This window comes from Pyrgilauda ruficollis, unplaced genomic scaffold (assembly GCF_017590135.1).
Source record: "Pyrgilauda ruficollis isolate IOZ18807 unplaced genomic scaffold, ASM1759013v1 scaffold25, whole genome shotgun sequence".
NCBI lineage: Eukaryota > Metazoa > Chordata > Aves > Passeriformes > Passeridae > Pyrgilauda > Pyrgilauda ruficollis.
Genome location: NW_024523822.1, coordinates 7,797,719 through 7,850,283, shown reverse-complemented (window position 1 = coordinate 7,850,283; position 52,565 = coordinate 7,797,719). Strand labels below are relative to the sequence as shown.

Sequence of the window (52,565 nt, the reverse complement as noted above, 5' to 3'; positions counted from 1 at the left end):
ATTCCCCTTTGGAACCCCTTGGATCTGTGTAAATGTTTAAAGACAAATGTGAGAAATTAGAATTTTTGTAAGTGATTTCAAAGTATTCTGCTATATATATAATCCCTTTTAAACCCTTTCCTTCCTGTTCAGGAGTCAAAACTGTAAGTATATATGAAGTAGACACGAATAGAATTGTGTCTGCTAAAATACAAAAATAATTTTGTATTGGGCGTAGCAATCCTGATTATCTCCTACCATCAGATTAATTCTCTTATCTTCCAAGGAAATCTGTACTTGTGTGAGCAGTGGGAAGATAGTGTTTGCCATAAACACAGGCACATGGGCACACACACATTTGAGGTGCCCAACCAAGGCAGGATTAGGGTACTGTACACTGTACTTGACATTTTACATCCTTCCAGAGGAGTCCTGTGCACTGGGCTGGGCTCTATGGTCTGTTAGCATAGTCTGGTCTGAATTTTAGCTTCTGTTTTCAGCAAAAGAAGGTCTTAGTGAAGAAAATGCATGGTTCTTCAGAGGAAGTGGGGTGGCCAGGGTCCCTCTCTTGGTATGTCTTGTAAAATACCTCTAAAAAAGTAGGGCAGCTCCTGTTACCACTGGTAATTCTGCATGAGGAAAGGATGTAAAAAACAGGACCACGAAGAGTCACAGTAATTGTACAGTTTGCCCTTAATTTTATGGTTGTGTCTCCACACTGATCTGAAGAGCCTGCAGTGATGGGAACAATGACAGTACAGGCTTTGTGTTCAGATGTGGGATGTCTTGGTGTCTCTCCATCCCAGTGTCCCACCAGAAAAGCTTCTTCTAAGCATTCAGTATGGATGCACTCATCCCTGCGTGGTACCATTGATCCACCTCAGGGGTGTTGGTCACATCCTCTGCACAGACAAATGAAAGTGCTCTTGAAAAACATTCATGTCTTGTTTTAGGGTTGAATTAATCTGCAGTTGTGGCTAGAGGCACTAATGGGTAGGGGTCATAGACTGTGTGTACTTTGTTTCAGGTCTATTTTTTTTCTCAAATAATTGTTTATTTAGTTTTAAGATAGGTACAGCTGAAGATCCTTAAGACAGTTTCATCCCAAATGCTGCAAAGCACACACAGAGTGCTTTGTGTGCAGCAATGTCCCAGAACGATGGCATTTGGGGACTTGTGAAGCTGGTTTGCAATATGAGGCTTTTCCAGCTGACACAGGACAAAACTCTGTCTGCACCTTACTTGTACCACCTGCTTGGCTTGGCCTTCCTTTCCCACCTAGCATCTTGAGTTCAAGTATCTAAAGATTAAAAAAAAAAAAAAAAAAAAAAAAAAAAAAAAAAAGCACATGACTTTTACAGGCTTTCTCCAGGGAGTAAGGACATGCCTGTCTTTCTTTTGCAAGTCAAATTGAAGCTGCTTACTAAGTCTCAAGTGGGAGTACGTGCTAAATATGGAAATAAGAGACCTACAGGTTTTCATTCTGTGACCTCGGAAATGAATGGGTGAAAGGATTTGGTGTTGTTGCTCTTTTAAAGGATTGGCCTTGGGCATCTTTCTGACATCTGTTTTCATCGCTCAGGAGGGCTGCAAGAGGTAATAAAGGTTACTAGGTCTAGGATTTTCTCTTTAAAGCAATTAATCAAATGTAAAAATCTGTGGCAAAAGTTATTTATTTCAAATTACTGGATTTCTTCTTGAACATTTTTTTTTCTTCCTATGGTTTTATTAAAAAATTATAAGGGTTAAAGTGTTTTATTTTATCTCTAGTGTATTTCAAAAAAATTGTTAACCAAAACACTGCTAGAAATTATGTGCAATTAAAAGTTATGATTTGACATGATCTTTGAGATGTTAATATAGTCCAACTAATTAATGCATTACAGAATTGGAAAAACTCAGTTGTGAGAATTCATTACTGCTCTGCCAAGAGACAGACATGACTTGTTTCAAGAATCAGTTCCTAACCAATGTTATTTTCAGATTCTGCTTGCCATACTTAGGTTACAAACACCACAGACAAATGCCTGCTAAAAGAAAAGCCTCTGCACTGGAATAAAAAACATCTCTGGAGCCCTTCTCCTTAATAAAGAGTTATTTTCTTGCAGTGCTTTTCTTGACATCAAAAATATGGGCCAGATAAGCTGCATAACTTGTGCCTGCAGACTGAATTTTCCTGAACAGATCCTCCATGGGATCTGCAGAAATCAAACCAGGAGAAGGTGTGGTAGGCAGGCAGTGTCTCACGTGGTCCCTCAGGCTCCAGCTTGGGATTTTTGACAGACCAGGACCAGCAGGACTCATTTAGTGCTTGTTCCACTGCTGGTCATGCTGCAGCAAGAGATGAAGTATTAACTGGCCAGGGGCCTGGAAATGGGAGCTCTGGAGCAGAGCAAGACTGTTTAATTTTTGCTGTAAAATATCAGGATGCATTTACCAACAGTTTCAGCTGGCAAACAATAAACTAAGTTTGGACTGGATTAGTCTGTTTGCCCCTGGGAGGGACCTGGTGTTCACCTGGCAGTCTGATTGCCTGCTACTCACTCCAGCCCAGCTTTTGGCAGACTCACATTTTGCATGGAAGGGCACTGGCCATCTAAAACCAATGGAAAGAGGCCGAACTTTATAAGGGTTTGAGTTTCTGTGCTTGGAACCTGTGGTTTCATGCACCTGGCAAGCTGCTTGAATGGGTCAGCACTGCCAAAAGGCTCATCCTCTTTTTCCCAGCTGTGAGGTCCTGTGGCTTCCTGGGGCCAGTTCAGCTCGCCCATCCTGTAGAAAGCATCTGCATCCTTCTCCTTGCTGGGGTGGCTCTCTGAGCTGACCCAGCCAGACTGACTGGAACATGTGATGGGACAGATGTGAAAAGGGGGAGAGGGAGTGAGACCTCTCTTGCTTCGGGTGAACCATAATATTATTTCTCTCTTTCTGAGATTCTCTATATAGCAAGCATTCTGCTAAGATCACTCTTCTTGTATCACCATGCCCCAAAAGCAGCTGAGAGCTTCCTGAAACTCTTTTAAGTGCCAGACTCACTGCCTTGTGTATACAGTGATGAATGGCCCCAAGAGGGGCTAGGATAGCCAGCTTGTGGCAACTAGCAGTGTCCCAAGGTCAGCTAAAAGCCTGGACACGTCTGACTATAAATGATCCTAAGGGCTAACTTTTTTTTTTTCAGTGACTGTTTGCAATAAGGTGTATAAACAGTGCCAGAAGAATGGACTGAAAAGTCTTCTACACACAAACTGTTCTCACCCATGCACTATCTCCTTCCAGCCCTCTTTATGCAGGATTGATGGTTGTTGCAGAGAAAAACACTCTCTTTTATAACACTGGGTGCAGATGATTATACTGAGCTGTCTGTCAGTGTGCCCTTTTTTTACTGTCCTCTGAGGCTTGACATTTTTCTTGTTCAAGATTGTTTGTTCATTCCTTCTGCAGAAATCAACTGGACTGTGTTAGCAACTAGCTGAAAGGAGATAGAGGCTAAGTACCATAATTATTGGAGAGCCAAGCTGGAAGATTTACAAACCAAGGCCATTTCAGGAGCAAAATATAGAGAAATGTTTAGTGGTCTCCATTCTCAGGAGTTTGAGAAATCCTGAGTTTGCAATGTTTTTGGGTTCTGGGATACAGTCAGGGACATCAGTGAATAAATAGTGTTTTCATCTAATTTTGTTGTGGTTTTAGTTTGGGTTTTGCTTTTTTATTTATTTCCCACCAGTTTGGGAGTGAAGGATGACTATTCTCCGCCTAGAGGAGCAGGAAGGAAATACAACATTCCCTTGGCAGATGGGAGATGTTTCAAAATTTGTAGAGGCACCTCCCAAGCACCTGGCTGATGTAGCCTTTTAGTTATAACATAAAAGGAGGCAGCACTGGCAAATACATCACTACATATTAACCACTCCTGACCATGTAGGAAGGATCCTTGTCCTCTTGCCATGTGCTAAATCTGTTCAGAGCACATGTATCCAATCTGGCCCCCGAGGCTGCACATAAACATATTTTTGAGACATGCTAAATGGGATGCTTTGAGCATCGTATCAGTGCCATATCAGTACAGGGCATGTACTGTCTTTCAAGCAGAGCTCTTGCTGGGTCTTCCCTTTAGGGAAATTAGACTGTGTGATATCTGTACAACACAGGATTGCTCTGATAAGAAGATACTGTACTGACAGAATATTCCCATGAAGTGTTTATAGAGTGCTCAACAAGGAAGTTGTATAAACCTTAAACATGCAGTCTTGGATTACATTCCATTTACTTTCTGATTACCACTAGAGTAAGCCTGGACAGTTTTGGTATCCACAGAATCTCAAGAATCTCCAGGCCTAAGTAAAGGATTAGGTGGCTGCTGAGTAGGTTTTTTATTTAATCTAAATCCCAGTTTTGCAGTTAGGCCTCTAAAGCTTGTCCAAGACTTTCAAAGTGCATTTCATAGTACAAATCTCCATCAGTATTTTGCTTGCTAATGGACTCAGGCATCAATCCCAGGGGAATCTGTCAGTTCCCAAGGTAGCAATGAGAGGGACACTGCTGGGCAGCAGACTCAGAAATGTATTGTGGTGGCAGGAAAGTTTTGCATGAACACAGGGGAATTACTCCAGGGAACCAGAAATGTGCAGTGGTCTCCTGGGCTCCTTTTTGACAATGTCAACAAGGCACTTGTTGACAGTTTTCAAACTGCAGCTACTGTAAAGGAATGATTAAACAGGTGGTGCTAACACTGACTGCTTTACATGAAGTCAATATATCACTCTAGTCCATGGCACTAATACCTTAAACAAGAAAAGTGGCCAGTGGCCATTGATGAAGGAGCCAATTTCTGTACTTTGCTAAATCACTTTGGGAAAAATAGAAATGATTGATTTAAGCCTCCAGCACAAACATGCACTTGCCAGCTCTCCAGTTGAAGATTTCCACTCTTGGAATAGGCATTGCCTTGCCTAGATGAAATCTTTGGATTCTGCTGCCAGGTCTTTTGCCAGAATCATTAAACTGCTTGAAATAACAGCACTGTCATTTGTCTTCCATTTGATAGCTTGTGGGCATAAATCCAGAGCAACATGAGCACAAGATCGGGAGTTTTCTCCCCATTTGAAAAAAATTTTAAAGTTTTTCTTGAGTTTCAATAGCATGTGTACCAGGTGCAGAGCTTTATGCTGTCTAATGCTCTCCAGTGCCCTCAGCCCAGAGTTAGGAGAGAATGCTTCCACGGCACAGAGGCTGCCAATTAAGCAGCTCTTACCTGTCACTGGAGGTCGTGGCTGGTAACACATTGTACAGTAACAGAATACAACAACACACTACTGGACCTTCTATTGATTTCTCAAGAACTGCTGTTCTGTGCTTTACAATGCAAAAGAGCTGAGGAATATAATTTACTATGACTAAGCAGCGCAGTTACCCTTGTGTTTATTTTTGCTGACAATATTTAACAGTGAACTAACAACACGTCCCAACAATACTGACTGGATTCTGGGTGCGTGGATGTGTTGCAGAACTTGATTCAGCACTGTGAATAATGAAGGTTGTTGATATAAGAAGGCAGCTTTATGTCATCTGACCTGGCCTTCTTTACAGTTCAAGTCAGGCAACCTCCTCCAAGCACTTCTGTGAACCCTTTGACCCATCTACAGAAGAAAACAGCCCATCCTCTCCTACTAGTCAAAGTAGAGGAACCACCAATGCCATTAGTAATTTTTACTAGCAATGAGTCATTGTTTGCTTTTTAACTCTGCCTTATGTCTATTTTAACTTGTTTAGCTTTCAGCTATTTGCCTTTTGCCAGTGGTTTAAAGCACTTGCTAAGTCCCTCCAGCAAAATACGGTATGATGGACTTTTCACTAAGCTAGAGACAAACCTTCTAAGTCTCTCACCATCAGATACTGTCAGCCCTCAAATTGTTTTCTGTTGTTATTTTCTGCTTTCTCTCCATTTTTCCAGTGTCTGCATTTAGCCAAACACAAAGTAAAAATCAGATTGTAGCAGCACTGAAGAAGTTGCACAGAACAGGATGAGACCCAGCGTGCTGTGGTTGGATGCCTGGCTTCCCCTCTTCCCACAGCTGCAGCCCTGCCACCTCTCCGGGGAGGTGTCTATGCTTTCTTTTGACACTGTAATTTATTGTTGGCTGTTTTGCACTCCCAGAGATGCAGCAGCCTCAATGCCTTTCAGTGATTTGATTTCTGACTCATTGCTGAGTTTGGTGGTGGTCCAAAGAGTAGGTGCCCCTGCCCAGAGGTCTCCAGGAAGTCCAGAACAGCAGGAGACTTTGAAAGCCTCTGGCCCAGGGTCTGACACGGGTATGGTGGTACCTGGCACTGGTAACAAGCAACATCACAGAGCTGCCCTTTCTTCAGCACCTGAGAGATTTGAGAGCTCAGCCCAGATTTGGGAGGAGGGTGACAAATTCAGTGACTGTTTGAGGTGTGGTAAGTAAATACCACACTGGGAGGAGTGCCTGGATGTGGGGAGACCCTACCCAGGTCAGTTGGTCTCTTCTCAAGGACGGCAATGGTGCACCAGAGAGAAAAGGTGCTGATATTTGACAGATGATAATATATGACAAAAAGGTTTCTGCTCTCTCTGTCCCTCACTGCTCACAGCCTCACAGTGAACCTGTGTTCTGAAAGCAGCACTTTGAGCATCTTCCCTCCAAGAGGACAGAAGCATCTGGCAATGCTGGCTGGGACATCCAAACCCCAAAGAGTAGGGATGTGCATACCAGCCCTGGCATCTTTGGAGCCATTTATTTGCTCAGGCTGTGGATCTACCCATGCTGAGATTCCCAAGGAAACCCACAGGGTCCAGCTCCTGGGTGGATCCTGTTCTTCAGGTCCTGCCTCTCTCTGAACAAGGAATGAGTGTCCCTCAGCCCTTTTGGGGATATAGGATTTGCAATACCTTTTCAGTGGAGGGAATATTGGTATTTGAAATACCTTTGCAGTGGAGGGAATATTGTGCTTTTACAGCCCAAGGTGCTATGTTAAGCCACAGAACAGATGCAGCTATTTTGCTGGCAGCTTTACATAGTGAATAGCTTGGATCCAGTGCTCTGAGGTGTTTGGGGTGGTTTTTCTTTGTAATTTCAAATGAACAGATCCCTAATATCACCTCAATTAGCCTGAGATAATTTGTGGTAGAGTTTTTCATTAAAAAAAAAAATTCTTTTAATAGTGAAGTCTTTGCAAATAAAAGGCCCTGTCAGAGCACTTTAAAAGTGATTACAGTGACTCACATTTTTAATGGCTTTTTTTTTTTAATCTCAAAAATGGCTTTCTTCCAAATAAAATCCTACAAGGCCTCATATAACAAACAAGGGTTACTGCTCTTTTCCACACATAACATGAAAAATATCCTTGAGTGGAGCAAACTGCAGCCCATCTGCTGTAGCTTGGCCGGCGTGCGGCACAGCTCACTGGCCATTACGCATGGCTCCGGGTAAAGCAAACCACCTGCTTCCTGCACGAGGTCCCGCAGCCTCCCCCGTGCTCCTCCGAGCAGGAAACCCATCCAAAGTGCTGATGGGGGATGACAACCTTGGCATTCCCTTTCACTGCATTTGTTCTTGTGCCATTTGTTGTTCACTCAAGTGCTCCGTGGACTTTCGTCTTCTTTTCCATCGAAACTAGAAAAAGGCAGCCTTTGCCAGGGATAAATGGACTCTTACTTTCCGGTCTATTGTGCTCCCTTAATCTTCAGCTGCAGTCAGCAAAGTCTTCATTTGGGAGCCCAAAAGGGCACCCATGAAAGGGCAGGGAAAGCAGAGAAGTCTTGGGGCAATTTTGCCAAGGAGCAATCTGAACATCAGCCCTTCCTCCCTGATCCAAGGTCTGATTGCACGTGTTTGACTGAGCTGAGCCTTTCATGTTTCCCACTTATGTCAAACAAGTACTCACTTTAACTCCAGAAGCATCCCTGACGTGTACTTCCCAGACACATTTCCTAAACACTTATAGCACAGACAAACTGTGATTTTGCAAAGAATGTGCTGATTAAAAAATGGCATTTCCCCCAAGCTGCTTGCCACCATGCTGCAGAGCTCTGCCAGCACCATCACACTGCACACGCTGAGCATCCTCTCATGGCCATCCCTGTCCATGAAGGGAAACCTCTGCTCACCTTGATCACTGCTCAGAGCAGATGAGGGATGCATCATCCATCCACCAGCTACATGGGGAGGTGCCCTGGGCCCAAGAGGTGGGCATGGCTTCAAAGGATGCAGCACTTTACAAAACAAATGGCTTTCTATGGCCTAAGTGAGGTCAGGGTACGCACTGCTCCAGGTACCTCTTAGTGGTCAAAACATTAATGTGAAGTTTAAAAGTACAAGTTGAAATCCTTTCCCAGTCTGAACTGGAGACTATCAGCAGTGTCTTCAGGAACTGGAAGAGCCAGACTATTGGGAAAAGAGGACTTCTGCTCAGCCTTGACTCTTCTGCAGCAGTCCAGAGGGTGCTGTGGCAGCACTTCATATTGCCCTCAGGACAAGATGCTTCTTTCCTTCTGTGTTAAAAAGAAATTATATCCAGTGCTGTTGTTTTGCTAAGAAATAAACCGTTTTCACTACCTTCACTGAACTTAAACCACACTGTTAAATTCTCTGACCATAAACAACCATTGGTGGCACTCTGAGGTAAAGTCCTCATATGAAAAACTTCCTCTCAGATGGGAAAAATTTGGCACTTATATGATCAGCTCAAAATGTGATCTTTACAGCAGAGAACAAAGCAGTGCTACCAGCTGTGCCCAAGACCAGGACATTTTTCTTCTTGATATATGTGTTTTGGAGAAAAAAATGTTTGTGGGTATGTGTGGTTAACCACATACTTAGGTGGCACTGATCAACATGTAATTTTACCTACCCTATAATGTGGTCGTTAGAGTGCCAGGTTCCATGCCTCTCAGTGCACCTTTTTATTATTTTTTTCTTAGAACTGAGGTTGTGCAGCACGCAGTAAATACCATTAAAACTCAGTAAAATTAGTTATTTATGATGCATAAATAAGTTTTCTAATGCAAAATAATATCACATTTTTAAACATGTCATTAACCATTGGCCAAAACAAAATCATACCTTAAAAATGCACCATGTTTATCTGGCCAAAACTCAAGCCTATGTTAATTCATTTTGTTATGCTAAATGGTGCCTTGAAACACACCGAGCCACTGGCAGAGTGAGGTGGCAGCTGGGCTGCATTGAACAGGGTAAAACGTGCAACATGCACTTCACTAGAGCAATGGTTAAGGTTATCTCAGCATCAAACTACAAGAATAGAGTCCAAAAAAATTACAGGAATGGTCCTAAATCTGTTTCAGCAAATGTTGATGCTCACAGACTGCAGAAGCCACAGCAGATACCAGGGTGTCTGTGCTTTACTTCAGCTGTTTAATAGCTAGTGACCAAACTGCTGAGGTTAGCTGGGGGTTACTGGCAAGCGTTCAGACTCGTGCCTTGAGCCTGCAGTTACAAAATATTGTGTCCTAGTACAGGTAAGAGACTCTCCTGAATTCCTGGCTGCTTGTGGGTAGGGCAATCTTCTGGTTCCCTTTTCCAAAAAAATGAAATCAGATTAAGTAAGTATCTAATAAGTACCTATCTATCACTATTTATCTATTTTAAGTTCTAAAACCTGGCCTCCTCCTTTCTGGAGCAACAACTCCTATTGCCTCTTCCCCATGCCCTCCATGTGCCTTTCACAGCAGGGCTCTGGGGTATTGCTGTGTCCCTGGTGAGGAAAGAGGCACCAGAGCTGTCAGCAGTCAGGGCACCAGTCTGTGTCCTCTGCACACATTTGTGTTTGACATCTTCTACTTACAGTGTTGTCCTGAATCCTTCTGGGTCAGCCTCATATGCAGCGGTTTTGAGTGCTCAGAGGCATCTGGGTGTGTCTGCAGTGCAAATAATTCTCTTCGATAAAAGGCAGCTGCGGAAGCCAGAAGACAAGGGGCCAATCTGTATGTCTCAAACACTGATAGCCAGATAGTTATGGAGCAACCAAGGATTGTTGGTAATAACCATGACTGTGAGAAAAAACAGGATGTGTCTGGACAAGGGTGGCATACAGAGGAAGGGCAGCGCTCTTCTGGGACAAATGTTCTTGTTCTGGCTCTTGGAAATAAGCACAGCACAGTGGAGTGCAAGCATGAGAATGAGACTGAGAAGTGGGCATGGACTGTTAACCAAAGGCTGATCCAGTAGAAGTGGATCAACACCACTTCTGCCCCCCAAAGCACTCTGGCTCATTTCCAGAAAGGTCAGAAAGAACAGACTGCTCACAAGAACAAATTTGCATTAAATGCAATAAATTTAGGTTCAGAGTGGGAAAATATTTTCTATAAAAAGGCACCCCCAGGACCCTGGACAACCCTCCCTCCCTCCCTCCCTCCGTCTCTTTCTTCTTTCCTCTCCCTCACTTTAATCTCTTTCTCTCCCTCTACTCTTTCACTGTACCCCTTATTTAAAATCCACCACAGTGTGCTCAGACTAGACTAACTGGGAGCAGCACAGCAATTTCCACAGGCTGATGGAGCTGTTAGATTCAGTCTTGGCTTTCTGCAGCTACAAAGCTGTAATGTGAACTTCTGTCCATAGCAACAACCACCTCTTCTCTTTATAGTGCAGCTGTGAGGAAAGAAGAAGACTTGCATTTGACCAGAGGCTAGGTGGTAGCTGAGATATTCCAGGAGTGCTATTTATATTGGAAAGGCCAACCTGGCTTACTGCAACAGTGGCAGTAAGGGCTTCAGCAACATCTGAGCTGGTGTCCACTAGACAAAAAGAGTGCAATAAATTAATATTACCTTGCTGGTTTTATTAGCAGTACTAATAAATATAGTACTAATAAATAATTAGTTGCTATTAGTATGCTTCATTCATGAGCATTAAGCACCTGGTGGAAGAGGGAAGCCTGATACTGCAATCTGTCATTGACTCTAAAGAGTACAGACAACACATTAGGCAGGTATTTTGTGTCTTCACAAATAAATGAAATAGTGGACAGACTCCTCCAAAGAAGTGTTTCTCCATGCTCCTTAATCCAAATTCCACTAGCTTTTTTGTGGATTAAGCTGCAGACTGTTTGAGCAGTCCTAATGCAACAGCTTTCACGAATAACCAACTGGAGATTAGGCTGCCCTCTGAAAGCAGAGACAGCATGTGTGTGAGAGTTTGGCCAGTTTTGGGATGGGGGAGATAGTGGGGAGCTGCTTTGTTTTAGAATTATCTCAAAAACCATTCTCTGAAGTCTTGCAGAAAGGAGTGGTCCCCAGAGCAGAAGTGGAGAAATGCTCTCCCAGGGCAGGGAGACAAGAACATCTGAGAGGAGAATTGCATTGTTCCCTAAAGCTGCCAGGTTGGTCAACGATTGCTTGGGCAGCAGGGGGCAATTAGACCTCACCATTGTTATTCACAGCTTTAACTTACAGCAGAATAGGAAATAGCACAATAATTGTTGTCCTGGGGAAGGAAATGTTTAAACTCAGTGCAAATACAACCTTGGTCTGCTGTAAGCATTCGTGGAAAGTCAAAGATCAAAGATCTCCTGGGTATTCCCATGGCATAGAATATAAAATCAGAGCTAATACAGTAAATACCTTATAGTTTCTGACTAATGTCAGTGATGACCACAACATGCAGGAACTGAGAGGGAGTGGAGATTTTAAGGGCAGTTGCATCAGCAGTCACAAATGTAAGACCATCCCAAGGAAAAAAGGTGGGGGGGTTCTAGATGATAAGGACAGTAAATGTAGGGATCCCTGAAAAGAGCCAGATTTCCAGTGGGTTTCTTTAATTTTCTGGATAGTCTTTTAAGAGTCTGGCAACATTTTCTTAGTGCAGAAGAAGTGCTTCAGAAATGAGACATATAAGGATGCTCTGACTAAAAGCAGAACTCTCTCCTCCATCAAATTGCCTTTCAAATAGTAATAAAATGTAAATGTTGAAGTCTCCTCTACTTACAACAGTCCTGCTTTTCTGTTCTTTTTGAGGATCACTTGAGAACGACATGCCTTTTTCCTTTGTCTGTAGGAAAGCAATAAAATTACAGTCATCTGAAAAATACTGGCATTAGGTCAAAAAAGGATTATACAGAAATATGTCAGAGAAAAAAAAGAAAATTAAATATTTGTTACAGTTTAAGATAACTGAATTCCTCTAAATGAATAGCACATTTATTGTGAATGTCAAAATTTTCAAAGGTAATCTCTTAAAAAGTCAACAATCAACACTCAAATGGTTCAGTCTGTAAGAAAAAAACAGTCATAAAATGCGGGGGTTGAATAGTCACTGCTCTTCTCTCTTCCCATTGCTTTCTTTCTTTAAATAAGAAAACATGCTCATGTGTGTGTGTGTGTGAGTGTGAGTGTGTAAAACAACACAAATCCATCAAAGAGCAGGACTTATATGTCCCTGCATTTACCATGCTTTGCTGACTCCAAAATTTGCAATTCTGAAAAAAACAGTCTTGTTTCTCCCCTACTGGAAGAACTTTCTTTTCTTGCCTAAATCATCACTTAAAATATTTTAGGATTAAAACATTACTAAACTTAAACTTTTTCGTCTGGAGTAAGAATTGTCCAGTAGGTTTGGGTGGTCAGCTTGGATAATTTGGCTTCTATGAAGCCATTTGCAAAGAAGAAAAAAGTGTTGTTGTAAGTGATTTCAGTTTTTTTCAAAGATTGCTTTCTTGATAATGTCATACAATAAATCCCTAAAAGCTGGTTTATAGGCCAGTTCCACAAGACAAACAGTGAACAAATTGGCCTGGGCAAGAAAAGCTTTCCTAAGATAATAAAAACAACTTGTGCCGGCACTGTGAGAAAGAAGACAGCTTTCAAAATGTTTATCTTCAAGCTAAAATACAAGTCCCAAGTCTGAGTTTGAAAAGCAAGTGAAGATTGTTGTCTTTGGTGAGGAGCTGGTGCGCAGTGGGGGGCAGGGGGGCCAGGCTGTCAGCATCACCAGGTGGGATTGGGGCCAGCACGTCAGTGGGATGGCCTGGGAGCAGCTGGGCAGGGACCTGCTTCCTCTGACACATCCCCCTGGCCTCAGAGGCACATCCTCTGCCAGCTGTGTCACAGTCCCTCCTCACACCCATACCCAGCACCTTTAGCCTCCCAGTTTGTTTCTCCCTTTTGATCCCTCCACCCATTAGCACCAATGGATGATCATGCTGTACAATTCCTTTGCCTCTCCTGCATTTTCTGTGGACCACCTTACCGCTGGGATATCCAAAATACCCTTTTCTTTGCCAACACATCCTTCTCCTATTGCTTCACTTCATGTTGGCTTCATGCAGCTGATTTAGGCAATGATTTACATTAAAACCTAGGGTGAGAACAGAGGCAAGCATGGTGAAAAGGCTTAGGTTGAAACCTCTCTTTCAGATCCTAACCTGGAGAAGCTGCCATTTCCTGATTCCAGATTTCCCAGCGTTTCAGTTGCCTGCCATTCAGTGGTTTTGTGTATTTTGATATTTCATTCACAAGAAGAAAGGAATGGAAGTTCAGCCATTACTGCACAAGCAAGAAATGGAGGGAAAAAACCCTGTTCTCATTAAAAAACTACTCAGACCTTTCCCTGCCTTCCCCTACAGTCCAAGCAGGACTTCCAGCAGAAGGCAGTTTCAGGCAGTACTGGCTATGGAAGTACGTCCATGGAATGCAACACAGGGCCAGGTCCTGGAGGAAAATTTTGTTGTTAATTGGATAGTTACAGGAATTTGGATGTCACCTAGGGATCATATGAGATTGGGTATTACTGTCTCGGTCACTCATTAATCCTGCACCTGGTACATTTCTGTGCAGTCTGAGGAAGCCAAGGGTCTGGAGGGGACAAACTCCTTGCCCAGGGTGAGCTCTTGCTATGACAAATTTGTTAGTAGAGGTTTCCTCTGTAACCCTCAGCCCTGCATGTTTAGTTGTTTAGTGGCTGCAGATGAGAGTCTGGATAAAGCTTGTGGGCAATCCCCTGCTCACTTTGTGGGTTCTTCTGCTGTGCCACCTGCAGAGGCTGTTGGGCTACAAAAAATGCACCTTGCTCCAAAGATGCAAACAAATTGGACATCTAACTAGAGAATATGGTCACAGTGGATTTAGTTCTGAAGATTGGTTTCTTTGAGACCTAGGGAATAATAGAGCCCAAAAAACTGCACAAGGGTACAGTAAATATTGGCAATCTCTTCAGAGTCCTTCACAGAAGAGTGACATATTTGCACAGGGATCGTCTCTTACTTCTGCCTCTCCCTTTTTTTGGTTGAGTGGCATCTCTACTTAGTAAATGCCTGATCTGTCCTCAGTGCATTTTGTACTACTGAATAGCTTTTTTTGTGACAGGAGATGGCACAGAGGCACAGAAGCCAAAATCTCTTTAGGGCCTCAGAGACATCAACATCAGCTGTATCAGAAATAGCATGCAACATCCAAGGGGAAAAGATTAAAACACCATACTTGTGAAAAACATTGTTAAGAAGTTTCAGACCTGCCTTGTTTGTTGCATGGCTAGCAGCTACAACTTACGCAGAGTAGTTACTGCTACAGCAGCTCTGCAGCCCTTCCTTGCAGAGAGAGCAAAACACAAACATTGAAGTATGTTAGAGGTCTGTAGCAATATGGGAAAGGGCCAAAATGGATGGTGGCAAATAGTGGGGAAAAGGTCATGAGAAAAAAAATGAGGGAAGTAAGTTGTATTAAGCAGAAAAACAGGGCATGACCCTACCATTTGGCAAAGTTACAGAAATGTTAACCTTTGGAAATGCTATTAGTTCATTGCTGTTGGAAAGTTGGCTAGAAAGGCAACACTCAGGACTGACTCAGTTCTAGGGTTTCTGCTGTGCTAAGCACAGTAACACATGAACACACCTCCTCCCCTCTTGGAGGCACGCTCATGAGGAACAGCCACTAAATACTGTTATTCCTAATATTTTGCTGCCCTAGGCAACCAACCATCAACTCCACTCGGCATGACATAGCCTGCAAGAACTAGATAGTCTAGAATCAATTTGCTACTCCAGTTGAGTTTGATTTTATGATCTTAACACTTGTCATTTTGGGAAGGAACAAAACATTCACTGTTCCCAGGGTATGTAATGCTACTGGGAAGCCATAAATTTTAATTTGGTGCTTTATTTCCCTCATGAAGAGATGTTGTTCATATGTGCTGTCACAGCTGGGGGTTCCTCTTTTTTCCTTGTCCCTTCATTGAGTTGGAACATACTCAGATACATGACAGCTTTTGTTTCCATCAGTGATGGATGTTAAAGTGAGAGTTTTGGTCTGGTTTCCTTGGACTAGGAATAGTTTCACATGAAATTTTCTGCTGGATGAGCTGGCACTCCTGGCTCCCTCTCCAAGCTCTGCCAATCATTATTTTTTTTCTCTTCAGCATTCAGCTTGAATTTGAAGTGGCAGGACATAGAGATTGATGGCTTTGTTCTTTAGAGGAAAGGAATTAATTCCCAGTGCATGCTGGAGCACAAAAGAGACTTGGGGAAGAGAAATGCTCTGCCAATTTATCCGAGTGTTTTTCAGGAACTGAAAGTGGAAACAGAAAACTTATTAAAATATTTGTATTTTTTATTTTAATGACTATCTTAATTTATTGGAAAACCCATACTCTATGGAGTCTCCTGTAAGATATATTGCTTCATATTTGGGAAAAAATACCTGGATGTCTAAAAGCTTAGAAAAAGTATCTGCTTTTCATTCTTTTCCATAGTGTTTTCCACTTGAAAAAATTTTATCATGACAAAAAATATAGGTAAATACAGCATAAGGCTCAGTTAATAGAAGTATGCCTACAGCAGTTTGTGAAAGAAGACAGGTGTGACACCAAAGGAAATTTTAATGACAGAAGTCAAAGTTCAAAGGACAATCTTTTCAGGTTTTCTTACAATTTGATGTTATGGAATAAAGGTATATCCTGCCTGTAAGGTCAGAAACCCTGTTTAACTCCTGTTTGAGAAGGAGACTCAAGCATCAGTCAGGAGATTGGCTGAAACTTCTAATATTTTTCAGTACTCAGTGGTCTTAGCATTTTGAGGACTGAAAAGGAGGAAACGTATGTTTTCCTCCAAGTCTAGGTCCCTATAGAGTAATTTGTGTCCTTGAAAATATGCAAATTTATTTTACAAATGGATTTGGATAAGAATCAAGTTTTAATGGTCATCAATTTTATGACCTTCCAGATAGAAGAGTTGACCTCTCTTACTGTTTAATAGACTCTGAAATGCAGCTGACATGTGGAGTTCACTGTTTTCAATGGTGAAAGGAAGTTATTATTTTTGGTGGGGTTTTTGTTTCCATCCCCGAAGACCACATGAAACCTGGCTACTGTCCTGGGACTTGGAGTTCAAGTTATTGTCTTTATAGTCCCTGGAGTTAATCTAATAGCCTGGGATCTTGACTGCAGAAAACATTTGAAGAAAAATGAATTTATGTCGTATTTCCTGCATATTTGTGATAGGTGTTTGGCAAAACTAACAGCATCCCGCCTCTTGTACCGTGGGACAGTAATCTTTCAGCTTTTGATGGTCTTTTACAGAAGGAAATCTGAATTTAAAAATAGTGTTTCAAAATAAAGGTCAAGATTTACTCAGAATAGGATCAAAGCAGAATTTAAAAGACAGATAAAGCATAGAAAGTTTTTCACAGAAAGAGTGACAAAGTTCTGGAATGGTCTGCCCTGGGAAGTGGTGGAGTCACCATCCCTAGATGTGTTTAAAAAAAGACTGGATGTGGCACTCGATGCCACGGTCTAGTTGAGGTGTTAGGGCTGGGTTGGACTTGATCTTTAAGGTCTCTTCCAATCTTGTGATTCTGTGAATAGATATAGCCATTCCCTCTGTGGTCTTTACACTTGTACAGGAAAGTTGTCAAACCATGAACCATTCCACACCAATGATGAGGACACAGAGTACGGCGGGAGCCAGGCTGGAGGGAGCTTTGGGCAACGTGGTCTAGCGGGAGGGGTCCTTGCCCATGGCAGGGGGGCTGGAACTAGGAAATCTTTAACGTCCCTTCCAACCCAAACCACTCCACGTTCCTATGATTTTAAAGATGTGTGAAGCCTCTTCTGCTGCTCAGGCAATCAAAAGAATTATTTGCTCCAAGCGCAGCAGAGATTTGGAAGTCTGTTCATTAGGAAGCCTCTTGCCCTGTGTGTTTGTATTTGCCCGTGTGCAAGCCCTGCACAACCACACCTTGTAACATCAGTGAGCTCTGGCCTCACACCAGCGTGCTGCACCACAGAAAGGGGTGGCTGCCTAGGACACCACAAACAGGCCTTCAGACAAAGAAAGAATTGCTCTTTTCTGGATATTTCTGCTTTGTTGGATAATCCAAAAAGGAGTAAACATGTCTACATGTCTACTAACCTAAAAAAGGAAAGTTTAGAGGCTTTTTTTCATTTCCCCCCAAATTAACACAGAATAGCAGGATCAGGATCTCTGAGCTATTATTAGACTTACCCTTCCTTCTCCAACATGGAAGGACTCCAGAGCTTTGCATGGGAAGGATTGGCCTCTACAGCTTTTGACACAGGATGCTGTCACACTGCTCCAAGAGCAGCTTCCACGGAGGTTGTTTTCTCAGGCTCCAGTGTGTGTCCCACTGGGTGCTGCTGGACACCTGCAACACCCCATAAACCTCCCCTGCCCCATCACAAGGCATGGGGAGACTTCAGGGCATACAGAAATCTGTTGTTTGGGGTTGCCATTTTAGAAGTTGGGCTATTGGGTGCTGCCTATTGGCAAAAAAGTAAGTTCTTAAAGACACCAACAGAAATTACATCTATTTTTTTTAATAATTAACTCTAATGAATACAACTAATGAATGCCTCAAAATACAGTAGCTCAGAGAAAGCTCTAAAAAGACTAAGGGAAACTACAATTAATTGTAGTTTTTTAAGACACTCCTCAGACTACTATGTACTAATGCTCATTTTCATCTGCTTCTCTTTGAAAAAAACAAAAACAACTGGTTACAGTTCTCAACCAATTTCATAAATTTTTGTGCCTTCATTTGGAACCCCCTTCATGTATTTGCCAACCAATTTAAAAGAATTATTGCATTGCAAAACTATTCAGAAAACCTGGATGCAATTGATTCCTGTAAGACATGCTGTTTTACAGGAAAATAAATTATCTATTTTTAACCCTTTAATCCCTACTGGTCTGTACCAAAACTACTTCCACATGCATCTAAAAAAAAAAAAATCAAAAATCATTGCATTAAGCAGCTGCTCATCTAAAAAGTGTATTTTTAATTGCAGATTTACTGTTTGTTTTTCTGTACATGCACTCTGGATTTTTTTCAGTGCTGAGGAACAGTAACAGACTTTGATGTGGATGATCCCTCTTTCCCACCCAACCTTACTCATTCTGAGCAATTGGCTTTGCCTCTGGGTCAAAGCTTTCTTGGATGACACCTGATACAACCCAGGAAAGATTTTTAGAAGTATATGTACTGTATTTATAAATAATTACAACTGCAGACACACAGGATTCATCACTGTAATTTCTGAGTAATAAAGCTCTAGATACTCACTTTTTTCCTGTCCAAGTTTGTTTTTATTTCATCCTTTTGTTGGGAAAAAAAAAAAAAAAAAAAAAAAAAAAGCAGCCTTTAATATTACTTAATATGAAAAAGGAGAGCAAACCCAGAAGAGAAGTGATGTGAGACAGCTTTGATGGACACATGGGTTTTCAGGTGCTTGAGCTCTCCCATCCATCACAACCATTTTGATCTTCTTTAAAAAAACACAGTTTCTGGCTAAGAACAGGATGCTGAGAGAAGGACTGAGTTGAAACAGCTTTATCATCCTGGCTATTTATTTGATCTTGAGATGAAATGAAACACTGAATTGCACCATCCTTTCTGGAAAGTTGCAGAAAATCCTCACATATTTGGTTCATGAAATCTGAGCTACTCTCTTCCTTCAGACTGCTTTTTCATTCTCTGCTTTACTCTTTCCATGTCCTGAATGTCTTTTTGATTTTATTTCTTAGGAATTGGACTTAGCTAGTCAGATAGCAGCACTGCTGTAAGCCCATGATGAAAAGACAACTAGAATGTATCAAGCAAGCTGATGCTGGTAGATGTTACACTCATCTTGGAGTGTCTAAAAATGCCTTTAAAAATCATCCTGTGCAGGCATATTGCTACTGCAGAAAAAACTGTATTTCTTTAAGAAGAGAGCCAATGCAATAAATAAAAACTGTGTTTTGTCTTTTGTCACTCCACCTACTCCGCAAACTACCTTGAACTCATTATTTTGACCAGTGTCAAGTTGGCTCTGACTTTCAAAGCTGGCACAAAATGGTTCAGCCCATATCCCCTATCCTTTCCAAGTTCTCATTATTCCATACAATTTTACTTGCTCTTGCAGGAATTTGATGAGACCAGTGTTTGCAAAGAACTGTAGTACAGCTGAGTTGAATTTGCAAGAGGTAAATTGTGGGTGCTGTTTACAATGCTGACCTCTGGGAATATCATTTAGAAGCATGGAATTTTGGGTTGGGGTTTTCTGTATGTTGTATTCTTGAGAAACAGAACAATGCTATTGCTTTTCTGCTTTTCTCAGCCTTAGTGCTTCAGAAATCTGCCTTTGGTGGTTTACTCTTCTGAGGAGCTCTGTTCCTACTACCTACCTCACATGGACACGAGAATGGATCAGGTTTGACATATCTGGCTCTTCCAGATTTAGAGCACTGAAAGAAAACTGTCATGCTGAATTTGACAGCTCGTTGTCTGCATATGCCATGATCCCCTAAGGCTTCTCTCTCCATCGAGCAGTCTGGCACCCTGCCAATTATTTTCCCAGATTTGTTTCAGCAACCCCAGCTGCCTTTCTGCCAGGTAACTTCTTCCATTACCTACAGGCTGCTAAACAGATTGCCCTGAACTTCTTTAACAAACACACAACAATCTGGCCCCAGTCCCACCTCACTTCATCCCACAGAGTAATCACCACCCTCCTCTGCAACCTCATTTTCTGGATTTGAGATGGTAAAGAATGTGTATCTTGGAGCCCCTCAGCTTGGTAGGTCCATTAGTCACTGCACCTGTCAGCAGAACAGGCAACTGCCATGGAAGTCATGGTTCAGCCTGGGAAAAGACCCTTCACCAGGTGAGTCAAATGCAGCATTTACACAGCTGCTCTGAGGGAGCCACAGAAAGAGCTACAGAGTGGTGTGTTACCATTCAACCTCCTCACTGTGCTACAGAGAATGCCAAAATTGCCTTCTGTGCTTCATTTTAGCTTCCAAAAGCTCTTGCCAAACACAGAACGAGAGCTAGGGGTTTGTGCTGGCATCCATTTTGAGAAAGTTATCTGGAGGATAGCATGGGAATCGGAGAGCTTGTGAGAGCTGCTTTCACCAGGCCAGAGATTCCTAGGTTCCCAAAAATGCTCGTGCATTACAGCCCACAGGAGCTGATCCAGATGCTCTGGGGTAGTTAACCAACGTGTAGCAACCGCAGCAAGAGCAGATGTGTGCTGTAAACTACACCTGACTCAACATGATGAGCACAGACATACTATACAGCTGATGCACAGATAACACAGGTTTAATTATCCACAGTTTGATTATCCGGTGTTGACATGGTTTTTATGACTAAATCACCCTTGAGACACATGGAATCTGGAAATTGCAACCACAGATAAAAATTTCCTTGCAGCTACATAAAGTCACAGTACTTTTCTGACAAATTTTGGCTGAGTTTTGAGCATTTTTAACTTATCTGGTTTGCAGTGTATTTTACAAGGAGTGAAGTCTTAAGGCATAAATCACTGACTTACAGGAAAACAACTGTGTAACAATATTACAAGATATACAGAACAGGATGCACTTGGGTTCCAGTTTCTGCTCACTGGCTCACCAGAGACAAGGATCATAAATCAAAAATAGAGAATGGAAATCAAAGAAAAGTAACAGGAAGTGTCAAAATGAAAACCTGGCAGAAATTACCAATAGGAAGAAAAAAAAGGAAAGACTCCAGATGTTTTTTTTTTTTTTTTCTTAAAATAAAAACCTGGGAAAGACTCAGTGAACAAAAAATCTACAAGCAGAAAAGAAAAAATGATAGCTTGGGCAGGAGCTTCTCTTTCTTTCTCACATACAAGGCAGGTCTATTGAGGCAAGAAAATATCTATCTATTAAGAAGATGAGGGAGGTGATGAGGGAAAAAATCATATAAACATCACTTCCCCTCCTTTCTTCCTGAGAAGCACAGCTCTGGAAACTGTGATCCTAGAAATATTTCAATAGGGCTTACAATTCAAAAGGTTCCATTAAATCCAGGATTATTACCATGAGAGAACTTGATCAGAGCAGCCAGGCTGTAAAGTTAAGGGGCTCCTTATTCACACATACCTACAGGCTGCAGCACTCACAGTCACACGCCAGGAGCGTGTGAATCCCAGCCCTGCCAGAATCAAGCTCTTTCCTCTGGGGCCATCTGCTGGCTTTCCTGCAGATGCTTCCCAGGACCTTTCTGGGACCATGATTGCTTTATCAGGTGCATCAAAGGTGAGCAGTGAGGAGCCATTCAGCATGATTTCTCAGGGAGCTGCAATCCAAGCTGTGCTGGAAACTGCTTCTTTCTTTCCCACATGCCACCACAACTCCCATTGCTGGTGCACATTCTACAATCCAGCTTCTGAAGACTTTAAAAACAAAACCTAGCCCCACTTCCAATATTTCCCTTGCAATCAGATGTTCTTCCTCCTTCCCCATGTGTGTGCCATATTTAAATGGTCCTATATTTTAATAATTTTGGGGGTAAGGCACATTAAATCTTACCTTCAACAACTCCAGCCAACATTAATAAATTCACCTAAGACTTTCAAACAAAACTGTGAAAGAGGAAATTAAGTTGAACACTGACATTTAGAAAGAGAAAGACATTAACTGATCCATGTTTAATTTCTCTAAGAATCAAACTTAGCCAATAGACTATTAACTCCAGAATACATTACATTTTTATTTGTACATGATCATTTCAGGATAATTTTACCAACTGATATATATTTCTATCATGCTGCTACTAAACTATAGCATATTACTGTAAATTCCTTTTCAAGTTCCTTAACTCAGGAATAGCTAGATGCTGAAGGCTGTATTAAAAAAAAAAACAACTGAACAACAAAATACCAAACACAAACAACCTACCCACACTACCCCAGGCAAATCAAACACCTTTCTCCCTTTACCCCGCAGCATATTTTACAAGTTTTATTATTGTTTGAACAATATTCATGACTGTACTGTAACATGAAGAAACCTTCAATTCTAGCACATTCCATACAAAACTAAATTCATGTTATGAGGAACAAAAATATCCCCTATTATTAACAGAAAACATGTGCTGACCCACTGTGGCATTCAGTAGCAATTTGCATCTGAAAGGCTTATTACCTTTCAGACCAGGCAGACAGACCGATAGCCTTTCCAGTTTAAAAGCTTCAGTTGCTATAATTCAAAATTTTTATATTTGGTTTATATTTTATTTGTATTTCATTTGATTTTCATTTTATTTTAATTTCCTTTATTTCTCTACATAGCTCTGTTGCACTGCAGCCTCATCTATTCAGATACGAGGAATCAGGAAAGCCACTTGCTATATACACTGGACCAAACTGCACGCAGTTACATGTGAAAGTGCACTGTAAATTTACAGTCCATCTGAGCAAAGACTTCTAAAATTAACATGATGATTTCCTGTATATTGTTACAGCATCCACTGCTTTGAGGAGAAAAAAAATGAAGAATATGCTTCTTTAGAGATAAAGAAGATCATGATAATGATCTGTTAGAAATCCTTAGCAATGCAGACATCAAAAGTAACTGCAGTCTCTTCAGGCATTAGTTATTTTCTTGAATAAGGCTGAAAAGCTTTTTAATTATTTCATAATCTTAGAGCTGTTTGGGCTCAGAATAACCTCAAATTTGAGACAAATCAGGAAGGCCACAGAATACAAAACAGAATTATTTGGTATTTTTGGCATTCTACTGCACTGCAATGATACTTAAACCTCAATATTAAGTCTTGCAAACCTGTACTGTAAAGATGCTGGAGTCCTTAACAAAACAAGCCCTTTCTTATCTGCTGGCTGGTTGTGTAACATATAAATTAACCCAGTCAAGCTAACAAAACCCAGTGCTTCTCCACAGCCTACAGCCAATGAAAAATCCCCTCGAGTGACATACCCCAAGACAGTCCTGGAGCAGTGGGAAGTAACATCTGGGAGAGCATCTGACCAAAGACCAAGAATGAGATCTTCATGGTCCTCAGTTGCTTCATCTGGAATGCCTGCAGGGTCACTCTCTAGAGACTTCACATTATCCTTTTTCTTCTTTTTCTTCTTCTCCTCTTTTTGCTTCTGTACCTTGTCCTTGAATATGTCACGATGCTTGGGTTCTTGTGGACCACAGAAGAGTTTGTCTTTGCTTAGATGCAGCAAGTCATCTTCTGTTGGGATGCAAATCATGGCATGTAATTCAGGGTTCCCCTTTCTCAACAGTGACAAATTGACCCAGACAAGAGCCCTTGGGTAGCTCATCAAAATTGGCAAGAAAACATCTTCAGTCATTTCCTTCTGTCCCAGCCGAGAAATAAGGCGGATTCGCCGATCTTTCCCAGCAGTGGGGTAACACCAGGCTGATAGCTGCATTAGTAGTTTCTCACTCCTATTAAAAATTTCCAAAAACGAACATCACAGATAGTTATTAACAAGCAGTTTAACAGAAATCCAGCACCCCACATATTTGCAAGAGCACAGCTAAAAAAAGCCCTGGGGATTTCTGTAACCTTCCAAGCTGGTAATTGTATCACTCTCAGCCTAAAAAGAACATTGGTGAGTGGAACTCATGAGTCTTCTTCAGAAGGAAGGAGACATTACTTGTTAAAACCCCCAAAGCTTGTTAAAACCACAAACACTCTAAAATCTCCAGTGACGCTAATGCAGTCCAGAACTTCCAGTGTTTTTTTCCCCTGGTAACCACACAAAAATGAAAGGCCTGTGTTCAGGCACTTTCCAATACTGTTGCTGCCCTCATGCGTTGCACTGGAATGCAGGGGATTCTCTATTTTCTAGAGACCTTGCTAAGGAGTGCAAGAACCACCTGTGGTGATGCATTAGGGAAGAGAATGCAAGATTATATTCACAGCAATAGTCCTAAAGTCACAAATACGAGCTTCTAAAAGCTTCATTGACCTGGAAGCAGACAGAATATGCCAACTCTAAAAACACAGTAAACTCCAGAGTGTTAAATTTAAGATCATTTAAGGAGATTTCTTTATGTAGTTATCAAGTTTGCTGTAGAAAAGAAGAAGGATTTCCACTCAACAGCAGATTCTAATTTGTGACAAAACTATTTAATCTCACTGTATTTGGATGAAATAATTCTCTCATCTTAATAATCAAGGCTGAGCTCTTCCTTTCCCCAACTCAATAAATACCAGTAAACAAATAAATGTGTGTATAATTTTGTCATACCTGAGAACGATAAAGTCACTTGTCTTAGATTCATCTCTCTCACCAAAATCTTGGGAGCTTGTAACATCCTCTGTCTTTAGAGCACCGTCAGAACTTGTTATTTCCATGGTCTCCTCTGCCTCACCATTCTCAGGGGAAGCTTCTCTGACCACTTCTGCTTTGGGGTCACAAAGGGTCTGCCCTTCAGTTGTGCAGCAGTCAGGGTGTGGGGAAGAAGGACATAAAAATCCTCCTGAAGCTTTCATTCTTCCTTCCCAGTTCTTGGTCAGCTGCTCCCAAGGACAGATGAAAGGAGACAGAGTGCCCAGCTTGACAAAATTTGCCCTTTTTGCAGGTGGGCGTCTAAATGATAAATCAAATAAGTAGGTAAGAATATTTTCAAAATCAAGTATTTAAAACAGAAAGGGAATGCACAGGTAACTTTCTAGCCTCATTGAACAAGAATTTTAAAATTACAGTCTAAAAAAGGCTGCCGTATTTCTGTCAACTATATCCTTTCAGCCATACTAGAAACATCTACCTGCTGTGACTCACACCATCACCTTTTCCTCTGAACTTCTCCTATTTTCCCCTCCTGTCTGGAAGGGGAACCAACACCAGTTGGTGCAGAGGACACCTCCAGCTACTCCAAACTCATGGTTAAGAGTTCTCTTTGTTGCAGTAAAAATTAATGCAATCTTCAGAATGCCTGATTTAAAATTAGATACCAAAATGTACCTCTTAATTTACCTTATTCTTTAACACTTGTTACGTAGTTGGACATACTCCTTTGCATTCTCTTACCTCCTCCCCCATTTGCTGCTTAGGGAGCTCAAAATAGTTTTGTTTATTTTATTGCTATGCAGCCTTGTTACAGCTCTACCACTGAGCATGTCTCTGGGAATAGAAGGGTTTAATTTATATGCTCTGTTTAGCAGAGTTAAATATATCTAGGATTCCTAAAACACTGGTGAAAGATCTCAAAAAGTCCAATGAGCACACAAATGAACACAACAACAGATAATTAAGCGAATATTTTAAGCAACATTCATTTTTGTCATTCTTACCATCAATTTTTAAATTAATGTTACCGTTTGAATTTTTCAAGAAGACTGGTTTCCTGTTCTTTGGCAAACTGCATTCCTGCCTGGCAGTCTGGGAAATCATTTGGAGTGTGAGGTGTTCTTTGGTATTCAGAATGCTTTAAAGCCTCTTGCAAGCCACCAACTCGTACACCTCGATATATCTGTTATAAAAATCAAACGCCCAAAAAGCAATGTTTGAACTGATTCCGGGCTCCTAGCCAAAACAAAACATTAATTCCCAGAGGGTACTTCCTTAGAAAATTGAAAGTCTAAACACTTAAGCTTTAAAAAATAAACTTAAGCATGGTTTCTACAGTTCTAGACGCTAATTTCAACAAAATAGTGATTCATTCTTGAATTCTGCAAAACTATCAACAAAACTGAAGAGAATTTCACAGGTTCTAATCTTGGACATTGCCAGGAATGTTGTATTACTTTGACAGCCACTGCCCAATGTATCTTAACCATACAGTAGGTATCACTGCAACTAAATCCCCTGAACATTCAAAAGCATCATTTTAACTGCAGAAAGGTATAAAAACTGCCACCTAAACACTCAAAGCAGCATGCTTCAAACAGCACCAAAGGAGTATTCAAGCTTAACTTAAACTTTGTTTTAAGCTCTCTCCCAAATCAGAAGCAACCTTGGTGACAGAGGTGTAGATAGCCAAGCTGGAAATTGATTAGCAACAGGCACCAAATGATTTCTCTTTAGAGGCATATGCTTGTAGAAAACACAGAGAGCTATAGCTTCAGCTTTCTCTCCTGACTCCCCACTGATTTGCTGGTTCTAGGCTGCCATGTGGGCATAGTCGTATGTGGGCATAGCTGTCTTCCAACAGAATACATGGAAAACTACTGTTTAAGTTTCAAGACCAAGCTTCTGTCATGAACCAATTCATATGCCATTTTTAAAAGTGAAATTTTGATGCTGCAATTGGGAATTGGTTATACAATGTGAAGTACACTCTCTAAAATCAATTAATTTAAACTAAATTACATAAATTATCAAGTTTAATTTCAATTGGCCATTAAAGTTACTTACAAAAGGAATCCAGAAAGCCATGCCCCAGCCCTTTGGGAGATAGATATCCCAGCCACTTCCCCATCCTGGTCGATCTTCTCCAGCCATTTTCCCTGGCTGCTGCACCAACAGTATGGGAATCTTAGACTCACAAGGACCCAAATCAAGGTGTGATCCAGGTACCAGTAACTGAGCTCTCATATGGTTTAAATCCTGAGAATGAGGAGACATTTCCCATAAGTTAATAACCACTCTTCTTCCCTCTTCCAATACCCTTCCAAGATACAGAGAAAAGGTGAGTTTATACCTTGGAAAAATATAGTAGTAATACACTATATATTTGAACAGAATTTCATCAAGGCATGAAAAATTATTTTAGAAAAAAGAGTATTAAGCATCCTTTTTCTCCCCTTCTTACTTCCACAGTCCTTCATAAAGAGCGGGTGCAAGGTACAACATAGATGAAGGAGGAAAAACAAGTTTTGCAACTTTATATTTATAGACTTGTGCACCAAATTGAAAGGTGCTTTCAGTCCGTCAATACATGGAGCAAATCTGAACTGTGTCCAAGGAGATGGGATGAAGATTTGGTCAGCAAACAGTTTCACATAAAGCATGCTGGCACTGAGGTTTTGTCAATCACCAGTTGTTATATTCCATTGTACCACATTTATGAAGAAACAGACCATCAGACTCCTTGTGTTTTATCAGGTAAACATTAAATTTCATGACAGCATAAAAAACACTGTCATATATAAAAAGATTGCTCTGGTAACTGTCACGTGCTAGTGTAATATTTTTAAGTACTCTGCTTTTTTACACTATGTTAGACAGTTTGAAAGAGAAAGAAAGAAAATTTCTTTCTTTTCAGAAAGAATATTTAAAAATATGTTTTTGCCATACAAGTGTTTTCTCTTTCTGATTACAATGGTGCCAAAAGTTTATCACCTCTTGGGACTAAATCACCTTTTTATCCATGCACTTTATGAACTGCTCTCCATTGTCAAAGAAAATGTCAAGATAGGAGATTTCAAACCCACAACAGCAAACTTGAAGTTCTCTACAAATCACAAGTTATTGCCCAGCAATAACACCCACAGCACAGTGTTCCGCAGTTCAGAAACACTAGATTTCTTTCCTTTCAGCTTCCACAATTCTTTCATTCAGAAGAATTGTCCTGACTAAAGGCCAGAGCCTTCCTGTGTCACTCTTTTCTGCCGCATGAGACAAAGTGATGTATGAAAATCCAATTCCAAACTTTTCTGTTATATAAACCTACAAGTACAGTCCCACAGGCAATCCAATAAAGCTTTCTTTTAACTGAACCATGGTCAATGGCTGTGCAAGAACATTATGCAAAGGCTACAAAAAAATCACTACATGTCAGCAACTGGATACTATGACATTAAGGAAGCTATTGATTAATCTTAGATTTATACAAATTTCAAGAGTCTCCTTCTATGGACTCTAGGAACCATTTCCTCAATGGCAATGCACCTACTTAGTTACCTGCTCTGAGATTTTATTTTCAGTGACGTTCTTACAGATGTCCTGGTCCCAGATGAAGCTGTGAGCACAGTCTGCAGGTACACCCTTCAGGTACAGCTGCCTAACTTTATCATTATCTACAAAAGAAAAGAACCTTTAAAAAAATTCAAACAATTTTTGTGGTTTAAGTGCCAAATTACCAAAGCCACCTCTATATCATAAGTATAATGAGCAGACAACCAAGAAAAGCCTATTAAAAGCTCAACAAGCATCACTGCTACTGCCACATCTTACTACCACATGTTTTTCCAAACACAAAATATGAAATCAACTGTTAGTGTCAGAAAGACTAACCTGGTATTTTCTCACCAGCGTTTCTTCTTAACAAAAGACATGACTGTTGGCAATGTAAACTAGGTCTTTACATACCACCTTTGATATTCTGGAATATGGCCTTTCTGGCAGAGTGTGAAGCTCAACAGATTCGGCAAAAATCAGAAACAGCAACATTATAAAGCCTGAAATAAGTCTGCCCAAGTAAACTTGTAAGAGAAGCAAGAGTTACCTTTATGAAATGTACATAGAGGAAACACTTGTATGGCTATACTTAGCACGCAACACTTATTTAGTACCAGTTTCCTCCTCAGGATCTTTTCAGGCTGTGTGTTCAACAAAGGGACTATTCCTGCTTATGTCTGCACTAATCAACAGTTGTGTACATTACTGAAGAAACACAACTGCAGATTCAAAATGGATTGCTGAAGTATTAAATAACCTATCTCTTCTTCAGTTTTACAATCTAAGGAAAGCAAAGAAAATGTGTACCTACCTTTAGTGATCTAAGGATTAACAGCCTTCAATGTACAGTACAGTATGCAGTGAATGCTGATCCATTAAGTAAAGCAATTTTTACCAAGAAACAATACAATGAGCCTATTAATAGTTCTGTGATTAAAAACTTAAGAGAGATTGCTCCCCATTTCATCATCCACAAAGTGTTACATATTAAAGGAACTTAACATGTTCCTTTAATATGTAGGATGTCAGGGTTTGTTTTGTTTTTTTTTAATTATTTAAGTCTCTTTAAAAAAGGTTCTGCTAATATTTCCAGGTAATGTAGACAAAGACTCAAAGACAGGAGATTCAGATTATTCAGTGATACTAACAGTACCTAGCAATAGGTACTGCCAAACATAACAGCAATAATTTATTTATTTAAAATCCACAGTCTTTAAGATGCACCCATTACTAAAAGTATTTGTGGCATGGAAAATATTTTGCAAGTGAAGGTAGAAAGATTTTGAAGATGGACATTTCTACCCAGCCGAAGGAAAAAACAGAGATGCTCTCAACTCCCTATATTACACCACTACCTCTTTACCATGGCCATCCTTCCTGAGGGAAAAGCAGCCCCAGCAGTGGGAGGGAAACTACTATGAGACACTTCAAATACCTAAATGCCTTCTGTTGGTCTTGCCTTCTTGAATACATCCTCACAAGCAGAATGAAAGACATCAAATGACTTTCTGCAGCTGCCAACTCTTCTAGCAGCTCAAACCAGTATCTGTAAGCAAGTGCTACATATCTCACCTTACTTCTCAGCAGGAAGGAACCAAAGTAGAGGTCATGTATGCTGCAGCATTTCCAACAGGAACACTAATGATGAGAAAGTTAGCTGAGCAGAACTAATTAACAGAAAGGCTGCTCTAGATACAGAGAGTAGAATAGGAGGATGTAAGAAAATGAAAAGAGCAGAATTTTGCAAAGAGCTAAAAGTAAGTGAAGTAGGTGTTCAACCTGACTTAAGTGATATGTAAGACTGTATTATTCTAGTGTCTTGCAAACAGACCACCAAGGAAATTCATTATTTTGAAGTCTCTGGAACTTTCAATTTGTCCTATTTGCTACTGCTTGCTAGCTGGCTATCATATTTCTCCTATTAGGTGAGGCAGCCTGTGTCCAGCCAACCTAATTGGGAATGTCTACACTGTACACCATCCCCACTATATCCTGTGCACACTTTTGCACATTTTTAGAGGACATTCACATCCATGTGAATTTGAATTTTGCACTGAAACACTGTATAAGTCAGCACTGGAATGAAAATTTCAGAAGTTATGCTTGCATCTTTAATTTTCTATCATAACCAGCATCTTGGCCATCTGAAATACTAATCCTGCAAAGGTAGTAACTTTTTCACAGTGGAATTGCAACTTTCAACGCTGTGGGCCTATAAACCAGAAATAGCAGATATCTTCTTGGAGAGAGAAACAGGAAGACTAAACACCAAACAGAAACTTACTATGGAGCTTTTAGCACCTGGTTGGCCTTGCCAGGATTCGAACCTGGATCATCTGTATGGTCAGACAGAGGCTTCCACTGAGCACAAGACCAGCTTTGGTGCATGTCCCTCCCTCACAACTGCTGCTCTAAAACCTATGCAACTTTCAAGCTATTTCTGTTCTGCCAGAGGCTCTGGAAACAGGACATACTTTGAACCAAAACCTAGAGGAAAACAGCAAGAGACAATCCACAGAAGATGACAGTAAATGAAAACAAAAGCATAGAGAGAAACTAAATCTCTTAATATAATATAGACAAGGGATTTTACCTAGGAATTTTTCAAAGTCTGGCATGGCTTTTGTCTTCTTTTTCGGCAAATTGACTCGAGGATCTCCAACAGTGAGGCCAAGTATTGTACCTGGTGGCATATCTGATGGTGACCCCATCCCTTTAAAAACACACAGATGAACATTGGCATGAAACCACCAATTAAGTTGTGATATTTTTCTGCACTAGTATTTTGTGCATTTTTGCCTGCAGTGGCACCACTGTAAGCCAGTGAAGCAATCCAGAATACTCTTTTTAACACGTTTTGAAAACTCACCAATGCTTGTTAAATGTTCAGTAACAAAAAAGTCAACAAGAGCAGTGCAAGACTTGGTTTGCAATTACATTTACATTTAGCATAGAAGTGAAGTCACTGTCACAGACTCAATTCATCCTTTGCATTTGACAAATTTCAAAGAACAACCCACCTTTGTTTTACACCCGTCTTCAAGAGAAAGGAAATTTAGAAGTGTTTTGTGAAAGTTTTACCTCATCTCCGCTTAGCTGCCTCACACTGGACAGACAGCTTGAGTACAGTGTGAGATCTACCAAAGTGCCTTACCTGCTTCAGTGCTAGAAATTGAGAAGATATTGTTAACTTTGTGATACTTTACAGTTCAGCCAAATACACAACTGTTAATTTAGAAATGAACATATATAAATGAAGTATAATACTTTCACTTTGGACTGGAGGCTACCATTTTATCTGTGGGTGTATCGTACAACTTATTGTCTTAATTTGAAGTGCATGGTGAGAGAGAGAGTATACATCAGCATCCCAAATCTAAGTTCACAAAGATAGCAAACAAGATTCAGTTTCTGTATTAAGAGTTTGACCTACACAGAGGATTTAAATTCCCTTAAATATCCACAATGTAACACTTTTCAATTCTTTGCTAAGCACATTGTCAAAGGCATCACTCTCTTGAGCATGCAAAAAATACGTATGTCCAAAGTGAAGTCAACTTTATTAGCATGCTAGTTTTGACCACTAGATTTTAAGTTTCCCCCCTTCCACCAACAGCACCCACATGCCCAAATACCTTCCAATAGCTCAAAGATAGCACTTTGACACTGATGAAGAGATACTTTTTCAGAGTCCTTGCAGTTTTCTACCCACCAATTATTCAGTTCTGTTTCTGAATCTGCCATCTCCTGAAAAACAATGTATCTAATTAAACTCAAATAGTTATTCATTATGAATTCAATCTCAGTTTGCCTTAGTCATTTCCCTCCTCTTCAAGTTTTAAACCAAAGTAATTTTTTCCTGATGAAGTGTAGTCCTATACTTTACAATACCCTCTAATAAACTGTACAATTTAACCTGTGTTCCAAAAACAAACAAAGCAATCCACAATACTTCCTAATTCTGTCATTAATTATTTCTTACAGAAAGCCAGAGATTTCATGACCTCATCATGTTTGCTTCAAGAGACAAAAAAAAAAATCCCATTAAAACCACAGTGATGCTATACCCCAAGAAATGGATGAAACACCTAAATCTTGGAGAAACTCTATATTTGATTGAAAACACGTAGTTTTCTGTACCTTACATGCCTTGCCCCCTAGTTCTAGGTGCTCTAGCTCATTGCTTGAGAAACAGGATGTGTGGTTTGTCAAAAGGAATATGAATTATTCTGGACCTCTCAGCAGAAACTACACAGCCTGCTCAGCACCACTGTTTTTATTTTCTTCCTACTCCCACTTAAAATCCAGGTGGGAGTTCTTCCTGAGATCAGCATTAGTCAAGAGGCTCAAAACAGAGAAGCCACCAGAGTAATACATAGGTTAGCCTTTATGAAAAGTAAGGCTTGATAATTTATGGGTCTTTCTAGCAAAAAACAAGCTTGCACATTCTAAGAACATTACCAAAATTGCACTAACACCCAAAGACAATTTCCTTACTGTTTGGACAGAGGCTGCCTTCAGGGTGTCTGTAAGGACGGAGTGTGATAATGGGCCGATCAGCCGGTATCTGAGAATCTCCATGCTTCTGTCACTGAAACAGGAAAGTTTCAGGTGAATGTACAATTGTACAACACACATCATTTTCCCTAGTTAAGCCAGAAATGCAGCTACGGGCCACAGCTTCTGACTCTACTGTGAGCAAACCTGATTGCAACGCCAGTAGTCCGTGAGATCCAAGAGTAGGACTGGAATGGATCTCGAGTGCCATCACCAATTATTTTTTTCACTGGCACAGCCCTTTCTCCTTCTTTATCCTCCTTCTTTCTTTTATTGCCAAGGCTCATAACTTCCACTTGTTTTTCCTCTTGATTTGATGTTGTAACAGGCTCAGAAATACAGATTTCTTCAGGCTCTGAACACTGAAAAATTGCTTTTAACTCTCTCAGTATGTCCTTAAGAAAAATGAAGTTTGGATTAGGATGATATGCAGTACACTGCAAACCTTAAGTATACTTTTGAAAATTATACTCCAGTATTTAATTTTCCTATATGGATTTCAAGTAATAAAATTTAATTCTGCTGAAGTCAAGGGCTTGCTAAGAAAAGCTGAAAGTAATATTGAAAGTTGCTAAGAATTTGTTCTCTTGAAAATTAACATAAGAAAAATTGGCTGTGCACAACATTTTACTTTTTTCCTTTTTTTTTTTTTTAAAAAAAAAAGCTGAGAGCTAAGTTTCAGAATATAATTATCCATGATGATACTGAACTTAGCCTGCAGGGGATGCTAGTAGAAAGGATGTAAATCAAGCAACATCATATTGCACATAAATCCTGAAGCAAGTTCTTCCATACTTTTCAGATGACCTCTTCACAATTAATAATGCTGAACAAAATACATAAAGAAATAAGAGTTCAAAAAATATAGGAAATATACCTGCTTCAGAGCTGGATGCACCCAGATCCACAACTGTCTGTTTTCAGACCCATCTCTGGGTTTCCAAATAAATGTAACAGGACCAAGCATATCCTCAGGATAGCGATCTGCTCGGTAAAGATTCAGGGAACCCTCGAATCTTCCAGACAGACAAGAAGCCTCTTGAAATGTCAATCCTAAAAAAGGAGATACTTATTGAAGAACAAAATAATATGTTGTTTAATAAACAAAGTAAAATTGAAATTCAGTCTGGCTGCTGAGTGGCTGAAGTTGTACCATAATTATCTTATTAATAAACTACTGAAATAAAAATGCCTAGTCCTACTATGACATCTTAATTACATTTTTCACTCAAAATCACAGGTCAGTATCAATTCTGTTACTACTACTGAGTAACTACTACATTACTAAAAAAGAAAAAGGATGGGTCATCCTTTGGTCTACTGAAAATCTTTATTTTGAACTACATAAATTTTACCTGCGTCAATGTTACATATTCGAGCAAGTTGCTTCAGAAGCTCATTCTCTTTACCCTTCAACTCCAGGCAACAATAATATGATAAGTCCTGAAACAATATGACAGTGTCAAAATGAGGATAACTCTTTAAAGTGAGCCTGTTAAGAAAGAGTCAGACAAGGCCTCACAGTTTACACTTAAGTAGAAATTTTTAATTCTCTAAAATTTGCCAAAGCAAAATGAGTTTCTTTTTAACTTAACATTAATAGCTGTAGGAAAGTGGTGAGGCATTTCTCATTTGAGGGCCAACCTGCCTCTCAAACCAACATATTCAAAAGGACATAGAATAAATTCTCTCTCCTGAATAGCTGCTCAGGGAGATGATATAAGGATTCGGTTAACCTCTTAGCTCTTGAGAAAACTGAAAATGCAGTATTTCAGTCATAGTTACCATAAGACTCATTTAAAGATTCATCTTCTTCTCTCTGAAACTTGCCACCCAGAATTACACTTATAAAATGATTCATTTCATACTTAGCAGTCTTATTAAAAGCTGATCTAACAGTACTTCACAGAGACAGAAATATTCATTACAACTAAGCAGTTGATTACTTCACCTTGGCAAAACATCAAACAAACCATGTAGATGTGGTACCTGAAGAAGGCATTGCTTTGTCATGGCTCGGTAACAAGCCCTGTAGCACTTCTCTGTAGGGCTGTTTCCTAAACAGTATCCCCATTTCTTCACCATATGAAATCTCTTTGCATGCCAAATATGGGTTTCCAGCCAAATATTCTTTCTTTGCCTGTGATTAAACTCTGCTACCAAATTTATGTGGCGTCTTCTGGCTTTGCGGCATTTAGTCTTTGACTGTTCTTTTTTCTGATGTACAGCTTTCTCTGCCTGTTTTTAGAAGAGAGGATACTGAAGTAAATCTCAAAACAAATCTGAAAAGAAAAAGGCTAACATTTAAGAATACAGGAAGCACTAACATTAAGTTATACTATGTTGGATCACTCTTGAGGGTAACTAACTTTTAAATTTTCTATGCAAATCACATCCACAGAAGTGCATCAAATTCTGACTGAAACCCATATATAAAACAAAATCCCCACACATTCAGAAAGTTAACAGTGAACAGTAAGTGCCGCTACTTCCTGTGTGAAGTTTTTACCACACATCAATATAATCATATGAACAAATCAATGTGACATTTGGAAAATGCCTGGAGGTTTGAGCTTATACAGAAGCAGTACAGACTATCAGACTGACAGAAAGGACCCTATCAGCTCTACAACACATAGAAGCTGGAAAGAAAGGAGTGTGGTAATAGCCTGACAAATTCTTGATAACCAGACCTAATCAAGGTCTGAAATATTACATGCAGATGCATGACTAGAGAAGAAGGCATGACTCAATCAGTGTTTGATTTTTCCTTTTGTGAAGAAAAGTGGTACAACGAAACAGGACTATAAGACATACAAAAAAGATTCTTAGACTACTCTTTGTAAGCTCACCAAGAAACACTTGACAACAGACCACTGGTTATAAGAATAGCAAACGAAAGAAAATATCAGAAGATCGGTGCCAAGAACACTAAAAACAATGAAGCAACCCATGAAATCAAAATAGAACTGAGGAAAAAAAAAAGAAAGTATCTTCCCATCAGACCCATCGTTCATCACAGAGAAGAAAATACAAGCCACTGGATCAATGGTAGGTGAGTGGTTCAGAAAGGCAATTAGAGAAAAAGGAATGTGTCATTGTAGGTGAAAAATATACATCTTTAAGCTTATTGAATAGATAAGACATGGTCCAGGTAAATGTTTTAATGAATATGGTAATGATAAAGGATCGAAGACAAATGAAGAAAATGCAACAGAATTGAAACAGATAACTCTGAAGATGTAGATCAAACACTGAAAAGTAATAGGCAGAAACTTTACAAAACAAGAGCTATGACAAGCTGCAAGAAAATGTGAGCCTGTGCAAACACATAAGCCACACCAAAGACCTGAAGACAGAAAATGTAGCAGAAGAAATACAGCCACACCAGGGCCAATTAAATAATCTCAAAAATCCAATGGAGTGGAAATAGGGATGGGAGAGGAAGTGTGAGCATGTACACAGAACTTAGACAGGCTGTCATATGAAAGGAGTTAAAAAAGCAGGACACAAAAGAACCAAACATAAACATTAGAGAAATCTACATTTAAACAAGGATAACACATAACTAACTATGCAAAACAGTCCATGCCTTCTTCCTTCAGTTCCCAGAAAACAGGCCCAAACTGCATCTCTTGTCATGTCTGACAAAGCAAAAAGAATGTGAACCAAAACAGTAAAATGAGATACAGGTTGTGAAGATCCAATAAAACACCCTAAGAAACAAGTAATTGGCGTGTGGCAGGGAAGTATCTGAGACAATTTCTGAACCATTAACAATCATCTTCAGGAACTCAGGGTGAAGGGGGCAAGGTCTCAACTTAAAGACAGTGCAAAAGAAAAAAAGAATGCAAAGAATAAATTTATCAGTGAACCTTAATACATAGAAAATTTACCAAGCAAACTCAATTGATCACTTTTAAGAATTCTGAGAGATGATAAAGTGATCAATGCCAAGCATTGGGAAGATCATTTCCCAGTAACATCCGCTGAACTAATTTTTAGTTTTCCTTTTTAAACACACAGGAAGGCCACAGTGAGTAAGGAGCAAGTAAACTCCATAGGCATATTCCGACTAAATGCTGAGAAACAGCATTTAGTCGCCACAAAATGAGTTCCATGAGCTGTTAGGACTAGTCAGTTAGTAAGTCTTAAGCTGCATGCGGCCTGCCAATAAACCCAGTGTATCCCCCACATTTGAGCTGTAACACTCAAACCATCACATCAGCTGTGCTAGCTTGAGGCTGGCATGGTAACATCCTAAAGCTGTGGTGGGGTGCAAGGCAGACGCGTCTTACTGAGGACTCTTTTACTACGTGAAATCAGTGCAACATCTGAACAATCTCTACTGCAGTGGACTCTTTCATCACTCCTCTAATAACTTTTCAAGATGTCCAGTAATCACAAAGCCAGGTGGTTAGTGAGAGCTGTTTGACCTACCACCTGAAATTGAGGTGTTCCTGCATTGAATCCAAATGTCAGTCAAAGTTTAGGGTACTCAGGGAAGTCTGGCAGAAGTTCAGGTCTGAACATTAACAACTACAGAGCTGAACACTGTGCTTTGGCTGTGCCCACTACATGAAATGCTGTAAAACACACTTATACCTCTTTCCTGGCCATCTCTTGGAGCCGCCTGGGTAGGCGTTTAACATTGTGACTCATTGCTCGCCTTCGCATGTGCCTAGGGAGGGTCTGGAAAACCAGAGAGTTGGAAGACTTCTGTGAAACTGCTTTCAACATGGCACTGATCTCAGCAGCACGAGCTTGAGCAAAGGTAGACACTGGAATGAAAGAACTGCATCAGAGCATGACAAATAGCAAAAAAAAAAAACAGAGGAGGATACTGTATGTAATTACGGATAAGTCCTGTAAACTGTCACTGAAGAAATTTCAGTTCTTTACATATCCTGAACTTTTTACCAATATGGTCAAGCAAATATTTATACATGAATGAGTCTCAAAGCTGTTTAACCAACAATTCCTATTTGTATTAAATACTTCTTTGTTAAATTAGAATAGCAATCTTTTCAGGTGGTATTCAGGGAGATGAAAAAATCTTTAGCATGGAAAAAAAAATGGAAACAGTAACATATTACAGACTGTTTTGAAACAATCAAATAAAAATCCAGAGCTTGGTCTCATTTCATGTTTATGGAAGTGTATCTACTATCACAGCACTGCCACATTTTGCAAAGCTGATTTGCTCTCTTTTGCAAAGCTGATTTGCTCTCCTAAGTAAACTTTCTGTTAGACAAAAAGCTATGTTTAACTTAGATCATGAGCAAAATCAGTTTCACTGGCTACATTAAAAGCAGATGACAGTCAGTACTCATTTTGCTGGCAAACAGAAGCCAAACTGCACATTCCCTCACTACAAGCAGGTGTAACTTTTCCACTCAGAAGTCTGAAAGGACCCATTGAACAACGGCTAATCATTAATTCTAGTTCACAACTACTTCTGGTTTTTGGAGAAAATCAGGAAAAACAGAAGAACATAGCATCAGTTCTAATTTTTGCTCTTGCACAAAAACAAAGACAGCAAACTTCATCACCAGCAAATTGCCCTGGACAGATAAATTATGACCTTTTCACATATACAGACCTGTTATGTATTTTGGCATCTCTTCAGATACACTCTGGTGTCCTCCTTGCCATCCTCCTCTTCCTCTGCCTCTCTCTCCTCTATTCTGCCCCTTTGAAAAATATTGGTCTTTCCTGTTAGAAGGCCCAGATGACTGATTTGAAAATTTCTGCTGCTGCTGCTCAGAACGAACATCTCCTGGAAGGTTTAGAGATGAAAAGAGGTTAGAGAAACACAAAATAGTCTGAGTAACTGACAACACCATTAGCCCTTCCTCATAAAACTGCATTGCAGACTCCTATTATTTTTACTACATGTAACTGAAAAAGTCACCAGAAATCAGAAGAATTATGTTCTTTCTTACAGGAATAAATAAGAATTTTATGCTGCCCTGAAGCAAACTTGTGGTAGATTAAGTAACTTTTGCATGCTCTGAAAATGGTACACAATCCAGACTTTGCCTCCAAGAGTCAGAGCAAAATCAGTCCATGCAACATCATAGTGATTTTTAATATTGTCTTGTCAGAGTTTTAGTAACAAAACAGCAAAGTTATTTTTTCCACTTGCTCCTTGATTTTTTTTTCTATAAGCAAACGTATTCTTGTCTGACATATATTTCTTTTACAGCAATAATTAAGGTAAGCATGATACATGTATGTTGGTGTACTAAGTTACTTGTCTGGTACAAGCACTTAAACCCATACTGAAATTAACTAACTAAAGCCTACAGTAAAGCTTTCTAAGGTACAGACACACCTTTCAGGAGTGCTAAGCACCTAGCAAGTACCTAAAGTTTCAGAGGGCCTTGAAGTCCTTATTCAAAGGCCAGTGTATATTCAGGTTAACAAAAACTATATATTAGTTTAGATTACTTTATGTTCAGTTAAGCCTTAGTTAGGGTTTCTACTACTACAACTTGAGACGTGGTTCTCAGGCAGTTCATGCTGGACAATCCAACTGAAAGAGCTCCAGACAGCCATTCCTATCACCCCATTCACTGCATCAAGACAAGTGTTTGAGAGAACAAGGGGCCATAGCACTCAGGGAGCTTCTCTAGCGAAAATCAACCTGTGTGTCCACAGAAATGGAGTGAGAGATTAAAAAAAAAGTTTTCAAGTTGATCTTCTTAAACAAGCCTGTCCCTTTGTCCCAGAAATGCTGCCATTGGCATGAAGACCAGCCAGGAGCAGATTCACATTCAGCAGCATTCAATTTATGAGAACTTAAAAAGGCAAAGAACCTCCTTTTTCCATTTCAAATAAGCAAGAAACTGAAATTTTATGTTCAGCAGCAGTACTGTTGTAGCTGCTGCAACCACACATCATGCAGAACTGCAGTAATACTGCAGAAAAAATAATTTTAGAAACAGAAATTAGCTTTTATGTGGAACAATTCCCTGACCTAGTTTTACACTTGCCTGAGAGCAGCATTGTTCGGACACTGAAGTGAAGGTGAGAAGGAAATAACTGGGAAAGAGGGGTGGAAGCTGTCTCAGTCAACAAATCTGTGTAGGCCTACAGCCCAAAATTAACTCATATCACAAACACACCCTCTTAATGAAGGAAGTAAAAATTGTAATCAGAACACAGAAGACTGTTTGGCAAAACAGTCACTGACTTAATAACTAAAAAACCCTTAAATTATTTTAGCTGCTGTATAGATTCATAATTTTGTAACTCCTATTTAGGATTTTGCTTTCCTATTTCTACAAAACAGCTCTGTAAAACTGTGATGCTGACACTACAGAAGAATGCTACATGGATGAAAATCCACACCTTTTAACAGAACAGAAAAACATAACCATGTAATCTTGGAAGTTCCCTGCTACAAATAAAGTTAGAAAAATGTATTTAATCTGGCAGTATTCCTGTAATGACATTCCAAAAACCTCACATATAGCTGAGCATAATTTGCTATGTCATTCTGCCTGCTCAGGAACTCTTCAGTCACCTAAACACACAGTGACGCTTAGGGGTTTTTTCAGTCACAAAGATGCAATTCAGTCACAAAGATGCAATTTGTAAACTTCTGAAGGCCTCAAAGTAACAAGTCCTTTTTTAGGGGGGCTTTACCAGAAATAATACAGGTAACAAAATATCTAAATGTGAAGGTGGTGGTGAAAATTGAGGTTCGATTGAAGCAAACCACAAAGACAAAAAGAGCATCTAGCATACAAGCTGACAGGACCCTTCAGTCTCCAGCTGCAAAGGTTACCTGTGTACAAAATGCTCCAGCAATAACCCAGGACACTGCCATTTTAGGGACACACTTTGCTGCCTCCTGCCGATGCCCTCCACAGACACAGGAGCCACAAGCCCCAGGAGGGAAAACTAGTGCATGAGGGAAAACACAGCACCATGGGACTACACCAGCCCCTCCTGCAGCTCCCAGGTCTGGCGGAAAAGCAAGGGAGAAACTGGATTGGGTATAACATCCAAATCCACTTTACGACTAGGAACCGTAGGGATTCGTTATGTAACCGAGAGGATGACAGAGAGAAGGGCATATTCACAGGGTTCGGGTTGGAATGAGCCTCTGGAGACCACCCAGTCCAAGCCCCCCGCCCAGGCAGGGTCACATAGAGCAGGTCACACAGGAACGGCTCCGGGTGGTTTGGAATGCCTTCAGACAGGGGGCTCCACAGCCGTACCTGGGCTCGGGCAGGCTCTGCTCCCGCCGCCGGCGAAGGGCCCCGGCTCTGCGGGCAGCGTGACGCTGGCCGGCTGGTTCCTCATCTTCTTGGCTCGCTTCTTCTCCCGCGCTCCAGACATCTCCGGCGGGGTTGCGGAGCCTCTCCGTAGCGGGCAGAGGAGGGGAGAGGTCAGCGGGCGATGCAGCCGCAGCCCCCGGCACGGCGCTCACTCACAGCACGGCCTCCGCCACCACACGTGGACACCCACGCCCCGGCACCACGCATGCGCACTGTGGCGGCACAACCCTGAAGGACTACATTTCCCAGAGGCCCCCGCGGGCGGGGCGTGCTCTGGCAGAACTCTAAGGGGAGGGAGTGCAGGAGGGGAGGCCCCAGTAGTTTCTGCAGCTTCAGCAGCGGCTCCTGACATGGCCTCGCTCGTGAAGAAAATAATTAGCACTACTAAGGCCCCTGCACTGGGTCCCTACAGGTAATGCCTTAGCTAAGGAAGATCTGAGACTCTTGGCGCTTAACAAGTTGGTCATGAGCCAGCAGAGCCCTTGCAGCCAGTGCTTTCCTGGGGTGCATCTGGAGCAGTGGCCCGCAGGACAAGGGAGGTGGTCCTGCCCCTCTGCTCGGCCCTAGTGAGGCCACATCTGAGAGCTGTGTCGAGTTCTGGGCTCCTCAGTACAAGAAAGACAAAGAGCTACTGGAGAGGGTCAGCAGAGGGGCACAAAGTTGATGGGGGTCTGGAGCATGTGAGGAGAGACTGGGGGGGCTGGGCCTGTTTAGTCTGGAGAAGACTGAGAGGGGACATCAACACCTATAAATACCTCAAAGGCAGGTGGCAAGAGGATGGTGCCAGAATCTTTTCAGTGGTGCCCATTGACAGGACAAGGAGCAGTGGCCATAAACTAGTACACAAGAAGTGTTAGTTCAACATGAGGAAGAACTTCTTTATATTGAGAGTGGCAGAGCACTGGAACAGGCTGCCCAGAGAGGCTGCAGAGTGTCCCTCTCTGGAGACATTCCAAACCCAGCTGGATGCATTCCTGTGTAACCTGCTCCAGGTGACCCTGCCTTGGCAGGGGGGTGGGACTGAATGATCTCCAGGGAACCCTTCCAACCCTAACAATTCTGTGATTTTGGGAGTGGGAAGTCTCTTGGGAGGCACAGGAGCAGGTTTTGCTGGCAGGGTTTTGGCAGGTCTCTGGGGCTGAGGTGAGAGCAGGGGCCAGTCCTGGTACCCCCTCCCCCAGGGACACCTGGAGTCCCAAAGCACGAGTGGGGCTGTGGTGCCACGGCAAACTGCAGCCGGAGCGGGGAGGGGTATAGTTAAAAAAGCTAGTTTGGGAAAATAATTCTGGAATTAGTGGTAAGGAGTGAATGAAAAAAAAATAAAAAGGAAGAAGAATGATTGTTCTCCAGAGAAAGGTGCTTGGCTACAGACAAGCATGTTGTGCAGGGAAGCTAGAGATGCTGACTATGCAGGTGATACAGAATGAAGGCTGAGCCCAATCCAGGACAAGCTTGGTTAGATGGAGAATTCAGTGCCTGGGAATTGAAAATTCTTTCTTATTTTGAATAACTATAAATGTTTTTTCGGTCTAAAAACTTAACTGCTGTAAAAATAGATAAGATGTTCAATATTTTCACAAGTATGTTGCTGTAGCAGTTTTGCATATAATGAAAATAGAGAAAAATCCCAGTTTTAATTAGAGAAAGGTTTCTCTTTGCAATTTGGATATGAAAAAAAATGTTCAGTCAGTATAGTAGATTCTCATAGCTAAAGTCCTAAAGGATTTTTGCCAGGATGTTTTCTAAGAATTCTTAATTCCATATTCATGCTTTGTGTTCACAGTAGCATCTTTGTGCCTTCCAGGTACATTTTTGTCTCAGTTACTTTGTGTCCTGAGCTTTCTAAGCTTCAAACTGTGTTTCTTACAGGCATTATAAAGATGGAAAAATACAAAGTGTAGAGGCAGAGAGACATGACATGAAGGTTAACTTCAGTGAACAATAAACTGTTGGTGGATTGCAGCCAGGGGCCTGGCATTGCTTGGCATCAGGAGAACATCTAGGACATGGGAAGGCAACAGTTCTTTGTCCGCATGCACACACCACTGTCCCAGCCTTCAACATGGCTTCAACTCCAAAATGTTGGGCTTATTGGCAGGTTTTGATGAAATACTGCTCATTGTGCAGCCTGTTAAATGTATTACGGGTCTAACATCAATAAGTTTATCACTAACTTAGTTTATCAGATTTTAGTCAACTTGTCAAAGTCCAGAGAGGAGTTGCACAAGAAATAACTCCACATCTCTGCTGTGAGGTCTGAGCTTGGTTACGCAGCAATGAGGGTTTAATGCAGTGAGGGATTGGGATGAATGAGCTGCATTCCTGGTTCTGCTGCAGCCCTTCAATATGCTTTTTGGTGACCTATTTTTACTGTATTTTTCTATTTCCTTTACTGCATCCATTTGCCAGTACCTTGAGATAGATAGGTAGGTAGATATATAAAAAGACACATATCTGTGTGTGGGTCTATATATCTCATTAATGTTATTAACCTTTTAAAGGATACTGTTCTTGTATTAATCCACAATCATTTGTGTAAAGAAGATCTAATTAACAAAGAGCATGGTTCCAAATACCATCTCTCTGACAGACAATGTTTTTCTAAGGTCACAGTGTCTGCCCAGTTATGCATTTAAGTACACTGAAACCTGAATGACTTCAGACACCCATTCATGTGCTGATTAATGAGTAGCTACGATTGCCCTAGTTGTGAGGTGCATCTGCAGTTAAAGAATGACTGGGGTTTGAGGAGTTGAAGTTTCCCTCAGCTGCACTCGTGCATTTGAGTGCAGTGCAAGTGTACTCCTTGGCTGGTAAATTGTTCCTGGTCTCAGTGAATGGAGGATTCCACTGGTGAGCACACCAAGAGGAGGAAGCTGAGCAGACCCAATAAAGCTGCTGCAGATGTTGATCTGGCAGTGGTGTCAGAAGGCTTCAGCTTGTTCTTTCCCAAGTTATTAATGATTTAGGACTCTCAGAAGGTCCGTGCTGAGATAAAGAGTTCACTGTTATTTGCTTTGTGATAAGCAGTACAAGACAATCTCTTTTAGTGGAGAGCCCATATTTTCTTGTTGTGCAGTTCTCTGTGCTTCATACACAAACAGAAGTTTGTGCTCTGAGGGCCTCCCTCCACAGCAGGCATGGTAGGAAAGAAAATTAAACAAGTCTTGTCTACATGCACACATTTCTATCAAGACTGTGTCAGCTAGAAAACTGTTCACTGGTTTCTCTTCTTTGTATGGTGTAGTTTTGTCATTTACTCCAGTTTTGTTAGTTGATGACAAAAAAAATAATCCCCATGTAAGATAGTTTACCATATCTGACAAAGTTACTGGCTATTTTTTCCCCTTATGAAATGACAGGTGTAAAAGGAAAGATGGGAATGATGGCATTGTTCAGACTGATCGTTTGACTGAGTCCCTGGATTAGGTTGGTCCCTGTGAGGTGAATGGATTAAGACAATCCAACTGAGGAGTTCTCAGTTGAGAGATGTACTGAAAATATTCTCTGAATATGTTCTTTTTCCATCAACAGCATTAGAGGGAAGCAAACCTCCTATTTCAGATACCTCAGGGAGGTGCCTAACTCTAGTTTGTATAGCTTGAGAGAGTTGTTGAATGGTCAAAACAATGCATTTTCTTGTGGAATGAGAAGAGATATGAAAAATGGTGTTGACACACCATAAGCAGTTCCAAAAGAATCTTTCTATAATTTCTTTGCAAAATATTTTTAATTATTGGTTGAAGATAATTAAATTGTGTCTCTTGTATAATGTTTGCTAGAGTTAAATCTTTGTTTTCAACTTTTAACATCTTTGTAGTAGAGACACTAATAATTGCCAACTCACCTTCAGCAAAAGCACACTTGACATTTTTATATAAATGTTTTGCAAATAGCTTGGATTTTGCATTCCTCTGAATTAACCCAGCAAAGAAGTCACTCAGGTTATTTGGTGAGAGGAGAGTGATTGTTCTGGGGGTGGAGTGATCAAGGCATTTTGCTGACTGGCCAAATTCATTACTCTGGAGGAATACTGCCAGAGAACCAGGGTGCAGGGTGTCACCTCACAGCTGTAACTCATTATCTTAGTGCCTGTTTAAGAAGAAAAATGTTAAATCTCTTTTGACTTTTCTTTTTTTTCTTTTTTCCTTCCTTGCTCTGCAGCTGAAATGTAGTTGAAAGGTATTGTCTGCTTCTCAAACTGGGATGGAATAGTTATCTGGGCAGGTGCAAAAAGTGTTTTTATTTACTCTGCCTTCCCTCTGTGTTATTTGCTGTGTGGAACCTGTAGCTCAGTTCAGTGTTGTGTTGCTGCATTCACACCTTGTGCCTTTGCGAGAAACAGGGTTTATCTCCTCAAGGGCAGAGTTTAGATGGTGTAATCCCAGCTCTTCAAAAGCATAAGCAGATTGATGTATGACTGCATGTACAGACTTGCATGTGCATAACCTCAGTCTTCTTTCTGATGCTGTATAAAGTACTGTAGAAAATTTGAAATGTGCTTTTGGATTTGAATTTTGAAATGTTTTCATGGGGAAACATTAGACCTAAAATGTCACTTGTGCTTTCAGCCAAGGCGTGCTGGTGGACCGGACAATGTACATTGCAGGGCAGATAGGGCTGGAGCCTTCCACTGGGCAGCTTGTCTCTGGAGGGGCAAAGGAGGAAGCCAAGCAGGTAAGAAGTCTTCCAGCAATGAGCATGTAATGGAGTTGGAATGTGTCTTATTAAAGGTGGAATTGTGAGAAATTGAGGAGACTTGGAGAGCATGTCACATCCTCCAGATGGGGGGAAAGTGGGAGGAAGTAATTCCATCTTAACTAATGCTGTCATTTTTCCAACAACTTGGAAAACTTGGAGGTCAGGCTTAGAAATCTGTTTCACATAGGAAGGTATGAAAGAATTAGTGTTTGAAGCAAAGTTTCACACCCCAATAAAAATCCTGGCTTGAGTCAGGGAAAGTTTTACTCCCCCAGCAGCAAAGAGGTGGAGTGAGATAATAGGATGAGATGGAGCTGTATCATGAATTTACATCTAATGAATGGGTGGTTTAATACTTATTAGGTGCTCCCTTTTATTAATTTTTATTTAAGTCAGTCTTTTCTTGACAGTTGAGGTTTTGCTGGTTGAACAGTAAAACATGGATTCAGCCAAGTCACAAGTTATATTTACATACTTACGTAAATATAACCCAGGTGATAGCTAAAATATTTTTCTTTCATTTTTCTTTAGGCTCTAAAAAACATGGGAGAAATCCTGAAAGCTGCAGGCTGTGACTATGGCAATGGTAAGTGCTGCTGTCACTCTGGCAAACAGGTGGTTGTTTTTACCTGAATTAAAATATTAAAAAATCAAGTGATCTTAAAAAAAAAAAAAAAAAAAAAGAAAAAAGCTATTTGCTGAACATTCAATTGTTACCAATAGCTGGAAGAAACAAAAGAAATTGTGAATTTAGGCTAAAAAAATAAAATAAATTAATCTACATGCAAGTTTTTGTAATGGATATCAATGGAACACTGTCTTTCACCAAAAATTTCTGGCAATGGTACTGATATTTTAATTCCAGCTGGGGAAGCTCAGGGACAGACAATGTTGCAGTGACTACAGACATTTTAAGCATCCTAGGCTTTGCTCTAGGTGAAAGCAGGTTTGTATCTGTGCTGTCAGTATTCTAGACACTCTCAATACTTTTTGGGTGGAGGACTCTACTGGTGAAGCCACACCAGGGTTAATGCTGGGTTAGGCAGTCCTGGGAAAAAAGTTCTAGCACAGAGTATATTTTCAGACCTTCCATGAACTTTTTTTCCTGGCAGCAGATATTATATATAAGTTATTGCCAGCAGCTGGCTTACAACAGCTATTTTAATTGATCTGCTTATCAGTTCAGTGCCTCTTGGGAGAATTTGGCTTTTTCAGATCTAGTCAGGAATGGCTCAATTCCTTAAAGTTTTATTGCATACTAGGTGCTGAGATTTTTTTAGGTAGTTCTTTGGGTTGTAGCTCTAATGGTCAATATCTGCAAAACTTACCAAAATGTTTAGACTACTTGAGAGAAATGTATGAAATAAAAGCAAGAAATGCACTTAAGTTTTTCAATTTTTTTATGCAAGTCAGAGGTCTAAAATAACTGCACTTACATAATTTCTAGTTGTGAAGACTACAGTTTTGATGGCAGACATGAAGGACTACAACGATATTAACGATGTTTACAAACAATGTAAGTAGATATTTTACTTGTGTTTTACCATTATGGCTTGTGGAACAAATTATGTTCATGGTAATCAAAAGTGTTTTAATGACTCAGATGATGTAGTTCCATATTCGTTGAAATTCCTGTAGAAATTTTTTTTAAATTTCATTTTCAAGTATCAGATCAAGCAGAGCCTAATTTCATGTGGATTTTTAGTCTACCTTTTCACTAACTCACTGTCCTGTGAAGATCAGCTCCTGCTATCCCTACAGGCTGATCTTCTTTGCCTTTTACCTTGCTTGATGTTTTGCTGTCCTGGCTATAATTCTACTGTAGGCAGCCTTCACATGCTGAATTTCAGATTTTATATCTCCATTTCTTTTAAGTCTATACCTTTGAACAATTTGAGGGTCATTGTTATGGGACAGGGCTCTTTCTTTATACAAGGATGAGCCATGCTGCTTCCCTTGAAGAAAAAAGAGAATGATGCTTGGTCAACAAAAGTGAATGTAGACTGAAATAGGTGATTCCAACAAGACATGTTGTGCAGAATAATTTGGGACAATTTGCATGAGCTCCTTATTGATGTAGCTTTGGCTTTTAATTAGATAGCAACATCTGGTCTTGACTGAAGTCTCATTGATAAGCAAGTAACACAGTCTCCTACTTGTCAAAATGTACTGGGGGATGTGTGTGCTTAAGCAGGGTAAAACCAGACCAGCTGCATGCTTAGTTACTTGTTGCCTCCAGCCTGGAGTTTGAGAAAACAGTTGCTGCTGTTCTCTCATTGTGAGTTATTATCTCAATTCAGGACCCCAACATTTCCATTATTAACAGTTTTGTGATAATTGTCACTAGTAAAACTTTGACTTCATTAGGCAAATTTCTTGGAAGTGTTCAGTCAGGTTGGATGGGACTTTGAGCAATCTGATATAGTGAAAGATGTTCTTGGCCATGGCATGGTGGTGAATTGGACTATGTGATCTTTAAAGGTTCCTTCCAACCTGAAATATTCTAATATTCCATAAATTCAGCTCTTATATCTTTACCACTACCCTTCCCCATGCCTTACCCCTGTTCTAATATCTGTGATTGTCAGGTCTAAATGGGCATGGAGGAATAAATCAAGGGCCTATTTTTCCTCTGTTTTCCTTTGATAGGAGTAAGGTTGGACTCCTGGTGACTTTATGTGAATCTGGGATCTTTGCTCATGACTCTTGGCAGGGGCCTGTTTCTCTCTCCTGCTCTTTCTGTGGAAAAGCCGTCTCCCACTCCCTGGTGTTTGAAACTGGATGATCACCATCCTGATTTAATCATCCTTTTTTCAGCCAAGTTGGTGTTAAGGCTCTGCAGTGTCAGCAGAATACAAGTTATCACTGGCCAGCAGGTCACAGCTGCAGCTGACTGCTTGGGGGTGAGTGCTGGCTTGCTGAGATTGAGAGCAGTCAGTCACCAAAGCAAAAACAAGGGGAAAATGATAGCTGGCATAGAAGTCTTGTAGCCTTGAACCTGAAACTGTTCCAGTGATTTCATTTTATACAAATTAATTTGAACTTTTTATCAAGCCAAGGTTAGTGATTGCTGGATGTTTCTGTTTAAATTACAGTTTTCAAGGCAAACTTCCCAGCCAGAGCAGCCTATCAAGTTGCTGCTTTGCCCCGGGTAAGTGTGACTTTTCTATCTACAAAAAGCCCCAAAATTTTCTGGAATACCTTACTACTGAAGCATTCTGACAGCTTTTCTAATTCTGAAATAGCTTTGATTGCAATTATTTTAATAAAGACTCTTAATTAGTTTCTAAGTATACCATTGTTATTCCCACACATTGTCAGAGATCTGAATATGAGATACATATTTCTTCGTGGTGGAAGATAGCTAAAACATTAGAAATAAGGGGTTATGATACTTGAGTAAGCATAAATTGAATTTACAGTATTACTGAACATTGCTAAATCAGTAATACAACTGTCAGAAATAGACCCTCTCTCAAATGTCACTCTGTTTTTTATGAAGTTATATTGTTCATCCAATTGCTTCATAAAATAGATACATTAAATTTCTAATATGTTTCTTCATTGTTTTGTCACAGGGGGCCAGAGTTGAGATTGAAGCTATTGCTATTAAGGGACCTCTCCAAGATGCTTCAGCATTACTATAAGTAGAGACTGGATATCTTACAATGACAGAATTTTAGAATTAGTTAATACTTCTCCCTTATATCTGATTCCTGCAGCTGAATTACAGCAGTTACACACAGTTGAAATCAGTAAACTTACTGAGGAAAGGTGCTTTCTTCAGGACTTAGAGTGAGTTCTCTGCTGGCAAACCCTGAAACATGCCTGAGTCCTGCTAAAATCAGCTGAGCCACATTGCGGGACAGAACCTGCCCTTTGTGGAGGTGGCTGGATATTCAGGTATTAAGGTACATACCTGGGTGAATGTATTAGAGTTACACTATGGGTGATCTGGACATGGAAAACTATACTGATTTGTAATAGTAGGTTCTTACTAAAAAAAATTTAAATCAGAAGAAAATGACAGAAATGAGAAAGCAGAACACTTGAATTGCTTAACGTACATCTTCACTTCTGAGGAATTTTACTGTATTTGCTTCTGAATTTTCTTAACCTCTTTCTTTACATAATAGATTACTGTTGGGACTCAGATTTTTTCATATGTAAGCATCTGCTTAACAAGTTAATATTAGTTTCAGAAAGAAGAAAATTACGATTTTCTGAAGTGGTACCTTTATACATCAGATGAAAATTAATATCTACATGTAACCTTTCTCATGATCTTTTTCATAGCAATTCAACTTTGACTGTTTTAATTTTAAAAAACAATAAAAATTAAAAAATCTTTAGTGAGAATAAAATATAATTGCAACTGCAAAATTGTGCTTGTCTATTATGAGAACAAACTTTTCTTTTCCTGATTGTGGTTTGATACTCAATCACTAAAAAAGTCTCCAGCTTGCTTATTCAATAACAAATTTGAACCAAAAGAATAGGCTTATCTACATCCTAATAGCTAAAGATTAAATTCTCCAGGATAGGAAGCTTTCAGCTACCATCATGACAGTTCTTGTAATTTTGTCCTCTGCCATTAAGGTCAGAAGCATCAATATGATGCAGTGATTAAGCAATATTGAGAAATCCAACTGGTGATGCTAGTAACTTATCCCATCCCTCTGTACTGATCTTCTGTCAAGTAGAAATGGACACTGTGAGAACAGTCAGCCCTACTTACCAGTCCTAGATTTGATGTGAAACAGCCATTCCTTCTTTTCACTTAGCTTATAAGTTGTACCATTATAGCAAAAAGATTCCTAATGAGGTTGTCACAGCAAATATGTGCAGAGGTAAGGATTTTTATAGTATTACCTTGCTTTCTCTGGGAGGTAATTATTTTTATTAGAAGCAAGATAATGCCTTTGTTATTTCAAACAGCAAACTTCCAAACAGCCTTTGAAAAATGCCTGACTTTTCTCTAAATAAAGTTCCTGTACATAAACTGTGATTAGTTTTTGCTGCTGTTCTTGTTCTGTCTTCTTAGCTGTACTAATAAGGCAACTTATGCTCTGTACCTCTGACTCCATAAGCAATCCCACCTAAGGAAAAACATGGTCAGACATATTAGGAAGGAGTTGGTACTAACTAATATGACAATGATTTTCTAGGAAACACAAATTAGATGTTCCTTCATTTTGTCAGTTATTATTAATTTAAAATAATGTAATTGAATGGAGTTACATTTGAACTTTTAAATCAAGTTTAATTCCTAATTTATATTTAGGTTTCTCTGTTACAGCTTTGTTCAGGTGTAATTATTTGGTTGGGATCTATCTCACTGATTTGTAGGAGATTTAGTTCAAGTTCACTGTAAATCATCTGCTTTCAATTGTTTTGAACCTGAGCTGTGTTCAGCCTTTTATAACCACAGTGATTCTCCCTTCTTACTGCTCACTGCCTTCCTGGCTGCGTCCCGCAGCCTTTGTGCCCGCCTGGAACCCAACGCTAGATGGCAGGTGCGGTATTTTTGTGCCTTGGCCGGTAAAAGTCCATTATTGCACTCCTTGAGACTTCGGTGCTAGGAGAGTGAACACACCATTGCCCTCCACAGCAAGGGGCAGTCTGAGACGGAGATTAAATGAAGCACCTGGAAAAAGTTTCATGCCGGAGGCAGCTAACAAGGCAGAACACATTGCTTCCATTAAGTGTTTTTATCAGTAAGTAGGTGCCATTCTGCAAAAACTCAGAAACAGAAATTCCCTTTCAGCTTTATGATTCTTCAGGTAAAGGTAGTTGTCATTTTTAGACTATAGATTTAAATCAAAGCCATTGAAGACATTTTCTTGATATGTATTCTTCTGGTACAGGAAGTCTAGAATGACTGAAATAAACTTATTTACAGCTCTAACATAGTTTTCAAAATAAAAAATCAGCCTTCCACAGAGAAGTGTAAAACATTTATTTATTTAGCAGAGTTATATTATTTGATTCTATTATTTAAAACAAAAAGGCCAACAGCCGTGATTCTCCAATATGAAAAGCCTATCTCCTCGGTCTTAATTTGCAAACTTCTAAGTATACAGACATTTAACAAATCCAGTTTTAGAGGTATGTTAAAAACAGGGTTTTTTTTTTCCTTTGCATGCAAAATACAAAGTTGTAATTAATCTTGTGGCGTCCTGATTTCAGCATTTAAAATCTGTTTATATCATACATAACTAAAAAACCAAAACAAAACACCTCTTTCTGTGAAAGTAAACCAAGGTATAAAGTACTGAAATGTGTAAGTTCTACCAGATGTTTCTTTTAGCAAAACTCTTCTTTAAATTATCATATTCTCTACAGATTAAACAATGCAAAAAATAAATTTCAGTACCTAGTTCTAATGAAACTCTGTTCTCTTAAACCACATAAACTGCCCCAATCTTCTTCTACCAGCACTTGCTCTTGGTGCAGTGTTTACCTAAAAGCAGTTCCTCAGGGAGTGAAAGAGCCAACCCCAGCCAGCCAGATGGGCAGGGATCTTCTGAGACCCTACAGTGTGTGTACGTGTCTGCACAGAGCTCACAGGGTGCAAATTTAACTCTTCTAGGGCTGTGGTTATTGGTAATTAGAAAAAAAATTCTACCAGAACTTAATCTTGTTAGCTTGCAAATTAAGTTTGTTCTTTCAAGTGCACTGCCCAGCACTCCCTTCTGTGAGGAATGGTTGCTTCAACCTTGGATGAAGTTGAGGGCTGAAGGTTGTTTAATCTTTTTGATAAAATGCAAAACAATCATCAAAAATGCCCCTTCTGTGAGGAATGGTTGCTTCAACCTTGGATGAAGTTGAGGGCTGAAGGTTGTTTAGCTTTTGATAAAATGCAAAACAATCACCAAAAATGATTATGTTGATAAGGTTTGGAGGTGTATCCTATAAACACAAATATTGCAGCATATCC

The 52,565-nt window shown here is 40.2% G+C and overlaps 2 protein-coding genes across 2 annotated transcripts; one reads left to right on the top strand and one right to left on the bottom strand.

Annotated features, from left to right (window-relative positions):
- Nucleotides 1-21,947: 21,947 nt before the first annotated feature.
- On the bottom strand, nt 21,948-41,099 carry POP1 (POP1 homolog, ribonuclease P/MRP subunit). The gene is made up of 15 exons (XM_041470906.1): nt 40,865-41,099; nt 38,236-38,412; nt 37,239-37,414; nt 34,623-34,871; nt 33,989-34,076; nt 33,511-33,686; nt 32,781-33,028; nt 32,574-32,667; nt 31,712-31,823; nt 30,670-30,789; nt 28,080-28,195; nt 26,592-26,783; nt 25,553-25,707; nt 24,483-24,824; nt 21,948-23,673 (listed from the first exon to the last, which is right to left on the bottom strand). Exons 1-15 carry the CDS (start codon nt 40,983-40,985, stop codon nt 23,013-23,015), a joined length of 3,027 nt encoding a protein of 1,008 aa, XP_041326840.1. The 5' UTR covers nt 40,986-41,099; the 3' UTR covers nt 21,948-23,012.
- Nucleotides 41,100-41,214: 115 nt separating this feature from the next.
- Nucleotides 41,215-50,621, top strand: RIDA (reactive intermediate imine deaminase A homolog). The gene is made up of 6 exons (XM_041470734.1): nt 41,215-41,336; nt 45,496-45,601; nt 46,157-46,211; nt 47,073-47,141; nt 48,721-48,776; nt 49,204-50,621. Exons 1-6 carry the CDS (start codon nt 41,275-41,277, stop codon nt 49,270-49,272), a joined length of 417 nt encoding a protein of 138 aa, XP_041326668.1. The 5' UTR covers nt 41,215-41,274; the 3' UTR covers nt 49,273-50,621.
- Nucleotides 50,622-52,565: the final 1,944 nt, after the last annotated feature.

Bases quoted from the DNA above. Each gene is read 5' to 3' on its own strand.
- POP1 (XM_041470906.1), bottom strand. From the start codon at position 40,985: ATGTCTGGAGCGCGGGAGAAGAAGCGAGCCAAGAAGATGAGGAACCAG. The intron at 38,413-40,864 runs GTACGGCTGTGG...TAAACCTTCCAG, and splicing joins CAGAGCCTGCCCGAGCCCAG to GAGATGTTCGTTCTGAGCAG. The intron at 30,790-31,711 runs GTATTTGGGCAT...GTGTTTTTAAAG, and splicing joins TATCTTTGAGCTATTGGAAG to GGATGGGGTCACCATCAGAT.
- RIDA (XM_041470734.1), top strand. From the start codon at position 41,275: ATGGCCTCGCTCGTGAAGAAAATAATTAGCACTACTAAGGCCCCTGCA. The intron at 45,602-46,156 runs GTAAGAAGTCTT...ATTTTTCTTTAG, and splicing joins CAAAGGAGGAAGCCAAGCAG to GCTCTAAAAAACATGGGAGA. The intron at 47,142-48,720 runs GTAAGTAGATAT...TTTAAATTACAG, and splicing joins TAACGATGTTTACAAACAAT to TTTTCAAGGCAAACTTCCCA.